We start from the raw sequence: 72,089 nt of genomic DNA on the forward strand, positions 1-72,089 counted from the left end.
AGCAGGGCCTGGCTGTAAACAAGTATCTGATGCTTAGTCCAGTTACCCTGGGTAAATATAGTAACTTTGCTTTGCTTTGTACAGCTAAATGTTTAATTTAAATAAGTTCACACTCTTCTTCCTGGTGAAGTATGTGCTCCTAGATATATTATATAAATTAATCAGTCTAAAATATGCATTCCTGAGATGAGATCACTATAGACCAGTAGTTCCCAAACTTTTTCATGTCAAAGATGACATCAGTCACCCCCATTTGAAAAGATATGCCAAGTACCCCCAAGTTGACATTAGCCCGCCAACCCGTCCGCGGACCCCCATTTGAAAAGATATGCCAAGGACCCCCATAAGAGAAGATTTTTACGGCCCTAGCAGTGATTCTCAACCCGTTTAATTTCAAGGACCCTCAGTTTGACATGCATTAGTTAACGGATCCCCATTTAATGCGCCATTTCTATCTCTGGGACCCCCAATTTATATTGTAAAATCAATGTTTCTGTAACTCTGAGAGTGTACAAATCCATTTGTACACTCTTTGAGTTATACACTTATAACTAAAAAAAATCACACCCGTGTGAACTGAGTGGTGTAAGGTTTTATATAGCCTGATCAGCTCTGATCTGACGTAATGAAATCACACCCGGATGTGATTTCACAACTGGCTTTTTTTGTGCAGAAAAAATGAGCATGGTTATCCAGTTCACCCGGGTGTGATTTAATTACGTCAGAAATTATTTTGAACATAGCAACCATGCTCATTGTTTCTGCACAAAAAAGCCAGTTGTAGGAGTCCACTCAAAAATACATCGCATGGATGCACCTGGGACGTATCTTCAGTGATGTTTCCTGAGGTCAACAGGGTTTCGGGTCTTCCAACATCATACCCCTCACTCAGGCGACCCAGCCGGGGTTGATCAAATCCCGACTTACGTCCCAGTAGCTACCCTCGATCAGTCCATCAGGGAATGAGCAAGGCCACACAATCCGTTGCTCCGGAACTACTCTGCCGGTACTGGGAGAACCAAAATCTGGCGCGTGGACAGACTAGGCTCTGTGGGTTGACTCCTGACCGGGCCCCTCCTACGTCTCACCAGGTCCACTCCTGCTCTCACCAGGCCCAGGACCTGTGCGTTGCACCAGACTCCCAGTACCAGGCACTGCATTCAGGAGTGGTGGACTATAATGGCCCTCCTAAAGGCCTCACCAAGGTTTGTTGGGCTTCCTCCTCACGGAGGACACAGTCTGGGGCTATAACCCATTGATTGATTGATTGAAATATGTATTAACAGTTTGCAGAATTACAGTACATTTCAAGCACAAACTCAATACAAAGACTGTTAACTGTGAGTGGACGACCCAATTAAGCATTACACTTGTTTACAAGAGAGTCCACCTTGTTCAATTCATCAAAACATTTAGAGACGTACAAATAGACACTTCTATATAGTCAAAGAACAGAACAGGAATTCATCATAAAGGAGGTAAAAAGGGAAAAGAAACATACAGTGATGGGAAAAAGGGGTGGGGGGATTCAGATTTTATGGGGGCCAGTTCGAATTGCAGCCGTCCATAGGTGCCCTTTGAGAGCGGTTTTAAAGGAGTCAAGGGATTTGCATGTCTTAATGACTGTTGGTAGGGCGTTCCACATTTTGGTGGCATAGGAGCGAAAATAATTTAGTCCCTTGTTTGTGCCGAATCTGGGTTGTACATGGTTCGTTGCACTTCCTCTGGTGTTGTGGGTGTGGACTTCGTTAACATTAAGGAAGTATCTAGACAGGTACATGGGTATCTTGGTGGTGTATCGAATCTTGTGGACCAGACCCATTGCAAGATGCTGTACTCTGTCGTCGACCCTAAGCCATTCCAGCCTGTCAAAGTGGGCAGGGGTGAGGTGGGTTCTGGGGGTGAGGCCAAGTAGGAGCCTGAATGAAGAAAAAAGTGGAATGTCCGCACACGATATATCTGCTCCCCGTCTTTAATACAACCTATAAATACAACAACGCTTCGCCCCTCCGGGCTTTCTCAAGTTACATGGGTATGGCCTTGAAATCCTTAAATAGGTGGAACATAACTGGGTGTCGTCATTTAATCAATTGATAAGCCAATAGGCTGTATGTGAATATCCACTCCAGAACAATACAAATACATCAATTAAGGGGCCATACACTCACGAACAATATAGGTTTAAAATACAATAAATACACCAAAACATAATACATATACAATACAAAAGGAATACACAGAGATAATAATAATAATTGAGCGGAATGTCAGGCAGGTGTATTAGAGCATTGGTTCCCAACCTTTTTATACTGAAGTAGGCTACCACCTCTCCAAGTACCACCATAATAACTGATGTTACAATACAGGAGCGTAGACCTGCCCTTTATGTTCCATTCCTAAGCCAATATTGCTACTACTCTGACAAAACTCTGTCTAATCACTAATCAGAGCAATTGATGATATTTCTAATGTGATTTATCCGTTCTCAAATCTATTAACGTCTAGGTGGGCTGTCATGCTCATTTCAGCACTGCTGGATAGCCTATTTCAACCAATATGGTCAGAAGAACTACCTGTAGTAATATAAACATTTCCTTCCACTTTTGTCCTTTTTACATTTTTTGGGGAAACTCCTCTGAGTACTGTTAGATAAATTCTGACATGTTGTTTACACGTCATGTCAAGTTGGCCACTCCATCATATTCTGTTGGTCAACACAGATAGAACTTTGGGCCCAGACCGTGTTCCATATAGGTCATATTTGGTCATCTTGCCCTTTTATCATCATTTCACTCATAGCCTACTGCCTGTTTACACAGGGTTGTTCATCTTATCCTTTATATTATTTTATCATATTTATATTATGGGTTTCCTGACGCCAAGTTCAGATTTACTGTCTCTATTAGGCTTTCCCCAGTCAAGTTAACTTGCATACTGAGAGGTCTATTTTGATTTGAGACTACATGTATTTGACCTTGGTGCCCAGTGAGAAAATAGATAGCCGTGCTTTTCTCTGTTAAGAGTTCACAGCTAGCAGGGAAAGAAATGTTATCTTCAGGTTGCCATAGCAACGCCAGCCTCTGTGCTTTCCCGGTCTATGGCCCTCAATGACTGAACCAAGGAAGATGAATTCTACGTCACGATACCATCCATGTGCTGGTCAAATGAGTGCTCGACAACCAGCACCACCGTGGGATATTGCGGATATGAACTATCTCAAGCCAATGAACTTTAGATCAACAAATCTGACGTCAGATTGCAGTACTTAGCCAGGAACAAGACTGTGAAGAGGAGATTCAGCACTTGGAACAATTGGACTATTTATGCTAAATTATAAGATGTATCGTACGAGCTGAATTCCATTACATTTCTCTGTAAATTGACTTTATATCTACTAATAATATAGTTAAAACCTTAAACTTCCTCTCAGAACTTTATTTTGTCTGTCTCCAAATTCATTTTTTAAGGTCTTTCTACTTTTTAGGGTACAGTGACTGTCATTCAAGATTTAAAGGGCTACTCACTCATTTTTAAGGTATTTGATCTCCCAACTGGGTTATTGAAGGAATGTATAGATACAGTATTACAAAATAGATTTTTATCCATTAATTGGCCTTTCGCCGTTTTTACCAATTTTATATCTATTAAGTACCACCAGAGGAGGGCTCAAGTACCACCAGTGGTACTAGTAGTTGGGAAGCTCTGTATTAGAGGAATGGTCTGATATCTAGGTCCAAATTCTGGCCTGACCAGTTGGTTTTGGGAAGTCTGGAGCCTAGTTTTAAGGGCCTTTGAGGTGCTGTGGTACCAGGAGGTGCATGCATAGTCAAAGAAACCTTGTACGAGGGCTCCTGTTAAGGTCTTCAAGGTGTTTTCGTTGACCAGTGAGGAGATCCTGTAAAGGAATCTTGTTCTTTGGTTGACTTTTTTGATTACGTTGGTGGCCATTTTATCACCGGAAAGATTAGCCTCCAGGATGGAGGTCATTTCATCTTTACGTGTGATAACATTGTCACCCACTTTAACCAAGAAGTAATTTGCCTTGCTGAGATTACTATTAGATCCAAAGAGAATGGATTCAGTTTTTGCCAGGTGTAAAGATAGCTTGTTATCAGCGAGCCAGGTGCAGATTCTACCGAGTACAGAGCTGAGGGTCTTTTCAACCTGCAGTTTGTTCCTGTCCGAGATTAGCAGTGCAGAGTCATCTGCGAACAGGAACAAGTTGCAGTCACAAGCTGATGTCATGTCGTTTACATATATTAGGAACATACTGCTCACCCGGGTGCCATCTACATTCCGGCTGTCACCCGTCTCTCCGGTGGTCACCAGACTATACCTGATTGTCACATATAGTCTATTCCTATGAGTCACTATAAATAGAATAAGTATAACAAAAAAATACATCGCATGGATGCACCTGGGACGTATCTTCAGTGATGTTTCCTGAGGTCAACAGGGTTTTCGGGTCTTCCAACATCATACCCCTCACTCAGGCGACCCAGCCGGGGTTGATCAAATCCCGACTTACGTCCCAGTAGCTACCCTTGAACTGACCATCAGGGAATGAGCAAGGCCACATATAGAGTATACAGACCCTTAAGGTTCCATTTGGTTCCAAACTATCATTTAGCTGGGGACCCCCTGGAACTCCCTCATGGACCCCTGGGGGTCCCCGGACCCCCCTTTTGGAACCACTGCATAGACGCTTGATCTTCTTCAATATGCAAGGTCGAGAGAGTTGATGATCTACTAAAGCACATTGCACTGATTGGAGTGAATGTTTTGTATTTCAGTGTACGTGTTACAACAATAAACAACAAATGTACTGGAATGTGTAATATCTCCTTCTATCGTGAAAGATAGAAGGAGATATTACACATTCCAGTACGTTTGTTGCATGCAGATTTTAGTTTCTATTCCACTGACATGTCAAGAATCTTTAACCATCCATTTATGCGTAATACTCTTCAAAAATAGCAGATCTACTTCTTCTCTTTTTCGGGGGAAGGGGGGGGGTGAACTTTTTCAGATGGGGGTCCACAGGCCAAACAGTTTGCGGGTCCTTGGAATGAAAACAACTTGACTACCATTGCTCCCTGCCCTATTTCGACCATTTGAAAATAGGGCCTTGTAGATTGGCTATTTTCAAATGTTTTTATACATTTGAAAACTTTAAATGTGTGTGTGTGTGTGTGTGTGTGTGTGTGTGTGTGTGTGTGTGTGTGTGTGTGTGTGTGTGTGTGTGTGTGTGTGTGTGTGTGTGTGTGTGTGTGTGTGTGTGTGTGTGTGTGTGTGTGCGTGGGCGTGTGCGTGTGCATGTACGCGTGTGCATGTACACGTGCGTGTGCGTGTTGTATTAATTCATGATTGACACATTGTTGGCAAATTAATTTCTTTAAAGCAGTTTTTCTATCAGAACTGTTACTTTAGCTCTGATAGTGTGAACATATGCAAAGAAACACCGTACATGCAGTTTACGCTTTAAATACATGACTGCTACCTTATTGCTCTGAACACAATGATGAACATTGTTTGCTTTAGTTCCATGAACAATAAATGATTAAAAGTAGTTATCTTAGGGGTGTTTGCTGGCCTGGTCTGGGGAGTATGCCATAAGCTCTGGCCTGACAGTGTGTTGCGTGTTCGAGTCCCGTTCATGACAACCTTTGCTGCATGTCTCTATAGTCTAACCCTCTCTCTTTCCTTGTCTGTCTTCTTTTGATACTATCAATAAAGTCAAAAAACAAATCTTTAAAAAAAAGTAGTTATCTTAGAATCTATACATAACTCTGGTCTTTCAACTAAAATTAAAGAGGCAAATTAAACATTAATTAAACTAATACAAAATGTTTTACCCTCACAAAACAATCATTAGCCTATATGATCACGACAAACAGCAAATCTACAAGCTCACAACATGTCACAATGTAAAATAGTTTGACCTTATAGATCGGCTAATTTCGCAAAGTACAACTTAGTGAATTAAACATTGATTAAACCTACAAAACACAGAATGTTTTACCCTCTCAAAGCATTCAGTATATCTGCCATAAATTACATCAAGCAATCAGTGTTTTCATTCACCACTCCCAAGGCTCTCTCTTTGTGTTGAGGTTTGAGTCTGTTGCTGGCCGTTTGGGTGGAGGATTAAGCCATCAACAACTTGACACACAGTCATTCTCTTTCAAATGATAATTTTTAATTATCGTCACAATAGAACGAGAGGGTGGAGAGATAGGACGACATGTGATACAGCAGGTCATGAACCCAATTTATACTGAGAAACCCCACAGTCGAGGCTTTGTCTATGTGGCATGTGGCAACATGGCTGCTCCACCAGGATAGCCGCAATTTAATTAAACCAACAGAAGGCCTTGTCAAAGTACAGCAAACTATCATTGGTTTGTTTGTTTCGCTTAATTTGCACACAAGTAGAGTGCACATACCAGGCATTTGTTTAAACCACTTAGGTCACATTTTATTCTTATAAAGGAAACGGCAAAGATAACCGATTTACAAGCTCACACTATGTGCAACTTGTAAATCTTAAGTTCCAAACCTGCTTTTTTTGAAAGCATACAGATACACTCCCATACAGTAAGAATGGCTGCAGGGGAAAAGTGGTGGAGAAGTGAGCAGTACAGGTGTGTGTGTGTGTGTGTGTGTGTGTGTGTGTGTGTGTGTGTGTGTGTGTGTGTGTGTGTGTGTGTGTGTGTGTGTGTGTGTGTGTGTGTGTGTGTGTGTGTGTGTGTGTGTGTGTGTGTGTGTGTGCGTGCGTGCGTGCGTGCGTGAGAAAATAGCCTCTGTACAGACCATGATTCTGTAAAAGTCTTTTCACCTGATGATAGCAACTGTCCCTGAGCAAGCTATTTTATATTTTTTATAGAGGGACAGACAGTAGGCTGACAGGAAATGGGGAGGGAGATGGGGGGGGGTGACATGCAGTGAAGGCCTGGACCGCTGAGCCACGGCCCATGCAGGCCCCCCATAACCCCTTACCCCTGAGAGTGTATACGTCTATCTATTTGTGTACACAGTAGTCAGAATGTCCTGTTGGTCATTCAGGTCCAGCTCTTTATGGGTTTCTGGGAATATTATCGTCCGCTCATTTTGTATGTCCGTGGCAAAGATTTTATTTTGACAAAAATGTCGATCACAAGCCAGCATGGCAATGAACCCTGTTGAAGATCCTGTGTGTCATGGACCGCATCGTCCTACTCCTCTGGACGTAGAGCTGGTTCTATATCCCTGAAGACACAAAGGAAAGCAGCTATTTTGTTTTAGCAGTGAACAGAGTGCCATGAGAACATGACTCACACACACACACACACACACACACACACACACACACACACACACACACACACACACACACACACACACACACACACACACACACACACACACACACACACACACACACACACACACACACACACACACACACACACACACACACACACACACACACACGCAGATCAGATAAGTTCAGGCAGGGCACTAAATACCACCTTATCTTTTTTAGAGATTATGACGCCTTAGAGCAGCTAGAACCTGAAATGCTTCCATGTTCTTCCACGTTGATGACACATCGCACCCAGGACTCATGACACAAACCCTGCCCTCAGTCAGTGTGACGTCAGACATCATGCTGAGGTGAATTCCATCTTTCACGTGAGCTCTACCCTGCCCATGCATCCGAGTATATATCAGAACAGCGCCCCGAAAGGGCCTGAGGCCGAATACTTTCCCTCTCTGCATCACCCACGACGTCACGACTGCACGCCCCGACTGCACGCCCCGACATGCACCTCAGCAGTGGAAATAGTAGGCGAGGTGTTTTTACAAGATGACTGTCATGCACGTAACCAGAGAACATCACAGGTTCAAATCCTGCCGTTATATCCATATAGATAGACGTCCTCATATACAGTTTAGCTCAAGACCTATACAGTTGCATTGCATGTAAACTTCTCTTTCTTTCCTGTCTCTCCCCAGTGGTATAATATATAATCAAATGAAAACATAAGAAGCTCATGCCCGTCAGCCTGACTGACAGCTACTTGAACCCTATCATTCCTATAGCTTCTGGGCATGTCGTAATTATGCAAATATGTGATTTTTTATTTAGGGGGAAAACTATTCAAAAATGTTTTGTAAAATAGTAAAAAAAGGCAAAGAAGTTTAGGGATAAGGGGTTTAGCGGTGACGAAAATGGAGCCCACAATGTTACCCTTGAGGGAGGGACTTCATAAGCTGATGAAGAGGAGATACTGTAGCCTATACTGTAAATCTCTGTTTGCGACCCAGTGACAGATGGTTAATGGTCCGCATTCATATACTGTAATAACAGCATTTTTGTGAAGACATGCTTTACAGGCCTCTCATTTAGGCATTCACACACCGACAGCAGAGGCAGCCAGAGTTCAGCTGCTCACAATAGACAAATGACATGGACGCAAAATGACAGATAAGACAATATTCCTTGGTTTGGGGCCTGCAGACACTGGGCTCCATTTTCGTCACCGCTAAACCCCTTATCCCTAAACTTCTTTGCCTTTTTTGAAGGCATTTTTTGAATAGTTAAAATGGCCAGTCTACAAGCTCACAACGTGTCAATGTAGATTGGCTAGTTGAACTATTCAAAAATGTTTTTCAAAATAGTAAAAAAAAAAAGGCAAAGAAGTTTAGGGATAAGGGGTATAGCGGTGACGAAAATGGAGCCCATTCTGCTAAATACTGGCCCAGACTGTTTACAACCTAAAACAGGCTGAACAGGATGGGTGTAATGCAATATTGACATACAGGGCTGTCAATGTCTTCCAGGGAACAAATACGTAGGTGGCGACAACCAACGAATAAACATTTGGCAGGATGGCAAGCTGCTATTTGCACTGCTAGTGAAACACACTGTCAAAACACCATCCAGAATCCATTCGAATACTAACATTTTTGTCATCAGTCGCAAAGTTACCCACAGGAATGTACCAAAAATGTTCCTATACTGTAACTCTCCCCACCGGCCATGGTTTCCCATATAAATTCTGGGTTCTGGGTTCTGTCTCTGCTTCCATTCTTGGTGGAATTCCTCTGTGAAAGAGCCACATTGCTACTATAGCATTGTACAGCTCCTTTTTGCTCTATCAGTTTAGAAACATGAAACATTCACTTTTATTCTCATACAAATGCAAGCATTTAGGCATGCTTAAACCAAGTGACCAGCTTGCTTTTGGCATGCCTCCTGTTTGTTTGGTCACCACCTAAGTGTGTTTCCTGTGACCTTGTCTTGTAACTAGGGTGCTTACAAATGCAGAGTAGTCATGCGTAGCAAGAAGGCTTTTGTTCTGTACCTCGACGTGTATTATGTTATGTAACCTCACCTAACTCCAACGGTACTATAGGATTATATTCAGAGCAGGCTGACATCAGCAAAGGCTGGCTTTGTTGTACAGCAAACAGCTGATAGTCAGTGAGTGGACCTAAAGGTATCATTGATTAGTGAGTAATCGGAGCCCTTGCGTAACTAACTGATGGTCATTTGGACAGTTGCGTGCACTTTGTGTTCAAAGGTTTGCCCCAAGGTGTGACAATCCCAAGCAGTCCTCTCAGCGACCCCATAGATAGAACACTCATGCATCAGCAGTGTGTGAGGATGAGAAGGACTTAACACTACGTTTTTACTAGTGAGAAAGAAGATACGTACTATTTCTGCACCACCACCATCGCTACTACTACTACACAGTGAATCAAATATTTCTTTTTTTAATAGTATTCGACTTTGAAAGACTTTGACTTTGAAAGTATTCGAATAGGACTCAATTTGTGGGTAATATAGGCCTATCATATTATTTTCATCCAATAAAAAAAGAGCAATTCTCTGCATTTTTTTTTTTTTTTAAAGGTTTATTTATTGATAATGCAGACATCATCATTATTCAAAACAATGAATTACAGAATTTTGATTTCCTTTTTGAGACAAACTCAAAAGAAAAAGACAAAAAACAGCAAAAACAAACCCCCCCACCCACCCCCCACCCCAACCCCAGAAAGGTAAACTGCACAGCTCTCATTACTCTGTATTGTACACAACACCACTTGACAACAACTCGGATAAATAAATAAAAATAACAATATAAATAAAACTAAAACAAAATCAACCCAGAGGAGATATTGACGGTAGAACCTCAAAGAACCTACCCCATATCTTTTCAAAAGTAGCAGGCTTTCTCCTTACATTGTACAGTATCTTTTCAGGAGTACAGTATGATGAAAGCTCATTCAGCCAGTGTCTCTGTGAAGGTGAGTTTTCAGATTTCCAATTAACCAAGATGATTTTCTTCGCAGCTGTACTGGCGAGTAACACAAAATACTCTTTATTATAATTTGTGTTGATCAATGTAACGTCACCCAGTAACCAAATTCGTGGATCATGTGGTATTTCAACCTCTATGATATCAGAGACAGTAGACATGATGAACTTCCAGTAATCAATCAGAAGTGGGCAGCTCCATAACATATGTAATAGGCAGCCTTCTGTTATCTTACATCTTTGGCACATAGGGGAAATGCTCCTATCAATCTTGTGTAACCTGAGCGGGGTAAAGTAAGTCCTGTGAAAAATGTTAATCTGTCTATGTTTGGTGGAAATCAGAACCCTCTGAGCCCTCTCTAAAATGATTTCCCAATCCACATCATCATAAGTGCATCCCAAGTCTGTCTCCCATTTATGTTTAATATTCAATGTATTGTAAATTGGTAAATTTACAATAGTTAAGTTAATCCTTTAGTTGAGGTGATAAGACTACAAAACATGTGATCCTCCAGGGGGGATTTTTCCGGAATATTCGGGAAATCTATAGATTTTGCTTGAATCCAATGTCTAATTTGAAGATATTTAAAGAGGTCATGGTTACGTAAATTAAATTTGGCTGACAGTTGTTGAAAACTTGATACTACATTGTTGCTGTATAAATCCCCCACAGTCCTGATTCCATTATTAACCCATCTCTGCAATACTCCATCAGCTATGGGATAAGGAATATTAGGATTTTCCCATAATGGTGTCTTTCTCATTAGAGATGTATCTATCCTTAATAATTTATGAGATTCCTGCCATGCTTCAAAAGCGCTCAAGATAATAGGAGTTTTCGTAAGCAAAGAGAGGTTCTTCCTTGCACCCAAAAAAGGTACGATTTTCAGGGGAGTTAGGCCCAGGTCTAGTTGTTCTATACGTAGCCACCTAACCTCACCAATCTCAGGGTGCAACCATATCCATAAAGGACGAAATTGCGAGGCCAAATAATAACATCTAAAATTAGGGAGATTAATTCTCTGCATTTCTCATTAAAATGCAATAGGCCTCATCATCATCATTTTTCGACCGCGGTCGAGATCATGGATTTCACAATGCCACGCCAGACTTTCCGGTCATTGCCATCCCCAGTTCCTGCTTACTGATGCCTGTGTCCCTATAGCGATGACATCAGGGAACGACAGTTTTATACCTCTGGTCTGCTTTGAGGCAGGACTCCAGAGAAGAAGGGAAGATATAACCTCATTGTCAGCTCTGTAGCAGTGGCCGGCAAACTGTGTTCTTCTGGATCGGACTAGTGAAGAAGAAACACGGGAAAGGTTGCCTACAAGCGTTGAGTCATGTTTTCTTTGTGCCCTTTTGTATTTCTGGCATAAGTACTGCTGTTTTAGTGCCCCAGAGTCCACAGCTGCATATCTATTATCTTTTCTGACGTAGCCCCCACGTTATTGAATGCGCTCTCCCACGTGAAAATGGCCCCGTCCATCGAGGTCTTTTAAATCTCGCCTTGAAAGTAACCCACCTTTACACCTTGGCATTTAACTCTGGCTGAGGGTTTCTATGGTCTATGTTTTTGTTTCACTGTCTGCTGACAGTGAAATTGCATCTTGTATTTTTCAGTAATGTCTCTCCATTTTGTTGTGTTTTTCTGCCATGCTAGTGTATTTCTTTTTCTTCTTTTCTGTACAGCGTTTTGTTAATCTTGCGTTGTAAAATGTGCTATATGAATTAAGTGGATTGGATTGGATACTGCCACTGCTTTATAAATAAAACAAAAAATATCAGCAATATATCAGCAAATATTCGACTTTGATGTACATTGTATAGTGTCGAATAGGGGTTTTGATATTCGAATAATCAAATGTTCAATTATTCTGTGAAACCCCTACTACAACAACAACTACTACTACTACTACTACTACTACTACTACTACTACCGCCACCACCAGGGATGGGTAGATTACGGATTACATTCAGAAAATGTGTAATTTCATTTGATTATAGATATGGAGGTTTTCAGACCCCACCCCTGACAGCTGAAAGGAGAGTTTCCTGCAGGGTCCCCTTTCTCAGTCACCTGCCATCCCAACCGACACCTCGGTTTCTGACACCCACTTTCCCCCACCAACCAGACAGACAGACAGACAGACAGACAGACAGACAGACAGACAGACAGACAGACAGACAGACAGACACCCCAGGGCTTCGTATACACACATAAAGAACGAATGTTCTGTGCTCTGCCTGTGTGTCATGGCCGCCCCAATGCTTTTCCAATGGAAGTAACATGGTTTGACCAAACATTTTAGTTTGATGCGGGGGCGGGGGGCAATCAGACACAAGTGTTTGGTCAAACCATGTGACTTCCATTGGGAAAGCATTGAGGCGGCCATGAAACAAAGGCAGAGCACAGAACAGTTGTTCTTTATGTGTGTATGAAGCCCAGGGACTCGGGGAGGTATTGATGGGTCGTCAGAGTATATGGGGTGAGGTGTCGATGGATCAGTGGTTGGGTGGGTGCTGGTTTGGGTGCTCTATTGAAGAGGAGGCACCACAGCAACGTTCGGTAACTGGAAACTGGTAAACATGTCATGAAAAGCATGCCTGACACACAGGGTTTCTAAGCCCTGTAAATAGGCCCACAGACCACATGGGCTAGTCCAGATTCTCAAACATTTTCATGTCAAGGACCCCCCCATATGGATGAATAGATTTGAAGATCCTATATACTATACGCAGTGGTTCCCAACCCTTTGGGGACCCAAAAGACAAATTAGGGTCCCGGCCGGGACACAGACTAGTGAAAATAGCAGATCTACAAGCGCAGATGCCCATGGTGTCCACTTGACCTGTGACCCTTCCAACCTGGCGTCCCTATTTTGATTCTACAAATTTGTGCCATTTGTGAAATAGTCTAAAAAAACATTTATGCATGGTTAAACTGTTCCTTATTTTGCTGGGTACCCCCCTCAAAGGACCCCTGGGGGTCCCTGGACCCCACTTTGAGAACCACTGCGCTCATCAATCGGCCCACAACAGCCTGCCGACGAACCGTGACAGCTGAGCTTTAAAGGAGAGGAACCTTACATTAGGAGAGGCACAGCATGCAGTAGATCTCGGAAGCCTTTAGGCTATAATTATGTCCCACTTGAGAGTATAAGGGACAAAGAGGATTAGGCCCTTAATACCTACAAAAAAGAAAGAAAGAAAAGAAAGAAAGAAAAAAGACTGTTACTGCATCAAAAGTAATCAACAAACTTGACTATACAAACTTGTCAAACATTGGCCAAAAATGTAAAATTAAATTATATAAGAAAGAGGACAAAATTGTGAAAATAGTCCGCTCGGCTATTTTCACAATTTATCTGTGGAACTCAAACAAAAACAAAGTCAAACAAAATGTAATGCTTCAACTCCTACAACTCCAAGTGCTTATCAGGGTGGGGGTCCCCAGTTCAAATTTGATTTCATTTTTCAAGGGTATTTGTTGTGTTCAATATTGCTATACTGTTTCAGAGCTCCATGCTCTCTCATTTTCAGGTGGGTTGCCAATTTCAGCCAATCAGGAGAGAGTACCCATTCACCAGCCTCAATCTGTATCCTGTGTGAGATCTCTATCCTGATTGGATCAAATTGGTATCCTGACCTAAATATATACCGGTATCTTTCTGTTTAAAAATCTGCTGCTGCGGATAAACAGGAAGTAGGAAGAGACCCCTGCTGTTACTGAACAAACAAACACACTCCATATTACTGTTTGTCAGTCAGAATATAGCGCTTTAACCTTTTAACAAAAAACATTTAGTTTATTTAGACCATACAATATCAACTTTAATAATGGTCTTTGATGAGAACAACGGCAAAACCAAAATGCATACAATGCTTTCTAACAAATCTAACAAGCTCTTCACGGCTATAGCCCCGCCCACTCTCCTCCTACCGAGTCTACCATTGGTCAGCTCTAAGGTGTGACGTCGGCGACGCACGACACACACAGTCAGGCACTTTCTTCATTACAGTAGAGAGAAACAACAAGGAAGGCTGTTCCGATGATCTGCAAAACATAACAAGAGTTAACCTCTGAAATCCACCTTCATCCGTCGGAAATCTAACAGCGATGTTATTGCAAATGCCAAGAGCATAAAATAGACACTTTCACCTTTACGACAAGCTCGGTATTGTGTTACTACGACCCTCGGAACGTTTTAAAACGAGTGGTGAAAGATTTCAAATTTACTGGATTTTTTTTGGACTGGCGCCGGTGGGGGTGCTGATGATCGCACCCAAGACCGACATAAAGGGAAGAATACTGCGTTCTCAGAGACCTTTGGTGTGACTTATTCACACATTTCGAGCAATTTGTTTTATCTTTTATTTTTCCACCTGAACAGTTTTGTGCATTTATTGGAGCTAGCGACATTTATTGCTAGCGAAAAAAAACCATAAAATATCTAACCATGGAATTGCGAGTGGGAAACCGATATAGGCTGGGCAGGAAGATTGGAAGTGGATCGTTTGGAGATATTTACCTTGGTGAGTTTTTTTTTTTTACAGCCAACATCACAACGGCACAAAGAGTGCAAAAGGTCTCTAATGCTAGCATGCTAACTACCTTAGCTGCATTTGCTGTCTGTCTGTTGGTCCACAGGACAAGCTGACAGTCAGTCAGCTGTTCACTGAATCACTGGCTGCTGTTATAGCAACGTTAGCTAGCACGTTTTGTGCCTTTTGCCTTTTAATAGCCGTCTTATTAACCAGGCTTTGTGTGCATGTACTGTACTATACCGTGTGTGTGTGTGTGTGTGTACTGCTGACAATGTGTCTGTATGTATGTGCACTCTGCCATTTAAAAATACCAAATTAATAGCAGATTCTGTGGCTAAGATTCTGTATGTGTCCCAATACCAATTTTCAGATAGATAATAAAGTGCTGTTCATTTGCATGGAGCTTTACTAAGTGCTTGATGTGAGATGATGATCCATTATTATCATGCTGAAAAAAAAACATGTCACAACATGTCTCAGTGTGGGTGGTTTAACAATAACTGTCTAATTAACGTTACTAGGACATGAACAACACTTCTGTCTCACCTAATTTGCTGTTTTGTAAAATTGAGACAATAATGTGGGTCATTATGTAGAAATGACTATTCGGTTTATTTATTTTCTGACCAGGAGTACCCTCGGAGGTGTTGCTGCTGAATACAGTAATATGCAGTAGTAGTAATCTGCAGATACTTGTTTGAATGAAGGGTGCCGTTTTCTTTCTTCCTGATTTGGGAGACATTTGATATCAGAAACATATGTGCTTTGTTTGTCCCTTTTTTTTAATGCATTGGTGGTGATGGTTGAACAGTGGACATGGATAGTTGAGGATCAGACTTGAGGTTTGATGGCAATCGAAGAAAGATATGTTGCTACCATTGTCAATCTGAGAGGCATGATATTTGTCATTTTCCAGCTCGGATTGGGTATCTAGTCATTGAGGTCCTGATTGCGTCCTCTGTCTGGAATCGGCTAAAATTGATCTCTCTTCAAGCTCCAGCAGCATAACTCTGTAACCTATGTGTAGTTGTTGACATTGGATGGGACTTAATATCTCCAGAATTCATGTGTGGCCTGTGATGTAGTTAGTTGGTACCACGTTTTGTAGTATAATCCTAGTTGACGATATATTATGAACACATCTGCTAAAGGCCTATTCATTCATACTCCAGTTTTAGGTGTAGAGGTGGCCACCGAAACGGTGGTTAGTAAAAACAGAGAGATGTGTTTGGGGTGAGCCGCTTACCACCGCGGCGCGACGTCGTCATGTTCTTGTAGTTTTCGGGGGTCAGACTGGTCACCTAAAACAGGAGTATGAATTAGGCCTTAAAATGATAGTTCTGAGGCTCCATGGCTGTGTCCCCAAGACTCCCCGTGAGTCATTCTAGGACTGTAGCATCCCCAATTGCTGCCGGTCAGCCACCTCTTCATTTCCTTTCTCTGTCACAGCATGAGCAGGAAATGCCCACGTCATGCCTTGACGTTATAAATGTATACATTTATAACGTCGTAACTTGTTGTTCCATATAAAAGCGTTAATTTTCCTGATAATGGGCCTTTCTTAGGACATTATACCCATCCATTTGGTTCTATCAACAGACTGCCCAGGGCCAGGGCCACATGATCAACTGGGAATTTGTCATGATTGATTGGCTGTCCTGTTACTCCTGTATACCCCATTGTGCTCCGCCTGGTGTTGGAGGTGAACAGGGGAATCCTACCAAGATTTACATCTGTACAGCTGCACATTTGATGATGATCCTTTTTTTTTATTCTATTTTTGCTCTTTCTCTGTTCTTTAAATCATAATTGTATTATCTATGCTGCTGCTTCATTGTCTGAAGGAAGCCAAACCAAAATAAGCTTTACTCTTATGTACCTGACTGTACACAAGATGTAACAATAAGAATAAATTACAACCGACACCGTAACATCTTGAAACCTTTGTCGCAGGTCTGATTTGTGGATGGGCCTTTCTCTTCTTGGGAGGGTAATGGCAGCTACCTCTAGTCCTTACTGTAACTGCTTTTAAAAGTCTCCCAAACACCTTTTTGCCTTCAAGCAGTTGTGCGAAGTGTATCGAGTATCATCATAATACGGTACTTTAAGCCATTGGATATACTCTACTACGCATTATTGAATCGCTGGGTACTAAGTTACTAACTTGGCAGGTTGGCATCTGATGAACTGAGCTGGCAGATAGTGCGCTTATAGCCTTGTAGGGCAGTAGACTCCTCTGGCTCTATGTATGACACACTGGTATTGTTACCAAGTAGGACATTATAATATGTGTCGCATATCACATTTGTCGTCCTACTTGGAACACCTATTCGTGGGGGAAATGGATATATAGCTATTAAAAGGGCTATTCAATATTGTTCATTTGTCTTAACCCATCTTGGGCGGGAACCCCTTTTGGTGTTAGCATTATGTTATGCTTTAGCTATTGAAAAATAACAGACCTACAAGCTCATAGCGCGCCACCGAGTGGCGCGCTACGAGCTTGTAGGTCTGCTATTTTTGAAAAATCGAAGAACGACTGACATGGAAACAGCTTTTTCAGAAAACTGTCAGGATGTAGAAGACATTTTTTGAATCTGATCTCAGGTCAAAATGGGTTAAAGTACACGGTAACGGATGGAAGTTGGGTCTATACTTTTCTCTTGAGACTGGTGTGGTGTGTGTGTGTGAAAAACATTAGTTTTGTGCCCTCCAGCATGCTTTCAGATGAAGCAAAGCATCACACAGTCAGTGGAATTATTTCTGTCATCGGGCTAGAGGCTAGAAGATTAATAAATGAGAGTAATGTAATCGTCTGTATGCGGTGTCGAAGATGTTTTCCCTCACCTCACCGGTGGTGCTGTAACCTCGCCCCAACAACCCTGCTTTTTGACCGACCAAGGCTATCAAACATGGAACATCCCACAAACAACACATTTTTTATTAGGTGCTGGTGGTATTCAAGCATTTCACTTTACTTTACTTACTAAGCATTTCACTTTCTTGTAATATCCCAATGAATACAGAAACGTTACTCGACGAGCTATTAAACGTGTCATTTTGGAAGACCACAGTAACGTTTCAGAATCTCGGGCCTACACTAACTGCCGGAGAGAGACACACACACACACACACACACATACACTAGTAAGTAACTGTAGTTTAACTTTTGAAGAAAACCTACCCCCGACTCTGTCTCTTTCTGGGCTTTGCAACAGCAGTGTGTGACTGTGTGTGTTCTGTTCTGTTCAGAGGAGACACACTAGTCCCATATGCTGCATCTGGAGGGCTGACATTCACGTGTTCTCTCTTTCCATGTGTGTGTACAGTACAGTACAGTACAGTACAGTACAGTTACTACAGTCCTTGGCCTCATGCCCGAGTTTTTCAAAGCCACGAGGAGCTTTTTTACAACCGTCCCCTTGGTATGATGAGTTGAGATTTGCTTATGTAAGCATTTTATTGTGTGTTCTTGCACCTCCTCCCCCCCCCCCCCCACCCCCTTTGTCTGAGTGGGATTGATGTGATGTCACTATTGTGGCTGTTGCTCAGCGACACCGGGGCACGGGGGTTTTGTTACCCTTCCTTCCAGAACACTCTGCTCCATAAGCAGTTGACCATATTATTAATCACACCGTGGCCATTTTGTTCTTAACCACTTAAGCCCTATATGCTTTGCCGAACCCCCCCCCCAGGGGTCTATCCTCCTTGACCCCTCTTTAACTTTTCCCTCGTCCTCAGATCTCTTGGCAGAAAATAGCCGATCTCCAAGCTCACCACGTGTAGCAACAAGCGAAACGGGGTCCCCCAGGGGTCTATGATGGGCCCTTTCTAACTTTCTCTCTACCGTAAATCTCTTTGCAAGAAAATAGCCGATCTACAAGCTCACCACGTGTAGCTACAAGCGAAACGGGGTCCCCCAAGGAGTCTACGATGGGCCCTTTGTAACTTTCCCTCTATCGTAAATCTCTTTGCAGAGGAGAGCAGACCTACAAGCTCACCACGTGTAGCAACAAGCGGATCTGCAAGCTCTCCGCCACTGTTGTGTGAGATTGTAGATCTGCTGTTTTCGCAGAACGTTTGCCTACATGCCATGATGGCCAGAAGGACACTAGGTTTCAAGTGATTAAATCAATGGTACACAATGACTGGATGGGGGTTCCCACTCTCAAAATTGTATGATCAATGTGATCAATGGCCACATTATTCTCAACACTGTCTTTTTACTGCCTCCCCCCACTGCCTTGAGTGATCTGTGAAGGGGACGGTAACACTAGCACAACCCACTGTGTTATAATTAATTACCCAATCCGTTAAACGATTGTGTGTGTGTGTGTGTGTGTGTGTGTGTGTGTGTGTGTGTGTGTGTGTGTGTGTGTGTGTGTGTGTGTGTGTGTGTGTGTGTGTGTGTGTGTGTGTGTGTGTGTGTGTGTGTGTGTGTGTGTGTGTGTGTGTGTGTGTGTGTGTGTGTGTGTGTGTGTGTGTGTGTGGGGGTGTGGTTACTGGTAACAGAAGGCGCTGAGGTCATTGCTTGGGCTGGCCTCGCTCACTGACTGGACCAAGTTCTTCAATTTTAGTGTGACTAGCAATGCGTCATTCCTACGCTTGTCCCAGTATTTAGGCCTTATTTGCCTGGACTTGCTGGACTATCCTGGATTTGGATACTATGCCCCCCCCCTTGCATACTGGTGGTGTTGTCATGAGAACTAAAGTAAAGTAGTAGGGTTTAAATCACTGTATATGCTGAGATTTGAATGTGGTATACTTAGTGTCTGGTTACGTTTTCAATAATGTGTTGGGATTGAACTACGATTGTATTAGTGTAGGAAAGTTACAATTTACTAATACAATTACAATGTAGGCATTTAGCTGACAACCTTATCCAGAGAGCAACATCTTAGAATGCGTAAATGGTATGAATGAACCCCAGTCAACAACAAACGACAGAGTAAACAGTAGTAGAGTCGAGTGCAAAGAAAACAATGCAGCACTTGAATGGAACTGTGATACCACCGGTTAAACATCAAACCTAGTCTCTTGTCTAAACAACATGCTATCTAAATAACATTCTTTTACGATTTGAGGTCGGGCAAAAACAAATCTGAAGTTGTTGAAACGAGTGTAGCGGTGTCTAAAGAGAAACCGTTGATGCTTTAGTAGTTTATTGGTTACTACGTTACTGAGACCGCACAGAGTGCTGAAGAAGCTCTGCACCTTAGTTATATGTGATTAACCCATTTAGGCCTGACGTCGAAATTTAAAAATTGCCTTTTTTAAAATTTATTTTTTTCTGAGAAACCTCATGTTTCTATATCAGTGGTTCTCAATATTTCATGTCCAGAACCCCAAAAAATATATGTATTTGGCCGCCGACCCCCATCTGAAAATATGTCATTCCAGGGACACCCCCAGAAGCAAAGATTTGAGTTAAAAACGTTTGCTCTGAAAGAATATATATTCAGGGAATGCGCCACATTTTCACGATTTTTCAAAAATAGCAGACCTACAAGCTTGTAGCGCGCCACTCGGTGGCGCGCTATGAGCTTGTAGATCTGCTATTTTTCAATAGCTAAAGTGTAACATAATGCTTGAAACACCAAAAGGGGTTCCCGCCCAAAATAGCTAGCTAAAGCTTAGGTATTCTTGGAGGCTGAGCTAAACATGTGTAATGCTTTAGAACGGTGGTCCCCAAACGTTTCAGGTCGAGAGTCGGGACCCAAAAGAGAGATTAAATGTTTGCACCGGACCAAAGCTAGTGAAAATAGCTGATCTACAGGTGCCGCGTTGCGAGCCTGTAGATTGGCTATTTTCACTACTTCTTAGACAATTGTTTTCTAATTTATGGAATTTCTTGAGTACTGAAATCATTTAATTCTTTAATTTTAGGGAATGCTTTTTGAAAATGTTTTGAAATATAAAATAATGATTAAAAACAATGTAGGAAACTAAAAATAAATGCACCCATAAAAATGGGTCCTGACTCTTGACCCAGTTTTTGGGAACTGGTGCTTTTAGAAGAACACTGAGTAAAGTTGTATTTTTAAGCAGTCCTGCTGCAACTGCAAGTTCTTCAACATACTTTGGCTATACTTTCTCTGTGTCTGTGAGTTCTGATATTATGCAATATGATGTATTATGACTATGTATCCATAACCATTCCAAGGCTGGGCAGGTATACCCCGGCTCTATTGCATTTTGGAGACTTGAAGCTCGCCGCGGAAACCTGCGGCCTGTAGAATGATGTAGTAGTTTGAGGGCGTTGCGTAGAGTGGTCCTTAATGGACAGAAGAGGTTTCTGAAATGTGCCTGAATAATGCGTTTTATATTAAACTGTACAATATACGAAGACATTGAGGGTGGGATAATGAGCCTAGACTAGAACCTTGGAAGAGTAATCTGGGACTGGAAGCGTGGAGGCAAGTGGAGTGCTGGTAAGCTCGGCCCTAGCAACCAGACACCATGTCGGCCCTATTCTGATTCTGGCAGTGGGATGGGTGGATTGAATCCTGTTTGTAAATTGGGGCTGTTTTTCAAATGAACATTTACTAAAATTACTAATCATTTGAATTGGGACCCGGCCGCTGAGTGATTTATGCCCTGTGTTTGGGGCCACCAAATACCAATAGTGAATTTGGTACACTGCTGTATGACGTACTTGCAGCGGTTCCCAAACCTTTTTGGCCATGCACCCCCTGTTACCTCTTGACCTAGCTGACGCACCCCCCCACATGGAAATACAAATTGCATATTAAAGCTATATATTAACTTTATACACACACATATCACATATATGAACCTGAATATGGCATATATATGCAGCATATGCTGTATATTCTTCATATACTTGCCATATATTGGCATAATATGTTACTATATTTATAATAATAATCATAGCACCATTAGCCTTTTCATGTCGCGCACCCCCCTAGGGCCGATTCATACTCCTATTTTACCGCTGTTTCGGCGCTGTAGTGCCGAAATGATTTCGGCTCGTCAGAAATTTTCAGTAGCACCGAAGAGCCGACTTTAGGACGGTACCCGCCCCCCCGAACCTCAAATGACGTCACATTGTAGGCTCTACAGCGCCGAACCGACTTTTATTCGGCTCTAAAATAGGAGTATGAATCGCGCCCTAGAAGGTGCTCACGCAGACGCGCACCACAAGGGGTGAACGCACCACAGTTTGGGAACCACTGACGTAACTGTATAAGACTTGCTTACTAGGGGGTTTGCATGGTGTAGCAGCAGCTGCAGCACTGGCAGCAGCACAACCTACTAGTACAATCTCTTTGTTTGTCCAGGCTAGAATGATGTTTGTTTTAGTTTTATTTTCTCCCCCCCCAAGCGAAGGCTTTACAAGAGGATGAATATATCCTCTTATCAATACATGAAATTGTGATTGTTAGGCGCGATTCATACTCCTATTTTAGAGCCGAATAAAAGTCGGTTCGGCGCTGTAGAGCCTACAATGTGACGTCATTTGAGGTTCGGGGGGGCGCGGGGGCGCGGGGTGCGTACCGTCCTAAAGTCGGCTCTTCGGTGCTACTGAAAATCTCTGACGAGCCGAAATCATTTCGGCACTACAGCGCCGAAACAGCGGTAAAATAGGAGTATGAATCGGCCCTTAGAATTAACAATTTAGTATATTTTAAATGTTTGTCCAGCTATTATACTTTGACGATGGCACATTGTGAGTGAAGGAATCCAGATCCATTGCATGCGTGGCCCATGTGCGCTGCCGCGTTCGCAAGTTGTGGTTTTATTACGACGTGCTATCTGACGTGATGAAACGGTATTTTACCAGTTGGGGGAAAGGAAGGAAGGAAGTGCACATTCTGCTGTCTTCCCCCAACAGAGAAGCACACAGACGGGATCCTGACGATTGGGATGGCCCCTCACACTCACCACGGCACGTTCTATTTGCCTTGGCATCCTGGCTGGAACCAACGGCTCAGCCTGGCCTGGCTAGTGGCGCGGTGGTGTGCCAATAAGGTGACCAGCTGGCCTGCACCACAGGGCTGCCTCGCTGAGAGAGAGAGAGAGAGAGGCATTACTAGTACCAGAGCTCTGACAAGTAGCGCCTCTCTGGAATGGAAGGCATCTGCTCGCAGGTCTGCTTGTCGCAGCCCACCGCCTTCTTCAGTGTTTAGCGTCGCAGGGGATCGCTCGCTAGCATTTCTTTGTGGTTTGGCTCATGCTCCTCAGCTTCTGTTCTCACTTCGCTCGTTCCACTTATAATAACCACTTAAATCCTTTGTACTTAGTACTAGGGTTAGTGCTGCACAGTTAATTGAATAAAAGATCGAGATCTAGACCTGTGCAATCTCATTTTATTGTGCAGCACTAGTTGACTGTCTAATTCTTAGACAATTAGTTACTCTTGTTTTATATTTTCTTGGAAGAAATGAGAATCGTATGAGAATCTCAATTCGTGTGGAGGAAAATCTAGATCACATTTGAGCAAGAATCGTGCAACACTATATAATGCAATTTTAATACAATAGATTTTTTGTTGTTGAAATAACTGAAATTGGCAGATCCGCAAGTTCAATGTTCCACATCTCGTCATCCTGATGCGCTGTGAACATGTAGGTCAGCTATTGAAGATGTTTTTGTTCAACACCGCTGTACGACATACAACACGGTGTCAGTATAAAATACAAATGGGGCTTAAAATTAATCGGTGGAGCAGACTATTGTTGTCTATTATTTGTCTATTGTTCACCCCCAGAATAGGGACGCTAGGGTACATGTGGTTGAAGACATGGCTGCTTTAACCCTCTTGTGGCCAAGCCTAATTAACAGTGGATTGATTCTTCAGCCAGCATTTTTCAAATGTTTAATTTGTCTTTTTAATGCCAATAGAAAAATCCGCGATATACACACTATATCTCATTCTGACGGGGCAAGACCATAGTATTGGGACAATCAGTCCTGATGGTGGCGGTAACGTCACCATTTTGCCGATTCTGACCAAAAGGAGCGAGTGAACGATGACCACATCCGGTTAGGATCAAAATATCCGGCAGTAGCTTTGCTAGTGTGCCACAATGAAAGATGTCCGGAATGCTAAGCTATCATCATATTTTTCATAACTAAGTCAAATTAAGCTCTAATCAAGCCCAAAACATCGCATTTTACGCAGCGATGCATGCGCGATCACGCGCGTGCACGATCGACCGTGCACGCGCGGATTTTCGGCCGGTTTTAGGAAGATTACATCGGCCGTTAGCAAAATTAGCTAAAAAATGCTAAATTTTGCGACAATAAGCTCCCGATTATTGGGAATCAATCGATTACGTCAATTACGTCAGTGGCCATAAGGGATTTATTGATTTCATTACGTCAATTACGTCACTGGCCATAAACCAGTTTTAATGGAGCCTACAGTGGGGAAGGGAGGAGAGATGTGAGGAAGTGCGGCCCGAACACATTTCACCAGGCAGCACATGGTCTTGTTCCAGCCTGCTGAGTCAGTCTCCATGTGATGCAATGCAGCACCCTGATGCCTTCCATAATTACAAAACCTTTTCCATTATTCAATCCACATTGAATGTTTATTAATCACCGTTGTATCTATTTGCATATGGCCGCAGTCGTGAAGCATCACAGTGTGTGATTGGCCGCCTGTTCCCCGTAAGATCAGCAACATTATTATTAACACGACCTAGAGAACTAAAGACTGTAATCAAACACGTTTGCTTTTATTTCGACATCCAACTGGAGGATTTTAACAACTGGTCTGATTTGTGTTCATGGCAATCGAGTATTCCATTCCAGGTAAAATGACCTAATAACTTTGCTTGGTGTATAATTCGCAAAAAATAGCCTATGGTTGATCTTAACACTAATAGACTAAATTCTTCAAATGTCGTTTATGTGCATAGATTCATTGTCATCATGTGGCAGAAAACATTCTGAAATAATCACAGATATACAAGCTCACGGGGACACATTATGATCTTGCATGTTGTCTATTGTCTGCGAAGAGATTTGCTGCAGAGGAGCAAAAGTAGGGGGAACTATCTTTCTAGAGCAGTGGCTCAGGACACCAGTCAATGAAGTATACACTAGGCCTATGGCTTTAAGTGGTTTAGTTGGAGAAACTTCTGAGCCTCTCACTCAGTCTCCCCTCCTCCTGGTTACATAACGTGGCGTGCTAGCTAGCTATGCACTCTCTGTGAGCAGATCCATGTTCCTTCAACTCTGGAGGAGATGATTACACTGACTTCAGTCGTCCAAACAATCCTCCAGCCAGGAATGCCCTTAGCGGGGGGGGGGGGGGGGGGGGGGGGGGGGGGAGGAGGAGAAGGACACCCATCGGACCACGATAGCCTATAGGAGAACGGTGGCAAGAGTTATTCATCTGCACTGTGCACTCATGTGACGGAAGATCCGGAGGGGATCAAAACATTGTCTTTTGTATAGATAAAGTAAAGTAGTTCCACTGGCTGGATCCGCTTCTTTGTTCTTAAGAACCTTTAGCTGAAAGGCAGAAGAGGAACGGCAGCCTTACACCAGATCGTTGCGACGGTTTCCCCCCAAAAAAAAGGGAACCCAGTGAACCGTTTTATTTTTTAGCGGACGGCTTAAGGGTGCAGTTTTGTTTTTTAGCAGTTGTCTCTGATGTTGCATAACTCCCCCAACAGGTCCCTACTTGGATCTGTGGCGTTAACGAGGAGGGAGACTGAAAACAAAGTAAACACACACATGTCACATGACAATGTGTAGGAGCTTACTTTAAGGCCTTGTTGTTGGTTCAGCTTTGTGGAAGTTTGATGGACAGAACTTGCACTCTTCATAAAGCTCAAAGGGACTGTATGTATGGGTAGGTTGAGTGAATCATGATATCCTTCTGGGTTGGGCCAGTCACACGTGACTCTCTGCTAGTACAAGTAAGACGCGCAAACGCGGGAAGCGAACGCAGCTCGTAAATTGCAAAAACAACAATAATAAATAAATTACGCAATTGTTTTTTAAGGTTTTTTTTGTGTTTTTTAAGATTTTTTTTAAGTTAAGTTTCTTTAAGTTTTTCCTTAAGTTTTTCCTTTTTTAAGTTTTTTTTAAGTTAAGTTTTTTTAAAGTTTTTCCTTTTAAACACACAGACAGACAGACAGACATGATCTGCTGGGTCTCATAGTAAATGCTCACTGCGTTCGCAATCACTGCGTTCGCAATCACTGCGTTCGCAATCACTGCGTTCGCAATCACTGCGTTCGCAATCACTGCGTTCCCAACTATCTCCTATTTCCTGTCTTTCTGTACTGTGAAATAAACATTTATGTAATGAAGTAATGAAGAAACCGGAAGTTCCAGACCGACAGGAACGCACCCAGGGTACCGGGCCCGGATCCGGCCAGCCGCCCCGCGTCCGAAACGGCTGAGAAATGACAGAGTTACCGTGTGGGGGTCCCTCTACTGCAGTGTTTCCCAACCTGTGTGCCGCGGTCAGTACAGTAGAGTCTACTGTACTGTGTGTGTGTGTGTGTGTGCGTGTGCGTGCCCAGTCAGTTTAGAGCTTGCAGTCTAACTTTGAAGAGAGGTGGCGCAAAAACAAGAAAAACAACAAATGATAGCCTACTCTGGCAGGCTGGCAGCCCATGTGCATGCAAACCACAGCATGCAAGCCGCCTTTGTTTTCAATGATGAATGAAACCCGTTCTCACCTATTGGCCGGAGATGCGCTGCCCCCCCCCCCCCCCCCCATTCACGATGCTAATTTGTGTGTGTTGCTCTCAAATCTCAGACATGCTTTTATTTGTTATTGTCAGTAGTTAGTAGTAAGAGAAGTAGCCTGCAACACTGCCCTGGGTAAATACAGAATACATATAGGCTATTATATTTAAAATAATCACTATAGGAGAGGATGTTACACTATTCATTATACATGTCTTAAATTGACATTGAGCTTTTTTGTTAAATAAACATTTGACCTTATTTAAGTTATTTTATACCATTTTTGGAACCGAAATAGGGAACCGGAAAGCAGAACCGGAATCGGTACCGGATTCACAAAAATCCTAATGATACCCATCCCTAGCCGCTATATCCCCATTAAGTCTTATTGGTGGGTCCTAATTTTCATCAGTGGATTGATTCAGACTCTTGGACTGTGCTGTGTGTGTGTGTGTGTGTGTGTGTGTGTCTGTGTGTGTGCATACAGTGATGCAATATATTTGCATACGTACTAAACTGCGGTTTAACAGCTTCCTGGTTCGACTTATATGTGAGAGAGGACTATCTGTCTGAGCATGTCTAGCCAGCCATGCCACAACGAACACACACACATCACACACACACACACACGCACACCAACACATTCCCTTAAGAAGTATGCGTACACTCTGCTTTCAAACTACAACACAACACACGGTCCTGATCTGAGGCCAAAAACTTCGTCGTCATGCTTCCCCTGAAAAGTTTAAAACATGTCCTTTTTAGTTTGGCTGTAAAAAAGACATGGTTGAACTTGTTAGTTTTCTTTCAACAACATCGTATTACTTGGCCTTTCCACGTTGGCTACAAACCTGCAGTTTTGCTTGCTCACAAAAACATGCTTTATATCAATGCGATTATCGATTTATGGCTGGAGTCGGGGACTTGGGTGCAGTTGAGGAGACGAGGAGCCGGCAAAGTGCAGCAGCTGACAAACTAAAAATGTCAAAACAATTAGGTTTCACCGTTACCTAATTGTGTAAAATCACACAATTCTCAATAGAGAGGGTATGCGCGTGACAACATCATCATACCCAGAAGTTATGCAGGAACGCCTACTGAGTGGCAAAAAGCTACTTTCTGGCCTCGACAGCCCAAACGAAACAGAAAAGTCCTATCTGATTGTATTAACCCATTTAGGCCTGACGTCGAAATTGAAATTTAAAAAATGCCTTCAAAATCCTGACAGTTTTCTGAAATACCCATGTTTCTATGTCAGTGGTTCTCAAACATTTTCATGGCAAGGACCCCCAAATATATGTAATTGGCCACCGACCCCCATCTGAAAATATGTTGTTCCAGGGACCACCAGAACCAAAGATTTGAGTTAAAAACGTTCGCTCTGAAAGAATATATATTCCAAATTTGTGCCACATTTTTTTCAAAATAGCAGACCTACAAACTCGTAGTGCGGCACTCAGTGCCGCACTATGAGCTTGTAGATCTGCTATTTTTCAATAGCTAAAGTATAAAATAATGCTAAAAACACCAAAAGGTGTTCCCGCCCAAAGTGGGTTAAACGGCGTTAAACGATGCTGTTTAATACAACACCTTGCCACTTGTTTTGCCACTCACGTTATGCATGCGCATACCCTCTATTCATTATGCAGCCCATAGGCTGTTGAAGGAAACAGAATTAATTTGATTATGCTCTTAGCAATTATCCAATTGAATAATTGACTAGCTTGTTAAAAAAAAGAAAGAAAGCATACTGATACTATTTATTAGTTATTAAAAGTGATTACTCGCACCCCTGGAATTGTACTGAAACGTTGTCCATCTCTGGCCTGTGTATAAAGCCCAAACCACATGTTTTAAGCATTCTTTTATAATTTAGCTATTGAAAAATAGCAGATCTACAAGCTCATAGCGCGGCACCGAGTGCCGCGCTACGAGCTTGTAGGTCTGTTATTTTTGAAAATGTGGGTGCAAATCTTTGAATGTATATTCTTTCACAGCGGACATTCTTAACTCAAATCTTTGCTTCTGGGGTGTCCCGTCGAACATATTTTCAGATGGGGGGGTCCGCGGCCAATTACATATCATTCTGGGGGTCCTTGACAAGAAATAGTTTGAGAACCACTGACATAGAAACATAGGGTTTTTCAGAAAACTTAAGTAGAATCGTCCTCAGGTCAAAAAGGTAAACCACACCAACGGTTTTGTCCCGACCCGTTTGGGCTTAAGACCCACTTAAGTCTTACATTGTTGTGTGTGCGTGCTTGCGTGCGTGCGTGCGTGCGCGAGTGTGTAAGGAAGACCTCGCATCATTTAACTTGAGATACAATACAGTGGCCTACATACCTGGGTAGCCAGCCAGCCTAGCCACTGTATAGTTACCATGATGACAGCTTACAAATGGAAGCGCGAAAATAGTGTTTTCTATGCTCGAGGGCCCGGCCCCTCCCTCCCTCCCTCCCTCGGCTGTGAATGATGGTTAGATAATGACATTCGTGGGGGGGGGGGGGCATTTATTAGTTGGACACGCAAGAATCAATGATCTGTAGTGAGCCAGGGTTGTGAGTTAAAGGTTACACATGGAGAAATCAATGACGTGCTTTTAGCCTCTAGCTTTTAACCCTTTATAACCCCAATGAAATTCTAGGCTCCACAGCTGTGTAAAGGTCTGTCCTTAGAGCTGTATTATTCCCTTTTTATGTAGCTTTCCAATTTGAATATTAGTTTGCCCGAAAATAAACGCCTCCAACCACAACGAGAAGAAATCTTTGGCACGGCTCGCTATTTGATGGCGAGAGGTATGAGGGGATTACTTGTAATCAGGAAATGAAGTCAAACAAGAATGTGAACTAGGCAGACGTGGTGGTATTACCGACAAAAATGAATTTTGTGGTGAAAATGAAAACAATCGCCACATTGTCCATTCATAGCAGAACAGTGGACACGACTAGCAGGCTGCTGTAGGGCTGCTATGGGTCCAAGAGTGACCCACAGGACGTGTCCAGTTTAGTTTGAGCCCAGCGAGAGAGGCCAGATGGACGGTTGGACTCGCTGATATTAAACGGCAGGCTTTGCGAGATTACTATTGGTTTTCCGTTAACAGTATGTTTATTAGCTCGTGTTGTTGATTTGATTGCAGTACATAATCTACATATAGTCTCTGTGACTCTGTCTGTGTTTGTTATTAGTCACAACTTAAGCTCTTATTACCGTATTGTCCCGAATATAAGACTACTTTGATTATCAGACGACTGATGACCCCCATTTTTTCATTGAATGTCAAATAGTCTTAGTTATATTCAGGCCAATAGGGTAATACTTTGCATTGGTTCAGTATTTATAAAACCCACAGACCACTTTGAACCTGGCATCCCTATTTTTGGCACGTCAGGCTAAAATAAAATAAAAAACAAAACCTATCAAGTTAAAAGAAATGGCCAAAATAGCTGATGTACAAGATTGTCTATTTGTGCCTAGTGTTGCGTGACACGGACTGTCATACCACACTAAAGTATAAATCAGGGCATTGATTTATGAAAGAAAAAGATGCATTTCTGCCTGACAGCGAGCGACCATAATCATACTTGTCTGATGGCCATAATTAGTGTGTTGTGCAGTAGTGTCTGTCTCCCCTACAATTCCTTTGTGCGAGTATGTTATGTAGTCTATTCAGTATTTTAGCCGTGACGTGAGCGCACCCTCCAGAGATACTTCCGGGTCCTACTTTTGGCTTTTGTGTCCCCATAGAGTTATACTGTGTCCCTCCGTCTGACTAAATCTGAGACTAAACGACCGCGAAAGTCTCATTTTACCGCTTTCCTCGCAACAACAAAGCTACTGGTCTCCCAAAATCTGGCTGTGACACTTGGCTGCTATATCCAGAACAGAACATTAATAATTCTACTCGAGTTGGAAGCATTTAAGACCCATTTTAACCCTCAATGGCTTCCTTTCGGAAAAAATAACGTCATTGTAAAAAGATTCACGCGTTTAGATATTTCTATTTACAATGAGAAGCGGACGGGAGCTGGTGCCACTTGGACCCGGGACGTATCGCAGGACTACAAAATGACGTCTGACTTAAATGCCGAATTTAGAACTAACTCATTGTAGTTTTTCAACAACTGCTGGGCTACTTGGCTGTGCTAGCATGGTTCTATACCGTCCAAATATGACCGCAAATAAATATGACACACGGTGTAGCTTAATGTCAATGTGTTTTTTTTGATGGGGAAGACGAGCAGGGGGAGGAACATGGATTTCTCTGTAGCGAGGCCAGAGATGTGGGGAGAGAATTGGCAGGGTTCTGTTGCTGTTCTGAAAACCGGATTTGGAATAGGAGATTAGTATTTGTATTCAGGAAAGAGGACGAGGATGACAAAGATCACCTCAGCATCCAGAGAGAGGTTGACTGGCAGTGTCCATCCATGCTGTTATCACCAGCAACACAGCTGCCTGGCCTGTTGTTCCTGCCGTGACCCCCTTTTTTCTTTGTCGGCACGGAACTAGGCCTGTCACAATTATTACCTAATCGGACGGATCACTGATTATTTGAGATAATGATCATTCACAATTATTTTTTGCACAATCAATAGAATCGCCTGCTTTCATCTGTATAAAAACTGCAGCATTTACATATTTTAATATTTTCTTTCTCGTAAATGAATGCCCTATCTAATTGATCATACTACCGTGTCTCACACAACTATAGCAGATCCACAAGCTGGGAATTTTGTGCAATAATTTAGACCTGCTACTTTTGCACGCATGATAATAATAATTTCCTCCAGACCCCCAACCGATGGAGACGGTATGCATGTTTTACCAGTCATGGTCTGTCGAGACTTCTTTGTAGTTATTTGTCAAATTGCCCTCTGAAATTTTGGCAGGACAGAAATGTATTTCTTTTTAAATTTACAGTATATGTTTCATAATTGTTTCAATGTTCAATGCCAGAATCATACAATCTCAAATCATGAAATCGTCGTATGAACCCAATTATTCTATGGCAAGTAATCGACTACAATGTCATGATTGTGAGATTTTTGACAGACAGTCCTGGCTATAGGCGCAACCCACTGACTGACTGACGGGGTCAGGCACGTGCCTTTTTCTCTGACCATGAATGCAGCATTTTCTATGGTGAAAGAAATCCAAATGCCCCCCCCCCCCCCCCCCCCCTTTTGGTGTTAGCATCATGTTATGCTTTAGCTATTGAAAAATAGCAGATCTACAAGCTCATAGCGCGCCACCGAGTGGCGCGCTACGAGCTTGTAGGTCTGCTATTTTTGAAAAATCGAAGAACCACTGACATAGAAACATAGCTTTTTCAGAAAACGGTCAGGATGTAGAAGACATTTTTAGAATCTGATCTCAGGTCAAAATGACCTTTCCATGTCATACCCGAAGGCAGCGTTAAAGAGAATTGCATTATTTCTCTCCTGAACTTGAACGCAGCATTTTTGATTTTGAAATGTATGTCGTACACCGCATCTTCAGTACATGCATAAACAGTGCAGGGTCGTGCGACTCGCGCCCCCCCCCCCCCCCCCCCCCCGAAAATAGCTGATCTACAAGCTCTCATCGCGTCGCGCTGTGAGCTTGTAGATCTGCTATTTTTGTTATTTTGGGCCCAAAGGTGCCCTTTTTTAGGAAATTTCAGCCATTGCCTCTCTAACACTCTCGTGACGTCCCTGAACGGGGGGTGTCCCCCCCCCCCCTCCCCTCCCTATTCATGAAGGCCCTGCTAATTGTGGATTTGCCACTGTACAGTTTGATGAAGCAAACCTGTGTGCGCGTCTGCGCGAGCAGCATGTGTGTGTGTGTGTGTGTGTGTCTGTCTGAGCACGCCAACCCTCCTGAACATCTGTGGACGATCCTGCCAAAGGCGGTGGTGTGTGTGTGTGTGTGTGTGCTGTTAATTTGAGACTGTGTTTTAAATGAAGTTATAAATAAAACGTGTTCTCGTGTTCACATTCCAGGTTCACTTGCGAAAATGTCCCGAGCTCGTGTTTCCCCTCCTGCCTTCGCCGTACTCTGCGGGTTGACTGCGGGCGTCGGTGTGTGTGTGTGTGTGTCATGTGACGTGTAGCCTGGAACTCACCTATGCTTTCTATGGCATAGGCAGCTCCCGGCAGGATCCGCCGGGAGAAACTATGCGCAGCTGCGCGACATGAGACTAATTACTTAGAGCGACAGGAGTGTGTGTGTGTGTACATGTGTGCGTGTGTGTCAATTTAACAAAGGTGCAGACGATCAGAAATCAGCAGAGATTGAGCGATGTTTGCGCTACTCTATGCCGAATTGAAGTGGACTCGGACCCAGACTTTTTTTTCCTTCTCCCTGGAAATAAAAACGTCTGGGTTTCCGAGGCTATGTGACGTGTAACGTATTGATGTCTAATGTTTTATGTCTTTACTCCTTTTGCGTAGGTACCGATATCTCGGTGGGAGAGGAGGTGGCCATCAAGTTGGAATGTGTGAAGACGAAGCACCCGCAGCTCCACATCGAGAGCAAAATCTACAAGATGATGCAAGGCGGAGGTATGAGGATAAGGCCCCGGCATAATTTCCTTTTCTTATTCCCCCCCCCCCTTCTATTTTTGCATTGACATGTCATAACCTACAAAAACAAAAAAAATACCTACAATGTATTTAACCCTAATGACAAGTGTGGTCCATCTATCCAGCATATATATATATATATACTATATATATATAGTTCATATCTAGAAGAAAGTAATGGATCTCCATCCAGTCATAGAGGCGTACTGTTGCGTTGCTCTGCGCAATTCATTATTGTGATGAACTATAGTCTCCCTTTCTGTAAACAAGGCTGTGTGTGCAATCTGTGCATGATAACGGGGCGGAGATTGTGAAAGCTGGTGTCGACGACGTCTCTTCACAAAGGTGTTCCTGGAAGTGAAGGAAAATGTCCTCCTTGTTTATTGCAATGCTATCGATTGATATATTTAGAATGTATGTATTAACGGAGCACATTTACGAACATCGGTAAGAAATATGCCAGCTTTTTGGCGAGAGTGATACTTTACGTCCATATAGTCGCTGCTAGGCCCGTGACTAAAACTGAAACATGACACTATACAAAGTATGACACTATACAAATGTACACCTATAGTCTAGTTTAGGGCTGGCAAACAAATCTTGCTTTGAATAATTGTCATCTTTGGGGGGATTACAATCGATTGAAAAACAACATTTTTGCACATTAATAACTATGCGTGGCTACTGCTCAATGTTTTAAAATATCAATGTGGTCTTCGATAAACTGCTCCCAGCCTGCTATGTATGCCGAGTCTGAAACGGTTTTGTGACAAAAAACCATTCTGGGCGGGAACCCCTTTTGGTGTTAGCATCATGTTATGCTTTAGCTATTGAAAAATAGCAGATCCACAAGCTCATAGCGCGCCACCGAGTGGCGCGCTACGAGCTTGTAGGTCTGCTATTTTTGAAAAATCGAAGAACCACTGACATAGAAACATAGCTTTTTCAGAAAACTGTCAGGATGTAGAAGACATTTATAGAATCTGATCTCAGGTCAAAATGGGTTAAGAAAGGGAGTACCACTAGTGTCGACCAATCGGTTAGCAGGCGCATCACAGGAGCGCGAGACACCTCTGCCAACCTGGTCTCACCCAAACACGGTGCAATGGCACGGATTGGCAATTCCGTACAGCGTACATAACACCCCTAGAAAACCCCCCAAATCTGTACATATTACACTGAAATCCTCGCCATACACCGTGACGGCGGGGGCGCTGGCTCTACCGAACTGGAGCCACGAGAGACGCCACCCAGCGTGCAAGTTGCCACGCCGAGCGTCGCGAAGTTCAGTAGAGCCGTCTCGGCGCCGTCCGAGTTGTAAACCCGATAGCACGGAATCGTGAATAATGTCAAACCCCGAACTCACCCAAACACTGTGAAATAGCACGGGTTGTCAATTCCGTACATACAAATACATGTGGAAGCCACGCCTCAAAACAGCAGTCGTGCAATATGTATGGATTTTGGGGGGTTTTCTTTTCTTTTTATTGGTGAGAACGGGCTGCCTCTGCTGCAGAATGGAAGCACCGGAGCACCTCGTGACGATTAAATACCTTTTTTTTTAACCCATTTTGACCTGAGATCAGATTCTAAAAAATGTCTTCTACATCCTGACAGTTTTCTGAAAAAGCTATGTTTCTATGTCAGTCGTTCTTCGACTTTTCAAAATTAGCAGACCTACAAGCTCGGTGGCGCGCTATGAGCTTGTAGATCTGCTATTTTTCAACAGCTAAAGCATAACATAATGCTAACACCGAAAGGGGTTCCCGCCCCAAAATGGGTTAAATGTACAAGTTGATATCTGCGTCATAGTAAACGTAGTAAATACAAATGTTATCGTCTGAGATGATCCAGTAGTGCCTCCTTCTTCCATTTGACTTCTCGTTGCATTTCAAGCGACGTGGCGTCACGTCGCGTCACTGTACAAATCCTCGTGTCTTTTATTCTAGCCCCAGATCCTTTGCTCGAGCGCGTCGCCGTCACACCACACCGCTGTATTATTAACGCTGCACTACTGAAACACTAGCAGGATTAACCCATTTTGACCTGAGATCAGATTCTAAAAAAAAATGTCCTCTACATCCTGACAGTTTTCTGAAAAAGCTATGTTTCTATGTCAGTGGTTCTTCGATTTTTCAAAAACAGCAGACCTACAAGCTCGTAGCGCGCCACTCGGTGGCGCGCATTTTGCGTACATTGCGTACATTGGAAATGGACAAATCACACGTCGATGTAAAAAAAAAAATACATACAGGTTGGCAGGTCTGTAATATTCTCTGTGCAAAAAATATAATAGTAATCAAATAGGATCTGCCTTTTTTTTCTTTTTCAGACTGAAAATTAAGAATGTGATTTCTGAGGTCAGGTGACACAGCCCCCTTATATGCGATATTAAAAAAAAAAATAGAAAGAAAGGAGAAGGAAAAAAAATGCATTGTACAACATGTCTGGTAATAAATGACCCGAGTTCTGCTTTGTCTTAAGCCATTGTTTGAGATGGGTATGGAAAGAGTGTGATATGTAGGTCACTCTCTCCCCTTTATTGCATGGCGGTATTAGCCGTTCCGACATTTATACTTCCCTTTTACTGACGGGGCAGCACATTTTGTGTCGTTTTCAAATCGATGGAGCGGTCAAGGTCACAGTCAGTCAGTGCAAGGTCAACATTTAAGCACTTATATGTGGGTCATATTTCAACCCCTACAGAGAAACGTGCATCTATGGGAGTGCTTTTTCTAGTTATTATTAGTTGCCTGTGTTAGTCGCGTGGTACTATAAGTGCACTGCACAGCCACTGGCTGATAAAAATACATACCGGTCCAGTATACAGTATGTATCAAAAGTGGAACACTCAATATCGTGCACTGATGGAACCTTCATGCAGGACAACATTTTTTGGAAAGATTTAAAGGGACACTTCACCCTTTTTTGCAAAAAAATATATGTTAATGACGTTTAGAAGATTGTCATTATGTTAATGACGTCAAGGTTGAGGTAGGGGTGTGGGCTATAGGATGCCTTTAGAGGCCATGTTTAATCATTTTGGTTGGAGTCATTATGCCTGATGCACAGAAAATGGCAGATTTCCAAGCTTGCAGCGTGAATTGCCTTCCCTTGACGCCTTGAGAGCTTGTAGATTGGCTATTTTAGGAATAACTACACCTACGTATAACTCGGGTGTTAAAATTGGCACGTTAAAAATGCCATTTATAAAATTAGCCGCCGTGTGTGTGTGTGTGTGTGTGTGTGTGTGTGTGTGTGTGTGTGTGTGTGTGTGTGTGTGTGTGTGTGTGTGTGTGTGTGTGTGTGTGTGTGTGTGTGTGTGTGTGTGTGTGTGTGTGTGTGTGTGTGTGTGTGTGTGTGTGTGTGTGTGTGTGTGTGTGTGTGTGTGTGTGTGTGTGTGTGTGTGTGTGTGTGTGTGTGTGTGTGTGTGTGTGGCTCCCCTATTACTCAGCTAATTAAAGAATCTCCTATGCTGTGTGAGTGGATCAATAAAGCGCACACACGCATAAAATAAAGTGTGTCAAGGGGGCGGGGTCACCACAAGGCACTCGGTAATTCATTCCACCTTTTTAACTGTAGGTCACATGGTTTGAACCAGAGCCATACATACAGTACTATAGACAGAGTTACGACATTGAACCAGAGCCATACATACAGTACTATAGACAGAGTTACGACATTGAGGGGCCAGAAAACGGCGGCCTTATATAATATTATGTTTCAATTGAAACGGGCCTCGAGCCTCCAGGGGGCCTACCGATTTAAAAAAAACAAACAAAAAGGTAATTATTATTTGTAGTAGCAGTAGTGCATCGCAGCCTTCCAATCAGCCTCGTCAATTATTCAGCCTCATCCTGTACGTCCACTTACCACTAGTTGGCAGCAGCTAATAATCACGTCGTTGTTTGTAATTGTTATTGTTCCCACTTCCCAGTGTGTGCACTCACTGAACTAGCAGCGCTGAGAGTTGGCGATTGCATCATTGTATAGCCTATGCTGCCTCCCAGTTATTCAATTATGAGTCCCACTTCAACGACGTTAGGAGTCATATTTTGCCATTCTTACAAATTGCAGCATTTAACTCCGCGGTGGCGCGACCGTTTAGACAGACTAGCATGTTTATCTGTCAGATCAGATTTCATGGGCTTTCATTGACCAGCAGCTTTACAACTAAGCCGCTGGTAAAAAACACAATTCATTAATCGTATGTCAATTAATCTTCAACTAAAATATCACGATTGTGATATCTCTCTTTTTTCAGTGTTTATTCATAGATTAGACGTGTGTAGTGTGTGCGTGCGTGTGTGTGTGTGTGTGTGTGTGTGTGTGTGTGTGTGTGTGTGTGTGTGCGTGTACGCGGTGTAGCTTGCAGTCGCAGGGCCTGCGGCTGTGTTCTACCGTGTTAGCAGCAGTGAAAAATGTTTGTCCACTACCTTTTTTCACTGACAAACTACATGGAAACTAAATGAAAACAAGCTCACAACGCGTCGCGCTGCGACGCGTTGTGAGCTTGTAGATCGGCTATTTTCAGCAAGTGTAAAATCAGTCATTACGACGGCATCAAGGCCCGCCAAAATGCATTTTAGTCGACTAAATCAACTGTAGATTTAGTCGACTCAAATCTTATGATATTTAGTCGACTAAAACTAGACTAACACTAAATCATTCCAGGTGACTAAAATGTGACAAACTATATGAAAACTATTCAAAAGACTGACTAAAACTAAAATCAAATTTTGCTGCCAAAAACAACAGTTACAACAAAGGTTAGCAGAGCTTTGGGGCGGCACAATGCATCGCACAATTGTCGGAATCACAGCAATGAGTGACAACTGGTGGTGTCATCTTTGTCATTCTAAATCGTAGTATATTGCGCTTTCGTAGATGGATAAATGTTTCCGGTAGCTTTCTAAACTAAGGTGTGTGTGTATATATAAAGACTACTCTATTAGGATAGATGTCTTTTAATGGCATAATATGAAGAACTCAATGTCATTAATCGTTTTGAAAATATTTGTATTTTTGCTTATTTTTTACTGTTATCGTGCAAATGTGCAGCTATGGAAGTTGAGCGAAAATGAGGCGATATGGAGACATTTACTGTTAATTTGTGGTCCATAAAAACTGTGAGAACACATGTTGCAAAATTCTGTCCATTCCCTGTGGTGAGGTCTTCAACGTTTTCCCACCCATCGGCTCCCACGTTCGCTTGGAATTCCTCTCGATGCACGGCTACACCCTGGCATCTACGTTTTGAGCAATATTGGAAAAATAATTGTATGATTTCCTCAAATGTTCTTTTCATTTAGAATTTTCGAACCGTTTCGAAAATGGCAGATTAATTTGGCTGGTCTTCTATTAGCTGAAGTATAAAATAGGTCTTTCCCTGGTTAGCATCTGTGTCACCTTATTTATAGCATTTACCCACTTTAAGCATTATTTTTAATCTTTACCTGTGCCGAGCTTTGAGCTTGTAGATCTGCTATTTTTGAAAAATCGTTAAAACGTGTGCACATCTTTGAATATATATTCTTTCAGAGCAAACGTTTTTAACTCTTACTTTTATTCTGGGGGGGTCCCTGGAACAACATATTTTCAGATAAGGATCGGCGGCCAATCTTGGGGTCCTTGACATGAAATAGTTTGAGTACCACTGATATTATAGAAACATGGGTTTTTCAGAAAACTGTCATGATGTAGAATGTACATTTAGTAGAATCTGGTCTCAGGTCTCGATGGGTTAAATACATTAATATGAGGTCAATGATGGAACACTCTGGGCATGCACAACAGAGAATGATTATGCAAAAAAATTAATACATTTTTGCCGCCTTTAAATAGCATGGAACAGCTGCCGCCTTGTTGCCGCTTGTGATCACATTTGGTTGCGCAGCCGTATTTGGCCCCGCAGTCTCCAAGCGGACCCACAGACTCTAAAAATAAATATCATTTCTCTTCTCGATACACTGACTGAGCGGACAATTTGTCTGTTTCAGAGTATATTTGTGCAAGTGCCAGCAGCGCCAGCAGTGTGTGTGTGTATGCATGTGCATGTGTGGGCATAACTAACTGAGCACAAGTGTGTGTGTGTGTGTGTGTATGGTAACGGGGCAGGATTAGCCAGAGCGTGCAGACTGAACCAGGCTAGGGGGAGATATATTTGGCTGTGCGTTTTTCCTTTGGTTCACACAGCAGTGCACACACACACAGACAGACAGACAGACAGCACAATGATGTGTGTAGTAGTACATACAGCGCCTGTAGAGAACAGGAAATGCCAGATGGCCTCCTCCGTTTGTGTAAATCAGCAGCACAGCTACCACAGGTGCTGCTACTACTGAAACAACTGTCTTGTTGTGGCTGCCGGCCTTTTTTATATTATTTGCCTGTGTGTGTGTGTGTGTGTGTGTGTGTGTGTGTGTGTGTGTGTGTGTATGTATGTATGTATGTATGTGTGTGTGTGTGTGTGCGGTGTCCGTCCACCATCTGTAATGATCAAACGTTTCCATTCACGTTTGTCTCGTGATGATGGTGCTCGGGTGGTGCAGTGGTTGAAGTGCCTGCCCACCACCACCGTGCGGCGCGCGGAGCTTGTGGGTTTGATAATTCCATTAACTCATTTCGACCTGAGGACGATTCTACAAATCATGACAGTTTTCAGAAAAACCCCATGTTTCTATGTCAGTGGTGCTCAACCTTTTTCATGTCAAGGACATTAGCGTCACATTTTCACGATTTTTCAAAAATAGCAGACCTACAAGCTCAAGTGTTTAGTCTAGTTTCAGTCGACTAAATTTTAGTAGACTAAATGTACAGTTGATTTAGTCGACTAAAATTTATTTTGGCGGGCCTTGATGCCGTCGTAATGACTGATTTTACACAATCTACAAGTTCACAACGCGTCGCGCTGCGAGCTTATAGATCTGCTATTTTCAGCATGCTGCAACCAAGTGTAAAATGACTAATACTGGATCTCTTGTCCACTAGTCCCTTTACTAACATTTTAGTCTAGTTTTTATTTGTTGATGAAATTGTCTATATTTAGTCTCAGTTTTAGTCATCGTCAGCTTAGTGTTCATGTAGTTTCCGTGTAGTTTTCGTCAGTGAAAAAAGGTAGCCGACGAACATTTTTCGCCTTAGTTTTAGTCGACGAAAACAACAGTGGTAGGACGGAGGCTCTACGTCCTCCCGGTGGGGGCTCCTCGCTGGCAGGCGAGTCAGTAGGATAGAACAGCAGTACAGTCAGTGTGTGGAAACACAAAGTACAGGCAATAACATTCAACAGACATTCATAGATTTAGACCCGTGGATGATTCTACAAATGCCTTCTAAATCCTGACAGTTTTCTGAAAACCCCTATGTTTCTATGTCTGGTGGTTCTCAATCCACCCCCCCCAGAAGCAAGGCTTTGAGTTAAAAACGTTCGCTTAGTTTGAAAGAATATATAAGATTTGTGCCACATTTTCACGATTTTTCAAAAATCTAAAAAGATCTACAAGCTCGTAGTGCGGCACTCGGTGCCGCGCTATGAGCTTGTAGATCTGCTATTTTTCCAATAGAAAAATAAAGTATAACATAATGCTTAAAACACCAAAAGGGGTTCCCGTCTAGAATGGGTTTAATGTATTTAACCACATTTAACACAGCTGACACCACTATTTTGGGTTGATTTTCTAATATGAAGTCTTTTCCAAATTGTTCAACACAGCCAATCTATACGCTCACAAACGCATGCAGAGGCGATGCATTGTGAGTTACTGAGTTTGTAGATTGGCTATATATTCAATAGTCGGCATATGTCAAAGTATATCGGACTCGAGTGATTAACCTATTTTGGGCGGGAACCCCTTTTGTTGTGTTAGCATTATGTTATGCTTTAGCTATTGAAAAATAGCAGATCTACAAGCTCATAGCGCGCCACCGAGTGGCGCGCTACGAGCTTGTAGGTCTGCTAATTTTGAAAAATCGAAGAACGACTGACATAGAAACATAGCTTTTTCAGGATGTAGAAGACATTTTTAGAATCTGATCTCAGGTCTTTCAGCCGTATCTTTGATCCTATCAGTAGGAATATTGCTCAGTACGTGGAGATGAAATATGTCCCATCAAAGCAAGGCAGGAAGCGGAAAGCACCCCATATGGTCTGTCCCATCCACATGTTCCTGCGTCGGTCGACAACACGCCTCGTGTGTCGACTAAACTGTTTGACACACACACATTGTGTTGACTAAACATGCACAGAGTTGACAGTAAATCAGCCCTTCAGTGCATTCGTATGGACAACTCTCATCCCCTCGGCTCTGAATATAGGCTGCTCCCTTCTGGCCTCCGCCTAAAGGTCCCTGCAGGGGCAACTATAGTAACGGATATAAATTGTCCTTCGTGCCTGTATCTATCAGTCTTAAATGCTCATATGAGGAGGAGGTAACTTTCATGTCGCTTCTTGTATTTTTGAGTGGTGCAAACCACTCCAAGGAACAGCAATGTCCGTCCGTCCTCGCCTTGTGTCCTCACCTATGTGACTATGAGTAGCAGTAGGGGCAAAAGTGGCGAAAGAAAAAGTTTTCTAAATCATTTCTGAAAGATTTGAGGCATATTTAATAACGATTTTTCAAAAATAGCAGACCTACAAGCTCATAGCGCGGCACTCGGTGCCGCGCTATGAGCTTGTAGATCTGCTATTTTTCAATAGCTAAATTATAACAATGTATGTAACCACCAAAAGGGGTTCCCGCTCAAAATGCGTTAATATACAACTGTTAACATACAACTGCAAGTGATGATGAATTCCAATGCTACACTGATGACTTGAACTGACTTCCTGTTTTGTTTTTATGTGTACCACCACGTGCCTTTACTGTATTTTTATGTGATTTACGTTTTCTGCCTGTTATGATGCTTTTGCTGTACAACAAATCTCCCCCTCGGGGACAAAAACTAATAAATTAACCTGAACCTACCTTCCTTCTTCCAGTGGGCATCCCGACCATCAAGTGGTGCGGAGCTGAGGGCGACTACAACGTGATGGTGATGGAGCTGCTGGGGCCCAGCCTGGAGGACCTGTTCAACTTCTGCTCCCGCAAGTTCAGCCTCAAGACGGTGCTGCTGTTGGCCGACCAGATGGTACGACCCTGTTTTAGGCCTTCTCCGTCAACACTTAGACTCTGTTGTAAATAGAGATGTAAAAAAAAAAAAAGCCCCTAAACACGACTCCTCGCAACATGCAACCTACTTGCAACCGGTGTTGTTTTTCTGTAGCAGATTTTGATTTTGGTTTTAGTCACAGTCTCTTGAATAGTTTTCATTTAGTTTCAGTCACATTTTAGTCACCTGGAATGTGTTGGTGTTAGTCTAGTTTTAGTCGACTAAATCTACAGTTGATTTAGTCGACCAAAATGTATTTTGGTGGGCCTCGATGCCGTCGTAATGACTGTTTTTTTTCACTTGCTGAAAATAGCCGATCTACAAGCCCACAACGCGTCGCGCTGCGACACGTGAGCTTGTAGATCTGCTATTTTCAGCATGCAACCAAGTGTAAAATGACTTGTACTGGATCTCTTGTTTTAGTTTTAGTTTTATTTGTCGACGAAATCGTCAGTATATTTAGTCTTAGTTTTAGTCATCATAGCTTAGTTTTCATGTAGTTTCCATTTTGTTTTCGTTCATCAGAGTCACTGGGCTCACTGCTAAAATCTAAAACCATATATTAGACACACAAAGACCCCAGGAAAGTGTTCTAAAGCTTCTAAACGTCATTAACATATATTTCTTTGCAAAAAGGGTGAAGTGTCCCTTTAACACCCTTCTTTTCCAAAATGGCGTGTGTGCATGGAGCCCATTCAATGTTATTGTTGTGCCAAGTCACAACCCAAGTTGTCTCAACACTCTTTACATAACGGAACACAGAGCCAACATTGTCCCGTCACCCCCAGCGAGCATTCTTGCCCACGGTGGCAGCGAAAAGTGTTCTAGGGTGGGTGGCTTCCTAACTCGAGGGCTTTGTGCTGGTCTAAACTATCGCCTCTTTCATCACACAGTGGACTATAACATGTTTTTTTTTTTTTTTTTTCCCATCCCACCAGCACCCGTTTTCGATGTTTTTTTTCTTCAGAATTCACGTGTTCAAGTTCTGTCGTCGAGTCATTCTTTAGATGCTTTTTTGTTGTTGCCCTGTGGAGGTCATATTCTTAGAGTTATGAAACATTGAATAGATTTCTATAGCAATACATTTATAATGGAATTATCGCTAAGAAAATAATCGATAGTTGCAGCCCTTAAAGTAACTGCTGAACAAACGCTAATGGCAGTGGTTGTCAACCAGTGGTCTGGGGACCACAAGTGGCCCTTGAGGCGGTTCCAGGTGGTCCCCAGCTAAATGATGGAGAGTTGGTAACATAATGGACCCTTAGATCTTAAACTCTTGACTCTTGAGACTGTAAAATGAGGGTCCATTTGGTTTCATTATACGCTTTCAAGTTAAATTATCGTTAAATACCTGCATTAGGCTATTGATTTACAACAAGTCTACACAATTAGAGCATGTAAAATAATTGTCATCTTGATCAACGTTTACCTTATCTCTCCTATGGTGCCAACATCAATCCAGCATGGAATTGTGGACAAAATACTAAATCCAAACGACAACAACATATTCTTTAGTTTTGGGTCTGAGGGGCTGAATCTCTTAACCCATTTTGGGGCGGGAACCCCCTTTGGTGTTCTAAACATTATGTTATAATTTAGCTATTGATAAATAGCAGATCTACAAGCTCATAGCGCGCCACCGAGTGGCGCGCTACGATCTTGTAGGTCTGCTATTTTTGAAAAATCGTGAAAATATTTATCTCAGAAAACTGGAGGATTTAGAATATCTTTTTTTTAATTTTGAGGTCAGGCCTAAATGGGTTAATGGTGGTCCGTGGCTCAAATGCTGAATATATACACAGTATATAATGCCTCTTTGATATGAAAAAGGTTGAAAAACCACTGGCTAATAACAATGCTGTTCTCTTCTGTTCCCGTCCAGATCAGCCGCATCGAGTACATCCACTCCAAGAACTTCATCCACAGAGACGTGAAGCCGGACAACTTCCTGATGGGTCTGGGCAAGAAGGGCAACCTCGTCTACATCATCGACTTTGGCCTGGCCAAGAAGTACCGGGACGCCCGCACGCACCAGCACATCCCCTACCGCGAGAACAAGAACCTCACAGGGACGGCCCGCTACGCCTCCATCAACACACACCTGGGCATAGGTAACGCACGCGCACACACACGCACGCTCACACACGCGCCATGACACAAGCTGTTTTCTTACCGTATATGAAGACACGTATCCATTCGTCATAAAAAATTTAAAAAAAGAGCGTTCCATACCAAATTGGAATACGCTCGCGCCAGTAGATTTCACAAACCTAAAATCGTAGCTTTTCATATTCATTTGGCCACGTTGTCCTTATAGGCTGGCTGGAAGTGGACGCGCACCCGCTTGCAGCCAGTCTGTTTACGTTATGTAGCCAGCTAGCTAGTTAGCTAGCTAGCCCACTAACGTGTGCAATGTGGAGGAGATCAAACTATTCTGCCGCCATGCCCTGGCTTCTTATCAAGTGGTGATAAAACACACAGCACTGGGGGCTGTGTTTTGTAACATGTTCTGGTGTAAAAGATATACCGGCATTTTCTCTTCAGACTCGGAGCTAACCTCAATCTCAACTAGTGAAACGAAACTAATTGATTTGCTTTGTGTGGGGGAACAAAAACAACCACCGGAACACGTTTTTTAATGGATACCAGGCTTTCCTGGTGACGCCCGGTTAGGAGTTGACCCTCTCATCATTCCCCCACAACTTAAATCTCGAGTGTTCATGTCTTGCTGTCCACAGAGCAGTCCAGGCGAGATGACCTGGAGTCCCTGGGCTACGTGCTCATGTACTTCAACCTGGGCTCTCTGCCCTGGCAGGGCCTCAAGGCCGCCACCAAGAGGCAGAAGTACGAACGCATCAGCGAGAAGAAGATGTCCACGCCCATCGAAGTGCTCTGCAAGGGATACCCATGTATGTGTTAACGCTCACAATGCGAAACCCCGCACGCACACACACACACACACGCACACACGCACACACACACTTTAACCATTTATTTATGTCCACACAAAGGATATGCATACAAGGACACAAATATTATAGGTGAATTAAAGTTACATCTGCGAACGCTGTGGGGGCGTGTCCTCTCCTCCGCGTCATCAGTGCCCATACCCGAGGCGGGGTTGGCGAAAGGGCCTTTCTGTGTGGAGTTTGCATGTTCTCCCCGTGTCCCCTAGGGTAGGTACCCTCACAAAAAAACATGCAGTAATCCTGGTCTCTAAACAAACTGCCTCCCCCTGGCCAGCCGGGGTGCCTGATGGAGGGGAAAGGAACTGGTTGGAATAACGTGTTCCTTCCACGCGCTACGTCCAACCAGGGAAACTCCCCCCCTGTCAGGTGTAAAGGAGCGACTTGGACACTCAGGCATGAAGGAAGCATGAGTTCAAGTCTGTTGCTCTCCCCATGTCCCCCATATGGGACTAGGTTGGCGGAGGGTGTGTAGAGCCCAGGATCACATTAGATAATTGACACAGGGGTGAAAAATGGGTTACAAAATCGTGGGATAAAAAAAATTATATATATAAAAAAAAAAGTTACATCTGCAAAGTCATGGCATGTGTTTTCATGATACAACAGGCACATCACTCTGTACTCTATGGGTATAAGTAACAGTGTCTCCGCCATATATGACGGCTGCCAATTATAGCAGAGACACCACAATACACACACAAGCACACGCACACACAAACACACACATGACTCAGCAACCTCTCTCTCTCTGTCTCTCTCTTGCCACCACAGCGGAGTTTGCCACGTACCTGAACTTCTGCCGCTCGCTGCGGTTCGACGACAAGCCAGACTACTCGTACCTGCGACAGCTGTTCAGGAATCTGTTCCACAGACAAGGCTTCTCGTACGACTACGTCTTCGACTGGAACATGCTCAAGTTTGTGAGTCGACGGTCCCAACAAAAGGACTTTTATTTTTATTGTTTTTGTACTCGTGGTTTTCACTGTTGGTGTGTGTGTGTGTGTGTGTGTGTGTGCATAAATCAGTCGTGAGGGGCCAAAATTCTGTTCAGTGTCTGCAATAATTGGCAGTCGCCATATATGGAGAAGGCCATGCTTTCTGTATACCCGTGATCTGTATCCTGAAGCACTTGTTGTAGAGTTTTCCAAGTTTGCGCATCCACTATTGTTTGTGTTCAAGAATTTCTTGTTAACCCATTCTGGACGGGAACCCCTTTTGGTGTTTTAACTAAGCATTATGTTATACTTTAGCTATTTAAAAAATAGCAGATCTACAAGCTCATCGTGTGCCACCGAGTGGCGCACTACGAGCTTGTAGGTCTGCTATTTTTGAAAAAATCGTAAAAATGCGGCACAGATCTTTGAATATATATTCTTTCAGAGCGAATGTTTTTTTTAATTTCGACGTCGGGCCTGAATGTGAATGCAAATAAAGATGTTAAATGTGTGTGTTTGTGTGCGCAGGGTGCCCAGGGTGCCACCCGGGCGGTGGAGGACGCCGAGAGGAGGGAGAGAGAGGAGCGTCTGAGACATGGCGGTAGGAACCCGGCGGGGGCCCTCCCGAGGCCCTCCGCCTCGGGGCGGCCCAGAGCGGCGGGGGACGCAGCCGCCCCGTCGCCGCTCAACCCCTCCTCACACACAGGTACGGAGCGCACGCATACAGTACACGCACGCACGCACGCACGCAAACGTATCACGAAACGGACATTAATAACATCATTCATGCCAACTTTCGTGTTTACCAGCGGAGTCATGATTTCAGGGTAGCATGCTGTTATTTAATGTACCCTGTCTTGATGGTAAAACAGTTAAAAATCCGCTCTTATGCCGTCCGTCAGACATCATTTGTAGATGCTGTAAAAAAATCACACCCGTGTGAACTGAGTGGTGTAAGGTATTATATAGCCTGATCAGCTCTGACGTAATGAAATCAGCTCTGACATAATGAAATCACACCCGGGTGAACAGGGTGAACATAGCAACCATGCTCATTTTTTCTGCACAACAAAGCCAGTTGTAGGAGTGGTTTACACCACTCAAAAAATGTTAACTGTGAAGTGGCCGGTAATGTCCACCCATGAACATAAATGTATATTTTTTTAACCCATTTAGGCCCGACGTCGAAATTTAAAAAAATGTCTTCTAAATCATGACAATTTTCTGAAAAACCATGTTTCTATGTCAGTGGTTCTCAATATTTCATGTCAAGGACCCCAAAAATTATCTGTAATTGGCCGCCGACCCCCATCTGAAAATATGTTGTTCCAGGGACCCCCCTCCTCCAGAAGCAAAGATTTGAGTTAAAAACATTCGCTCTGAAAGAATATATATTCAAAGATTTGCGCCACATTTCCGCGATTATTTTTCAAAAAATAGCAGAACTACAAGCTCTTAGCGCGGCACTCGGTGCCGCGCTAAGAGCTTGTAGATCTGCTATTTTCCAATAGCTAAAGCAGAACAGAATGCTTAAAACACAAAAAGGGGGTTCCCTCCCGAAATGGGTTAAGGTATTTCTCTTCTCTTTTCCTTAATGTGCACGACCTGTGTGTCTTTTGTTTCCCCCCATGCAGGCCTGGAGAGGGAGCAGAGGAAGGTGGCCATGCGTCTGCATCGCGGCGCTCCCGTCAACATCTCCTCGTCCGACCTGACGGGGCGTCAGGACTCGCGCATCTCCGCGTCTCAGGTAATTAACACACCTGTGTCACCCAGGTGACGCCTATTATAGGCCTTTCTTTGACTTTGAAGAAAAGAGGCCGCACAGCTCGTACTCACGATGCTAGAAACGTTGATAAACCAACGTTTCGGCAAGCAGGTTGCCTTCTTCAGGGCATGTCACAATTATCACATACTCGTCTAAGCGCAATTTATTTGAGATCATTTATTTCTGTCGTCAATCGTTTCCATGTGTCCATACATTTGTTTTAACCCATTTAGACCTGAGACCAGATTCTACAAATGTCTTCTAAATCATGACGGTTTACCGAAAAACCTCTGTTTTCTATGTCAGTGGTTCTCAGACTATTTCATGTCAAGGAGCCCCAGAATTGTATGTAATTGGCCGCGGACCCCAGTTTCAAAATATGTTCTTCCAGGGACCTCCCCCAGAAGCAAAGATTTGAGTTAAAAATGTTGAAAGGATATATATTCAAAGATTTGCGCCACATTTTCATGGTTTTTCAAAAATAGCTAAAGTATGTATGAATTTGGTTAAACCATTTTTCAAAAATAGCGGAAATAGCAGATCTACAAGCTTACAACACATCACTTCATGGCGTGTTGTAAGCTTGTAGATCTATAGTATTTCAGCTATTTTGAGCCAAATACATATCAATTTGGGGGTAGTACCTACCTGACACCAAAAGCCTAATACTTAGTATAGTTTATTTAATTTATAATTTCTATCTCGTTAAAATCGACAAAGGTTGTAAACAATGGTTCCTGTGTGCTCGGTCAGTCTCACTTCTCCCCATTGTTCCACTAAACAGGAAGTGAGATTATTCTCATCATGTTTTTGTCTTGGATACTTCCTGATGTGCTGTGGCATTGCGCAGTGGTTCTCAAACTTTTCCATGTCAACAATCCAAAGAATTCATATGTATTTGACCGTGGATGCCCCTCTGAAAATATCTTGTGCTAGGGAGTCCCCTCCGTACGACCATCTTCATGTATTATTATAATAATATTGACGCTATATTAACCCATTTAGACCTGAGGACGATTCTACAAAATGTCTTCTAAATCCTAACGGTTTTATGAAGAACGCATGTTTCTATGTCAGTCGTTCTCAAACATTTTCATGTCAAGGACCCCCCAAGATTATACTTAATTAAAATATGTTGTTCCAGGGACGCCCCCCAGAAGCAAAGATTTGCGTTAAAACGTTTGCTCTGAAATAATATATTCAAAGCTTTGCACTTCATTTTCACGATTTTTCAGCAGCAGACCTACAAGCTCGTGCGCTATGAGCTTGTAGATCTGCTATTTTTCAATAGCTAAAGCATAACATAATGCTTAAAGATTGAGTGCTGTGTTTTTTTCCACCCTAAAACATGATCATCAGTTCTTATTGTTATATAAGGAGGCATCATTTTTCAAAAAAGTGTACAGTATTTGTTAAAATCATGCTTTTATGTGGACACGCCCACCAGTTCATTAAGTATGCCTGGTTTGCCTGGTGGTGATGGGTGGTGATCCACCTGAACTGAAGCCGCACCCACAGCTGTAGTTGTATGATAAAGGGGGAGGGGTTAGGGGAGGGGCTGATAGTGTGGTGTCACTATATTACTGTTTATTTCATTGGCCCGTTAAGGCTGTCAAGGGTTCAGCCTCCAGGTAGAAACCCTAAATACAAAGTTAATACACCATTGCACATACAAACTACTCCAGGGTGTCTAATGAAGTACTGTCACCTCATAGACACATGAAAAACTGTGGCACTCCATCTTTAAAACACCAAAAAGGGTTCACTAATCTTGCTGGGGATCCCCTGGAACCCCCTCCCCCCAAGGACCCCGGGGGTCCCCCGAACCCCACTTTGAGAACCACCTCTGGCCATGAGCTCTCTATCCAGCCTGTGTCATGTAATGTTCTGGAAGCTGCACTGACTCAGAGCTATGAGAACTGCCCATATATGATTTCTCATTCACGTTAACGTCTATTCTTAGAGCCGGGTCTATTCCAGGCACGGTGAAGCCTGGCTTGTGGAGAGGAGGGTAGAAAACCGCTAGTATGCCCCAGTAGCAGGAGGTGAATCTGGCTGTTTACTAAAATAGCATACAGTGGCGTTGCTGTCAGGCAGAAACCTCTTAAATGCATATTCTTTTTTTCCACCCTACTTGATCATACTACAGCACACTCTGGATATGCGTTTTGAGATTGTACGTCTGTAGTCTGGCAGCCGGGGGGCATGGAATGGGAGATTTGGTATATCGTTTTGTTTTTTTATTGGCCTAAAATATTGTCTATATATACATACATTCACGAATCCACCTGCTGACCGGAATTGAGCAATTCTTTCATTCTTCTTCAAGTAGCATGTGAAGTGTCAAAACTAGGGGTTTGTCATTGCAAGCATTAGTTTTGCACAAAGACTAATGCTTGGAATGGATTCAGAATCATGGAAACCCCCTAGTTTGACAATTCAAACAATTCATGACAATATTTTAGAATTGTATACCAAATTTAATTTCTAAATTAAAAAAAAAAAAGCCTGTTGGCTGCCGGACTATTGCTACTTTTGCTGTTTTTGAATTTGAATCCTGAAAAGTGAGACGATATTTTAGAAGGTAGTTTTCGTTTATTTTCTTATTTTTTGTGTTAGTAAATATCTTAGTGGCTGAAGTGGTTATAAGTAAGGTGACTTCCAGACTGGTTAGAGACTCTGCTTCATCTTCCGTGTCTGACAGAATTTTGACACGACATGATCTTCTTTGTCATTGTGTTTAAAATTGGAAGATATGGCCATTGTGCTGCAAGAGCCAAGGGAAGGTAGCTTACATTTTTCAATATGGAAACAGTGCCACCATGTGGACTAAGTTGTACCTGCTCTTCCCCCCCCCCCCCATCTCAGACAAAGCCAGATCAAATTGCACAGTGGTTTTCAACCCTTTTCATATCAAGGCCCATTATTTATTGGGTATTTGAGCCACGGACGACCATTCGATGAGATTTACAGTAGCCTCTCGGAACCAAAACGTAAAATATTTTGTTATGCAAAATGTGGCACAAATCTTTGCTTCTGGGGGGGTCCCTGGAACTACATATTTTCAGATGGGGGTCGGCGGCCACATACATATCATTCTGGGGGTCCTTGAATCCATGAAAAGGTTGAGCACCACTGACACAGAAACATAGGATTTAGAAGACATTTTCTTTAGAATCCCCCTCGAGTCTAAATGGGTTAAAAAGTAGAAATGATGAGATACGAGGGTTTCTGCCTGACTGGGACGACTATTCAAAAGCAGATATACAGTATACAGATACAGTATGCCGGAAGTGACCAATGTACACCTAAACAATGATCTGAACAGAAGGAAGGAACAAGAATGAAACCTTTAAAAAAGAAGTGGTAGAAATATAAATACACACGTGTAGTGTACATAATCTATATGGCGGGGTCCCCAAGGGTCCCCGTACTGCAGGGTTCCCCAATAGGCGGCAAATGGCCCCCTTGTGGCCCCTGGAAGATTTCTTTTTTTAAAGGTTTTTTTTTCTTTTTTTTTAGGGGGTCCCAGATATAAATGGCATTAAATGGGGGTCAGTAGCCTATGCATGTCAAACTGGGCATCCTTTTCAAATGGGGTCTTGTCCTGAAAATGAATTTTCAGGGCAAGACCTCGACCTTGTGTGTTCGGCCCCCAGCCTGGTACCCTAGTCAAAATATGGCCCTTGAGGAAAATTAATTGGGGAACCCTGCTGTACTGCAATCAGTGTTGTTTTAGTCATAGTCTCTTGAATGGTTTTAATTCAGCTTTACTCACATTTTAGTCACCCGGAATATTTTCGTGTTAGTCTAGTTTTAGTCGACTAAATATCATGCGATTTTAGTCGACTAAATCTACAGTTGATTTAGTCGACTAAAATGTATTTTGGCGGGCCTTGATGCCGTCGAAAGGCATCATTTTACACTTGCTGAAAATCGCAGATCTACAAGCTCACATGACTTTGTATTGGATCTCTTGTCCACTAGTCCCTTCCTAACATTTTAGTCTAGTTTTTATTTGTTGACGAAATTGTCAGTATATTTAGTCTTGGTTTTAGTCATCGTAGCTTAGATTTCATTTAGTTTTCGTCACTGACTGCAATCCCCTTCTTTTTCCCACTACACCACATGCCTTCGCCGATGACACAGAATTGTGCTCAACCCAGTTAAACATGGAACGCATCTGTGTCACCTTGTTTTTTGACCACTTTAACCATTATTTTAAAACTTTAGGCATTGAGAAATAGCAGATATACAAAGAACAAAATATTTTCCGAATGCATATCATTCTGGGGGAACCTTGACATGAAATAGTTTGAGCACCACTGATATAGAAACATACTGTAGCTTTTTCAGAAAACTGTCAGGATTTAGAAGACATTTTGTAGAATCTGAGAGGGGGTAATATTAACCTTGTTGCGGTGCCGTTTGCCTCCATCCTCATACGACTCGCTGTCGTCCTGCTAGCCGAGGCTCGGACTCCCGCCGCACACAAACAAACGATCGCTCTTTTGTCTGCTGGCGACGCCCCGGCCCGATGAGGGCTCGGCTCATGAATAACGTTTGAATAATTAAGGTCTGTTTTGCATACCCAGCCATGCCACTGCAGGCCAGGGGTACAATGAGCTTAGTCCCCCCCCCCCCCCCCTGTGGTGACTGTTATTATGACGGGGGCGGGTCTCCATCTGTCCGTGCGTTGTAGCTGGCTAACCCGTAAACGAATTCCAGGACGGAGTTGATTCAGTAGATTGTTGAGCGTCGAGTGTCGTTTGAACCTAAACCACATTCCTCTTGCATTTGGCACAGCGTCCTTAACCCCCGTATGGCCACCCTAATTAACAGTTTATTGTGCCTTCTACCTGCACTATTCATATTTTTAATGCCACTAGAAAAATCCGTGATATACACACTACATCTCATTTTCACAGGGCAAGACTATAGTATTAGACACCGAGTCCTGATGGTGGCGGTAACTTTGAACCATTATGCCGATTTTGACCGAATAGAGCGAATTTGGCGATGTCATTTCCGGTCAAACGGATCACAACATCCGCTAGCTTTCTGCACTGTGTTACACAGTGATCTGTCCGGGATGCTAAGCTTTCACCGTTTATTTGAATACGCGCGTGCGAGAGCGTGCACGCGAGGATTTCGGCCGGTTTTAGGTAGATTACATCGGCCAAACTAGCCAAAAGTTGCTACATTTTGCTACATTAAGGATTATAGGGAATAAAACAATTACGTCATTAGGGTAATGAGGGATTTTTTGATTCATTACGTCAATTGCGTCAAGGGCCAACCACTCTCACCCTGTGGCGTCACTAGTTTGCAGTGTTGTTTTCGTCGACTAAGACGAAAAATGTTCGTCGACTACCTTTTTTCACTGACGAAAACTAAATGGAAACTAAATGAAAACTAAGCTATGATGACTAAAACTAAGCTAAATGTATTGACAATATTGTCAACAAATCAAAACTAGACTAAAATGTTAGGAAGGGACTAGTGGACAAGAGATCCAGTATAAGTCATCTTACACTTGGTTGCATGCTCAAAATAGCAGATCTACAAGCTCACAACGTGTCACGCTGCGACGCGTTGTGAGCTTGTAGATCGGCTATTTTCAAAAAGTGTAAAATCAGCCCCCGCCAAAATACATTCGATTTTACATTTCGACTAAAGCTAGACTAAAACATTCCATGTGACTAAAATGTAACTAAAACTAAATTAAAGCTATTCAAGAGACTATGACCAAAACAAAAAAATCTAAATTTGCTGCCAAAAAACAACACTGCTATAGTTTGAGCTCTTCACTATTCGTTGGCCGTTCTATTTATATCAGCGACAACTCCTAGAGATGACAGAAACATGTGTCGAGTGTGTTTATGTAGTATGGCTTCTCCCCTTTTTTTTGAATCATTGAATGTAATTTGTGCTATCCGTCTGTCTCTGTCCTTCAGGGTTTGTCTCGCGTCACGCCCAGCGGCCTCCAGTCTGCAGCTCCGCGATGAGCCTCCTGTCCATCATCAACCGAGGGGCTCCACACACCGCAGCCTGCACCACATAGCACACACACACACACACACACACACACACACACACACACACACACAGAGAGGACTCGGGTCTGAAACCACCAACTGCACAAGCATCCACACTGGTGCCGGCTAATCATTTTAATTGGAAAAGCGTTGACGCAAACCTGCTGTCGTCGGCTGAGCCAAGGCTCGACGTCGTCGTAACGGTGGGCACGCCAACAACAAAGGCGCGCGCACACACACACACTCACACTCACACTCCTGCACAAGAGTTTTTGTCCACGGCCTCGTTCCCTTCGATAGAGGAAGAGCGGGTCTCGTGATGACGGGGAAGGAAGGGGGTGGAAGGGGGGTTGACTCACTCAACCACCACCACCAGCACACACTGCCCCCCCATCCCCTATTCCTGCACACCCACCCCCCCCCACCCGCCCGACCATAAACCAGAAAGAATAAACGTTGAACGGCACCAGCCAGCAAAGAGCCATTCATTCCTGTTCTCCTTCTCTCTCTCTCTCATGTCTTACCTTCTTTTGGTGGTGGCGGCGGGGTTGTTTCGTTCTTGTTTTTATTTTTGTGATTTCGACAACTTAACCCCCTGTCTGTACCTACCCGCATTCTCTTGACTTACTTGATGTCTGTGTTGGACTTATTATTATTTTTTTTTAATGGAGAATGTCACTTCTATTGTCTTGAAAGCTAGTACGATGTGAGCATGATTTTACTTTTGTCATAATTGTTTTTAAAGAGAGCTATGGGGGGCGATGCGCAGAGCCAAGACGGTGCAACTGGAGAAGACCTACTCACTCCATGAATTCCCCAGTTGTCTGTTTTATTTTGTTTTTTATAAAATGGGGTTTGTTTGGAAAGGTGCGGTTTATGCTTTGTGTTTACAAGGAGGGACGGTTCCTGGTGTTTTTAAGTGGGATGTCGTGCGTTTCTACAACATTTTGTCAGGTAGGGCTTTTGCCTCCTGTTTCTGGCGAGCGAGGACGGCTGGACTGTGCTTTCCCCACTGCATTACTTAACTATGTTTCCCATGTTTTATGTGAATTTGTAAAGTATTGAGGAACGGGATGAAAACGGCTAAATGTTTTGCGTTTCGTTTTAATTTTAATTTAGCTTTCCTTTTTTATAATTAACACGTTTGATGCTTTAGACGAGTATACTCGTCCTATCAAATAAATACGCGAGGTGCTCTTGACGAGTACGCTCGTTTTAATGCGCTTTATATCGATATAAGAATGCCTAGCTTTTTTTTTTTTCCATTTATGGAATCGCTCCGGTTGCTATGCACGGTTGCTAGGGCCTCGCCAGTATTGTTGTTGCGCACGCAACCACATACGCTTCTGTATTAGCCACGGTCTCCACGCTGTTTTCTCTGAAAATACAGCGCTGTCCGTGATGTTGATCAGATCGCCGATGTTCGGAGGTAATTTCTGATTTTTGCGGTGATCGCAATTGCAAATTTTTTTTCTGGAGCAAGGATTAGCTCGCTAGCATTGGCGCTATTGCTATTGGCATTCAAGATGGCGACAAACCCCAAGTGCCACCACTTTTGTCCACCAGGTGGCACTCAAAGTTAAAAGGCTATTTTGCAGATTATTATTATTTTATTTTAAAAAAAACTCTGAATCTTAACATCGTGTTTTAAGGCGATTTTAAGGATCTGGCATGACACTTCCCAATGTGCTGTGTGTTACTTGAGATCTAATTTCAGTGGCTCTGGCGATCTCTTGATAGCCTACATATTCGATGCCTCGGTAGTGTGTGTCGTCGACGTATTGGTGGAACACACCTTGGTGGCATCTTGTTTTAAATGTCTGTCTTGCGCGCAAAACTCCTTAAGTCATTTTAGTGTTTGACATCCGAATGGAAACACAGTAGCAGTAGTCGTGTCGTCTCTCTCTTCAGGTCATGTGCCGATGGGGAGGGGGGGCGATCTGTGAATTCAAAGCCTGGAACGTAGACTTTGTACGAATTATAGGACTTGGGGGTTTCTTTGCCTGTTTTTTAGTATTCTTTTTGTGTGCGTGTGTGTGTGTGTGTGTGTGTTGTGTGTAAAATGGCATTGTAGGTCTGCCTTAGTGTATAGAAGAAGAAAAACAAACAAAGATGGAGCTCGTGAAGCAGAGGACCTTTTTAATTTTTGTATTATCAGTTGTTGAGAAACTCTCCCCCTCTCTCCCTCCCTGCCTCCCTAAACTACACTTCAACTCATCGGACGCTCTCTGCACGCCTGTTCAGAAAGTCATTCTTCGCATCCGGCTTAACATCGGTAGCCAACGAACGGTGAATGAGAAGGTAGCGAGCGGATCAACTGTCTCCGGGATTAACTTCGACAGCAACCTCCCTTTCAAAAGGTTTGAACCTGCGGCCGGCCTCCCTCCCCGGATACAGGACTCTCCCCACCCGCCCCACCCACCCCGTACCATCCTAACCACTAAGGCCATCATGAAGCCTGTTTTCAGTCTTGGATGCATTTTGGATTGTCTTTTTGTCCACGTTTTTTTTTTTTTATATATGCAAGGACGCATAACCTAGGTGTTTAACTTTAAAACATTGAAAAGGAGTCGTTGATGGGAACAGGTTGGGGTTGGATAGCTCTCACTAAACCCTACGGACTTTAATAACTGGTGCTACGGGCAATGCACAGGACACGGCACAGCCCCCCCTCCCCCCCGTCCTCCTTTTTATATCACCACCACCACCACCACCAGACACTTGTCCGGACGCCAGTCCGTCTTGTCCTTGGAACTGGGACACCACTGTACCTGTCTGTCACCAAAAAGAAGGAGGGGAAAAAAAAGACTTACAGAGGCTTCGCGCTTCCTCCCGAGTGGAGATTTCAGGACATAATATTTGCTAGGCGTGTCACTCAGTGTGGTAGAATGTTTTTTTTTTTTTTTTTTACTGTACATGTACTGTATAGGCCCGGTTCTGTAGAGTAGTGGTTCCCAAACATTTTTAGCCCAAGAGCCAAAAAGAAATTTGACGTTTTTTCTTTTTTTTGTGTGGCCCGGCATCCAAACTAGTGAAAATGACAGATCTCACAAATGTAGATTGGCTTCTAATTTGTCTTCTAATTTATGGAATTTCTTAGGTTTTTCTTTGATTGGATTTCTTCATGGAATCACTGGGGATAAAAGTGTTTTGAAATGATACCAATTAAAAACAAAACTTATAAAAATAAAAAAATGTCTCCGTGACCCACAAACGGGTCCCGACCCAGTGTTTGGGAACCAGTGCTGTAAAGAGGGAAGGGGGGGGGGGGGTGATCAAAGGGTTTTAGTGGTGATTTTTCTTTTGTTTTTTTTGTACTTTTTACTCTTCTTGTGTAAATACGAGGTGCCTCCTTTTGGCCAAAATGTTGCATTTTATCTTCTTGGATGTGTGTAATACCATCCATTCATAATGATCGCGTCATCCTCTGGACGTGTGTGTGGGATGATTTCATCATGTATGGAGAGGTCGACGTGAATGCTTAAATACTTCATTGTGGTTCTTCCCTTTTTTCCTTTTTTTTTCTTTTTGTTGTAAAAAAACAAACAAAGAAAAGAAAAGCTTAACTTATTTCTCTCATTTAGTTTCTTTTATTTTCTTTTCTGGAATTTTATCCGTGCAGTGGAGACGGTCACGACTCCCACAATGCATCTCTTCTTCACCGTGGACTCTTCTTGGATTAAATGTCGTCTATCCCTCCCTTCACTCCACATTTTACCGTAAGACTTCATTTGTAATGCCACTGTATTTGTGTATTTTGTGTAAATAAATTATAAATAAACACAGCTGGGTCTTTTCATATTCATTTGATATGTTAATACTATTAATATATTAACCCACTCACTGTCTGTTGAAGTTTTGTGTGCTGTCCGTTACGTAATCGCCAAGGCCTCCCAAACCTTTCAGTCTGTGACCGAATATATACTTATGCCCCAGAAGTGCCTGTGAATAAACATGGAATTATTGAATATAACATCATAAAAATCACACCTGTGTGAAGTGAGGGACGCTCATAAAGGAGAATTCCATACTAGAAGGCTTTCTTACCAAAGAGGTCCAGGTGTTATTTTGTGCAAAAGCACATTATTGGCCATAAGCCCTCAATGAATTGCATTGAATTGAATGGGGCTAAGGGGTGTTGTGCTAATTCGCTTATTTCCATCGCTCAAAAAAGTATCCCAAGCGGCACTTGGCTACTTATTTCGATGGAAATAAGCAAATTGGCACCAAAACCCAACCCCCATTGAGGTCTTATATTAGGGGAAATAGCCAATAATGCACTTATGCACAAAATAACACCTGGACCTCTTTGGTGGGCACGTAACGACTACAAATAAAGGTAAGAAAGCCTTCTATTATGGAATTCTCCTTTAATAATTACTTGCGCAAGCAGAGCGCGCAAGTACTAGTTTCGCCCAGGAGTGTGTATGCACTGTCCCAGCAAATGACGTACTGACTACTGAGCTAGCTATATCAGTTATACCCTGACGTCATATGCTGGGACGGTGCATACGCATCAAAAGTAACCACAGTATACCGCTAATCAACTTACAAATTACATATACAGTACATATACATAGAGGCATTTCCTTTAATCCACCCGACATTGATCGAGATATACGTCACCATCAAAGGCATTGGGTCCTTTAATCCACAATTACATATACATATACATAGAGGCATTTCCTTTAATCCACCCGACACTGATCGACATATACGTCACCATCGAAAGCCGTCACTCATGCGTATGAGTAATGACTACTTGTGCTTGATATAGCAGTGGTGTGATATTACATACATGTATACATGGGGCATTACCTTTAATCCTCCTGACACTAAAATATAGCGTCCTTACGTCACCATCGAAAACCAATTACACCCTGGCATTACGTCCTTTAATCCACATCTTTATTACGATATACTTCATAATACTACTTTTTTACGTGCAAAAAGTAGGTACGTAGCAAATAGCTAAACCTAATAATTCAATATTTATATCGTTCTTTCAAAGAGAAACTGAGATTTGACAGTTTGTAGCGGTCGAGAGTACTTGCGCGCTCTGCTTGCGCACTAGTAGGCCATTTATGGCCTACTTGTGTGCAACAAGCAAGTAGGCACTCGACAGAGTGCAGTTCTAGTTTATTGATGTGATTGGTTGGTTAAATTTACGTCATATTTGGCGGACATTTGACCTAATTTCTCCTTTCATTGTCAATGGCAAATCTTGAGACGTGTGGGGACAAAAGCCCCTCAAAGAATAGTTGAACAAAAAGCCATTCCATCAGATATTACAGAAGGGCCTACTGTACATAGTGGTACTTGCTGAAAATAGCTGCATGAGGAGGGTGTATGAATTAAGTTTCCCGGAGCACTGGCCTACTTGGAACGATGCAAGTTGGAAATGCATGCGCCACCCAGTTATGTCTCTGCCCCTTTTATGCCCGCATATATGGAGTTATTTGTCAGGCAATTGCCCAAATATGGAGTTAGATGTCAGAACATATTGTGATGTCAGAAAAGGCCAGCTCCATATACTGGCCTAATTCGGGCCCTGTCCAGAGCCTGGGCAGGGGCTATTGTGCTGGTTCTGGACAACGGTGTATATCCCACCGACTCAAGGCCGGGCACTGCACTCCCCATGGTTGTGTGGAACACGTGTGTGTGTCAAATTTGAAGTCTGGGGCAAACGGGTCTCGAGTTACGTGGATTACAGAAGTACATACACACGTACAGGGACTTGGTCCTTTTCTAGATTTAGATTTATAGACAGACGATAGATAGATGATGAGAGCATTGCTCTTTTCTAGCATCCAGTGGGTCTCTCTCAGATGTCACAAAGAAACGCATAAAAGCGCAATGACGGGTTTTATCCACTAGGTGGTGCTGGGAGACATGGTATTTGAAAACAGTGAGTGGGTTTGGTGAGTGTCAGAATCAGCTTTGTTTGCATTTGGTAATTGTGGGCTAAAATAGCTCCTCTTGAGCCTCTTACCTATGCAATTTTAGTCAATGACTTACACCATGGCAAGGTAAATCTACACACACCTCTACCAAAGTGGTCTTGCCCTTTTAAGTGGTATATTAGAGCTAGAATTTCTGTGAAGTTCAAGTTCAGGACACGTACAGGAAATGGCACCTCTCTGTGTTAATGTCGGTTGTGAGTGTGACAGTGTGTGAGATGGTAATCTGGTGATAGCAAGGAAGTGGGCTGCACTCAGCGCACGCACACACACACACACACACACACACACACACACACACACCCCAACCACAACACAACACACATGACACCACACACACGCACACACACAGTTTATGAAAATCCATTGGACTTGATAGACTAAGATAATAGGGCTTAAGTGGTTAATCAGACTAATCAATTTAGTCCATGATAAAAAAAAATATATATATACTAACAGTATATATATACAGTATATATATATACAGTACCGGTATGTGTGTGTGTATATATATATATATATATATATATATATATATATATATATATATATATATATATATAATCACCACCTTCTTAAAATAATGGCCTAAGTCATTTTTTGAGGAAAATGTTTGCTTAAATCTGCCCCAAACCGCACAAATGATTTGCATGAAACCAATGGCAGTTGCAAGGAGTTGCATTGGTGTGACATGTCCTTAAAGCTGTTTTGTTTGGTGCGGTTTGGGCCTTAATGACACTGGCCACCTCTGGTAAAATCTCTTCTTATCCTACTGGTAGATCCTTTATATTGAAAAGATCATGCTGTTCAATGGCCTATGTCAAGAGTGTGAAGTTAGGTTTACAATTGCCTACGTCAAAACACAAATTAAAATAATTTAATCCTCTTAATATGTTACATAACTGTTATAAACGTTTTGGATGAAATGATTAAGAAACATCAAATAGTGTAGTTCGATTTGTTTGGAGAGCTTGTAGATTGGCTATTTTCAAATGGCCAAAATGTATATAGGGCTGAAGTGTTTCATGTATGTTTTGTAATAATTAAAGTCGTACAAAGTAACTACCAGTATAGTAACTAAAGTTGTCAAATAATTGTAGTGGAGTAAAAGTACAATATTTGGATCTGAGATGTAGTGGAGTAGAAGTGAAAGTATTAGAAGTTGGAAATACTCAAGTAAAGTACAAATACCTCAAAACGATTAAGTCCAGTAGGCCTACTTAACTAAATGGGACCAGATGACAGAGCCTGCCACCATGCAACCTCCAGCTTTTCACCAGAGGAGAAAAACTGAATTTATTTATATTTTACTCTCTTAGACTCTTCACATACTAGAGCATGTCTGAAATAAATATCAGAGCTGAAATCGACATGTAAATATGAAATAAATGCTTAAACATGTAGCTAGGTGTAATGTTAGTCCACAGAAGTGAACCTTTCAAGTTTTCTTCTGCAAGACATTACTCTATAAGCCACATCTTCAAAACTGGTTGGTCAAACTGAACAACCAATATGTCAATTTGAAGCTATGATTCCCTGCTTTCATATGACTTGAAAAAACGAACATTAAACAAAATCCAATGGCAGTCCCTCAGTCAAATTTGGCCACAAATGTACTTACCGGTAGTTACTTTGCACCAGTTCCTGAATGATGTAGACAAAATACAAGACTCCGGCCTGTGTACAATAACCATTTATTTACTCTCATATATGGTAACACTCATCATCCTGCAACCCAAAGCATAGCATCGCTGAACCACACAACAACAAAACAACATACAAACTGTCTTCAAGGTGCAGCATGGATGGCCTGTGTTGTTCAGACCAAAACGCTGTTCTGGGGAGCCATTTTGGGGCGGGAACCCCTTTTGGTGTTAGCATTACGTTATGCTTTAGCTATTGAAAAATAGCAGATCTACAAGCTCATAGCGCGCCACCGAGTGGCGCGCTACGAGCTTGTAGATCTGCTATTTTTGAAAAATCGAAGAACGACTGACATAGAAACATAGCTTTTTCAGAAAACTGTCATGATGTAGAAGACATGTTTAGAATCTGATCTCAGGTCAAAATGGGTTAAATGATACTGTCTCTCTTTCTCTACTGGCATTCAGTTCAACAATGTTGCTCTCACTGAAATGATTCTGGGCACAGAGCCAGGCTATGTTCCTTGTAAAAGACCATACATTATGGGTTGTCCTTGTCCCTGACGGCTGCTGCACCCGGTCCCTGCATGGGCGTGGAACCAGGCGTATGACAAATGATCTCCTCTCTCTCGTCCCTCTCAGCTCCCATCATCTCTCTGCTGTACATTTCTAATACAAAAAAAAACGTATTTAAAAAATGTCTATACAAGCTTTCATCTACAAGCTCAAAAAACGATTGCGCTTGTGGATCATTCTGCTACTCTTGACGCTTTCGTGTGACGCTGTATACTGTAGTATGATCAAGGACAAGGAGGACATCAGTTTACGAATAAAAACACAACAAGTTTGAATATTGAGATATATCTGATAGGAGGTTTCTGCCCGACAGCTAACGTTTACAGTATATATCGTTGTGGCGTGGCCCATAACAGCCTGGAATGTATTGGTGAACACGACCAACTCTGTCCTACACATGATGTCACACATAGGCCTACAGTTTGGACTATAGAGTTTAACTACTCATTAGGATTCATGGAATGTTTATCTGAGTCCCCCCCCCCCCCCCCCCCCCCCCCCATCCAAATGAGCTTTAATTTACTGTCCTAGCAGCTGTGCATCTGAAAATGTGCTCAAAAGAACACACACACACACACACACACACACACACACACACACACACACACACACACACAGAATAGAAGCACACAGAATGACACTGGCTTCAGAATTGAAAACACCTGCGGTTCTCTGTGCTTCTGGATGAACGTTGAACCTGCTGTGGCTATTAATGTTTACGTTGGTGAAATCACAGTACAATGATGTACAAGTAAATCTATGTTTTTGTATTTCAAAAGGCTTACAAAAACAAATCTACATTTCTCGTCAATTAGAAAAGAAAGAAATCTAACAATATTCCAAATATTCATGAATACAATAAAAGAAACAAAAACGCTTAATAAAGAATATGTATAATAGCAGATCTACAAGCTCACAATGTGTCACGATGCGACGTATTGTGAGCTTGCAGATTGGCTCTTTTCATTATGGGGACCCATAATGACCCAAAAGTCATGGGAACCACTGTGGTTCTTAAAGATGGTTCAAACACATCACTTCAAACCCTCAACACATCACATCACCTTCAAACACCATCATCCTTGTCCTTGAAACAAATGCAACACAAAATAATAATGTGTAATTTCAATTTGTAAGGATACTTGATCATTTTGATCTCATTCTGTGGCACGCACGCACGCACGCACGCACGCACGCACGCACGCACGCACGCACGCACGCACGCACGCACGCACGCACACACACACACACACACACACACACACACACACACACACACACACACACACACACACACACACACACACACACACATCCTAGGCTATAAAATTCAGTCAAAGTGCTAACTATACAGGTCCATTTAATCAATTAATTCCGTTTCTCTCTCTTTCTGGTGTGGCCTTCAGTCTCTGTGGCGCCATAATTCTGTAACATTATTATACCATCCTGGTCATTAATTGGCCAGTGCATGGCTTCCGGAAATCAATATTAACCCAATCTTATTTTTTAGCGCACGCTTAACAATTTGCAAGTACACATTTAATGTTATCCCATTGCTTGGACAGTAACCACACAGCCACACATGTACATCTGGGGTGACCACACTTTTTTGACACGAGAGCCACTTTCAAAATGATCCCATTGCTGAAATGTTTTTAAAAATATACCTGAGGGGTCTTTGGGGATTTGGCGGCACTAGCGTTACAGTAAGACATAAGACAAACACTTGGAATGGAAATGGAAATGGAGGGAAAATGGAATTGGTAGTTTTTTATTTTTGTATAATAACTTGTCAATCAAGTAAGTCACCTTAATTCAAGTGTCAGATGCCATTTTTTATATTTAAATTAAATATATTTTTAGGACCATGTCATGTGATCTACCTGCACAGACTTTGTGATCTACTGGTAGATCGCGATGTACCTTTTGGGCACTTACATTTTAAGTGCTTTTCAACATCAAAGCAAGCAAGTGTAACCACATTAAGCCTTATATTCATCATAAATAGCGAAAGTAGCCCCTTTATATGAGTTTGTGCAGTTTCTTTGTGGGGAGGGGGAGGGGAGGGGGGGGGGGGGACATTTCTGAAAAATAATTGCCTATAATAATGACATGCCCAAAATAGGGAGGCAAAGTGGTCAAGGGGAAGCCAACGAGGCTGTGCCTTCGGCCAACAACATTACAATGTGATGTCACTGCCCTCTCCATGTGGCCTGCAAGGCTGTGTCCATGCATACAATAAATGGACAAAGAGATTTCAACAAACAGGGGGGAATGACGCGTGTTTCTGTTCGCTGGACTGTCGAGTGAATTAACGCACGTCTTGAAGAAGTCTCTCAAGAAAGAAAGTTGAGAACACAACTGCACGAAAGGATGAGATGGAAATACTGTAATGTGTGTGTCATCTTGTTACTTTATCAAAGCACACAAACACACAGAGATACGAAATCACGGAGATACAACTTACGCACGTGGATATAAACTCACACAGAGATATACTAACTCATAAGTAAGTTGGTAACTGCAGAGATACCGACTCATAGATACTAAGATACTGATTCACAGATACCAACTAATAGAGATACTAACTCACAGATACATACAGAGATACCGACTCACAGCGATACATACAGATAGATACCAACCAAGCCCCCAGAGCGCCTGGGAAACGCTGAAGCCGCCCAACCCTACTGGCCAAAGCTGGAACTGCAGGTGGGTGTCTTTGCTCGTGCATGTATAGCACGAGCAAAAGAGTGCGCAGCTGGGGTTTAACACCGAGCGCTCGTTCATGAATCAATTCAGGCGCGTTCAGGCGAGTTAGCACTTCCGCATTTTGGTACCCAAATCGAGAAAATACGGAACCAGAGCGTTCTTCCGGGTGCTTCAAACGCCAGTGAGCAACTTCCATTGAAATGAATAGTGGGGGCGTGGCTGTCCTCTCTCTAGTTTATAGCTATGATACCAACTCACGGAGATACCAACTCCTTCAGAGGTTTCCACTTCACAACAAGAGTAGGCCCCTCGCTCAGCGTGGGACAATGTCGGGTCTCTGCTCTACACAGTATATGTAAAGTGTCTTGAGACAACTTGTTGTGATTTGGCACTTTTAATACAAATGTAATTGTTACCCCTGTGGTTATTAGTCTTATACTTCTTCTCCGTACAGTGTGCTCTACCCTTACCCATACCCTTACCCTTTCATCCCTAATGCGGTGCTGCTGCCGTGACAACTGAATTTCCCTCTGGATTTATCCGACCCCTTCTGTGATTATGAGCACTTTACAGTATAGGTGCAAATTACAGTACTTACTTTCTTATTAAAAATCACGATTGCACCACCATTGAACCCCATGATCCCAGCAAAGGATGGTGCCGTTATTTTATTCCGATGGCGTTGGCGTTGGTCCGACTTGTGCATTACTAACCCTAACCACACGCAAAGCCACGTTGTTAGGACTAAGGGGATGTCGGAGTTATGGGCAGTCCAACAAAGGATAAGGATATTGTCGACAGTATCATTGGAGGAATGAAAAGGCCTCAGTCCTGCTCTGTGGCGAACACACGTGCACTGTGTTGCCACATGAACGTATAGGACAGGGTTCCCCAATTAATTTTCCTCAAGGGCCATATTTTGACTAGGGAACCAGGCTGGGGGCCGAATTGTTTATTTTTTATTTTTTTTCATTAATTAATAAGAAAATGTTCTCAACCAGTGGTCCGGGGACCACCAGTGGTCCTTGAGGGTGTGCCCAGTTTGACATGCATAGGCTACGGGCCCCCATTTAATGCCATTTATATCTGGGACACCCCCCAGGGGCCACAAGGGGGCCGCCTATTGGGGAACCCTGACGTAGGATATGCTCTCACACTGCCAGTACTTCACATGGCAGAACAGCTTGGACATTTATCTCACATAGTTTACGTTGTGGTGTGTCTCGGTACGGCACAGCCCCAAAGAAGGACTACTAAAGCCTGAGTCATACTTAGTTGCGCGCGGGTGTTGCACACATAAAAAGGTAGACCTACGCTTGTAGGTTTTAGGTGTGCGACGTTGCCATGCAACTATAAGGATAAATCAGGCTTACAAAAAAAACTCAGCAGGAATGAATAAATACAGTAGGACAAACGACGCCCCTCTAGGACGCTTCTCAGCAGACAGATGAAGCACACCTCATCGTGCCTTGGCGCTGCTTAGAACATGGCATGGCTCTAAATGGTCACACGACCCTTTCATTTGACGAAAATGACGTGTTTTCAACTGACAAAAATGTGTTTTTTCTCCAGTTGATAACGCGTCATCTCTGGCGAACGGCATTTGTCGATCATGGTATTATTAGCTCTGAACACGACGCCTGTCACAGGCACGTCTCGGCGCTGGCAGCGGCGGCCGCGTCGCCGTTGGGCTGCGGCTCCTTCAGGAACCTCTCCACCTCCTGTGAGTCCACGGCCGCGCTCTCCACCCTCGCCGGCGTCGAGCCGCCTTTGTCCGTCCCCTCCTCCTCCTTGTGCGTCTTCGCCTCCTCCTTCACCTCTTCGGACGCCACCTCCTCCTTCTCCGCTCCCCCTCTTCTCCCCCCCTTCTCCTCGGCGGCGGCGGCGCCGTCCGTCGCGCTGTCGTCGCGCGGCTTGTCGAGCCGCTCCATCTCGCTGGCCGCCGTGTACTTGCCGTTCTCCATGTCGGCCGTGGTGGTGGGCTCGGGGACCCTCCTGGCCTTGATGCAGAGGAAGTTGCAGACGGCCAGCACCACGGCGGACAGGACCACCTCGCTGCCCGCCAGCAGGAAGACGTACATGTAGCTCTTGGTGTAGTCCAGCAGCTTGCCTGGGAGAGGGAAACATTTTGTTATTGAGAAACATTCATTAAATGAAACTGGGGTGCACTGTTGGCCTTGTGGTTAGAGTGTCTGCCCTGAAACTGGGAGGTCGGGGGTTCGATCCCTGGCCGGGTCATACCAAAGACTGTAAAAATGGGACCCAATGCCTCCCTGCTTGGCACTCAGCATCAATGGGTTGGATTGGGGGGGTCAAATCAACTAATGAAACGATTCCCGAGCGCAGCACGGCTGCAGCTCACCGCTCCTTGGCTTTGGCTCAGATCACCGCTCCAAGAGATGGGTCAAATGCGGAGAACAAATTTCACTGCGGTAGCGTGTGTGTGACAAATCGTACGACTTTGACTTTGATCTCTTGCCGTTGCATTTCATGTTGGTTAATTGATTGATTGATTCCTGAGGTGATTCCTTGATTGTGACCTTGAGCTTCTCACTCAACCATAATCAAGATATGTTATTCACACTCACGCAAGCACACACGCACACACATTTCCCCATTTCTCTCTCTCTGCCTTATTTTTCCTCTCTTTCGGTGTGTGCTGTCCAATGTATTTTTTCCGGTTTGCACATGTCTATTTTTAGAGGCAAATGAGAGTGAAATGCTTTTCCTTCCTGACCATCTCCATTCCAAAATTCCAGCATACTAAACTGGGTGATCATCAGGCCCAGTCAATGCATCAACCAAATACCACTGATAATAAGGGAAAATTAGTGAAATGTGTGGAAAATCTGGGAAAGAAATGCTTACCACTAGCTTTCTTCACAGATGTGTTCATAAAGGTGTCTACAATCACATATAAATTTGTTCCAACCCAACTCCCTTGAGAAACTTTGTGACAGCTGCTGAAAGATGGGGTACTATTATCAACCAATATAAGGCAACAATTTCCAAATTTCATTATACTATACTAAGTAGCATGTGACATGTCAAACTAGGGGGTTTTCATGATTCTGAATCCATTGCAAGCATTAGTTTTGCACAAAAAACACTTTTTTGCCTAAAAATGCCCATAACCGTCATCACAAATGTGATGAGGTCAGCACATTTGGACACATTAGGGCAAGTGGCTATGGCCGAATTTAGCCCAAGGAGTATTTCCATGCAAAATGAATGCTTGGAATGGATTCAGCATCATGAAAAACCCCTAGTTTGACATGTCACATGCTACTTAAAGCATAATGAAATTTTGGGAATTTTGCCTTATATTGGTTGTTAATGGTACCCCAACTTTCAGCAGCTGTCACAAAGTTTCCCAAGGGAGTTGGGTTGGAACACATTTATATGTTATAGTAGACACCTTTATGAACACATTTGTGAAGAAAGCTAGTGGTAAGTATTTTTTTGCAGATTTGCCACACATTTTGCTAATTTTCTCTAACTATGACTATCAGCCAGGCACAGAGGCTTCTCAGTGGCCTGATTGCCTGATTGATAACACCTTGGTGTGTTCCGAGAGCTTAATTCAGACCATATTAGACAAGGGAAGTGCAGGTGAAAAGGATTTTGGACCGTTCTGCTTTTGATTTTCTGTAGCTTTTCCAGTTTTGTCTTATATAGACAACATATTTTGTTATGTTGTGTGTTCTTATGACTATGACAGTTTTGGTGCCATAATATTCTTAGAAGAGGGGCAAAGAAATGGACTTAGGCGCTACACAATGTGCTCAGTCACTCAGTGTAACTGTATGTGCACAAACTGCAACAGCTGGTTTGTAGCTGTTGCTAGCTGGTTTGTAGCTGTTGCTATATAGAACTTTCTATATATTTCTAAAAATATATAGAAAGTTCACTAACACTCACAGACTCACAGTAACACATACACCTGAGGTTCTAGTTCAGCTAATCTTGTACTCCCTCTTTGTATACCCTCTCTCATTCTAAAAATGTCTGTTTGAAAATGACAGTTTTCTGAAAAAGCTATGTTCAGTCGTTCTTCGATTTTTCAAAAATAGCAGACCTACAAGTTCATAGCGTGCCACTCGGTGGCGTGCTATGAGCTTGTAGATCTGCTATTTTTCAACAGCTAAAGCATAACATAATGCTAACACCAAAAGGGGTTCCCGCCCAAAATGGGTTAAATTAAGTGGTCAGGAGGAGACACCAGTTAAGGCAGGGGTTCTCAACGTTTTTGGCCGGGGACCCCCGGAGATGCTTTGGCAATGTCTCGGGAGGTTTTAGGTTTATGTTGACGCGTGGTGGCTGTGGTTAGGGCCATAGTTATGCCATGGTTGTGGTTAGGGCCATAGTTATGCCATGGTTGTGGTTAGGGCCATAGTTATGCCATGGTTGTGGTTAGGGCCATAGTTATGCCATGGTTGTGGTTAGGGCCGGTTTGGGCCATGGGTTTGGTCCCTCATCCTGAGAGGAAGTGCTTGCCTGACCTTTCTCAGGGGCAAATTAATAATTCCTCACAGCAGTCCTCTTGCTGATGCAATGGCAGCGTAACATGCCGTTAAATTCCTGCTGTGCTCTCTCTATGGAGTCGTGTTGATACGATAGGCTTCTCCTGCCGTATACTTGCAACAGAAGAAGGAGATTCATGGGAAATGGACTGAAAGCTGATTGAGAGCACAGAGGAAGTGCAAGATATGGCCAACAGGAGATTTGATTTGTTTGAATCTGTAGATCTTGTTAAAAACTGCAGAGGAAATGCGGTTTCAGCTTCACCCAGCTGATGGCTGATGGATGGACCACTCGGGACTCGGGAGGAGCACTTGGAGAGTCTTGCTCAGGGGCACTTTGACACACTAGAGGTGAACCGGTGACATTCTGGTCACCAGTTAGCTATAAGTAAGACCATCTACTGTGCAAGACTTTAAAACGTGCATTAATCGCTATAAAGGGTCGTTCACATTGAGCACTATAACTATAACTATGAAATGATAGTTTTAATAATGGTGAAGTGAATGGCAGTAGTCACTGAGAAGTTGCATCACGATAAACCATCTGATTCTGTGTCAAAAAATATCTGTGGCACCACAAAATAGCTGCCACAGCTACAGTATGCCCTCCATGCCTTATTTTAATTTATAGCTTTTGCCTTTTTCTACTGCATTCTATTTTGTGATGTAATGTATTTTTACATGTTCATCATGCTCTTTTTAATCTGTATGTATGTTTTGCACTGGAGCTGTTGGACTATCTATCTATCTATCTATCTATCTATCTATCTATCTATCTATCTATCTATCTATCTATCTATCTATCTATCTATCTATCTATCTATCTATCTATATATCTATCTATCTATCTATCTGAATGAAGACGCTTAAAAACTGTTTGGGCTGGTATGGGAGTGGATGGTAAAATGCATGTTTGAAAGTGAAATATCCCTTTAACCATTATTTATTTATTATTTATTATGTTATGCTTTAGCTATTGAAAAATAGCAGATCTACAAGCTCATAGCGTGCCACCGAGTGGCGCGCTACGAGCTTGTAGGTCTGCTATTTTTGAAAAATCGAAGAACGACTGACACAGAAACATAGCTTTTTCAGAAAACTGTCAGGATGTAGAAGACATTTTTAGAATTGGATCTCAGGTCAAAATGGGTTAAAGCAGGAAAAAAGAACATTCAAATAAAACAAGGTATTTTTTCCCCCAGTGGTCTTCTATGTGTTCCTTACCAGCGCCGGGCGGGCCCACCAGCACAGCCATGGCCTCCATGAGCAGCACCAGACCAATGGCACTGGAGAACTTCTCTGTGCCAACGATGGCCATGAGGACCTCAAACTGGAGCGCGCCCACCATACCGTAGGTGATGCCGAAGAAGATACAGAAGGCCGTCAGACCTCCGTAGTTCACAGCCTGCCATCGAAAGGGCACAGAATTATAAGGCTAATTTATGCTTTATCCATTGACTCAGCTGACAGAAATTATGCATTTTCAACTAAAGACATGTCTTTTGTCAGCCTACAGTGTATATGCGATCAAGAGTCATTTGTCTAATGAGTATGAAAACAGCTTTTAAACTAGTCATGAGGAAATCAGGTGTTAAAAAGTGCTCACACACACACACACACACACACACACACACACACACACACACACACACACACACACACACACACACACACACACACACACACACACACACACACACACACACACACACACACACACACACACACACACACACACACACTCCTTTTATTACTTCACAAAGACATGGTCACAAGATAAGTCCATTAGAATATGATGTTAAACCTGCAGTCTTCCCTCACCCTTTTCTGATTAGACAATGTGCAATGTATTCCAAATGTAAGACACAGCCCTTAACGGAACTGTTACTATTATGTTAACCCATTTTGGGGCGGGAACCCCTTTTGGTGTTTTAAACATTATGTTATAATTTAGCTATTGAAAAATAGCAGATCTACAAGCTCGTAGCGCGCCACCGAGTGGCGCGCTACGAGCTTGTAGGTCTGCTATTTTTGAAAAATCTTGAAAATGTGACGTTTTTAACTCAAATCTTTGCTTCTGGGGGGAGGTCCCTGGAACATCATATTTTCAGATGGGGGTCGGAGGCCAATTACATATCATTTTTGGGGTCCTGAGCACCACTGATACAGAAACATGGGTATTTCAGAAAACTGTCAGGATTTAGAAGACATTTTTTTAAATGTCGACGTCAGGCCTAAATGGGTTAAAACCACCCGCTCTACCGTTTCCATGAAACCTCTCCTCCTCACCTGAGATCCGACCAGGTCGGCGACGCCGTTGAAGAGCATGGCGATGCTGAAGAAGTAGACGCAGCGTGGCCGCACCCACTTCAGCCCGGCGATCCAGCCGCAGGTGGGCCGCGAGAAGATGTCCACGAAGCCCAGGATGGTGAGCAGCAGCGCCGACTTGGTGTCCTCGTAGCCCAGCTCCTTGGCGTAGCTCACCACGAACACCGGCGGCACGAACAGGCCGATCACCATGATGGAGGCGGCCACCGTGTAGATGACGAACCCGCGGTCCCGGAACACGGAGAAGTCCAGCAGCTTGCGCTTGGGCTTCGGCGCTGCTTTCGCTCCCTCCTCCTCCTCCTCGTCCTCCTCCTCCTCCGCGGCGAGAGCCTTGGGGGTCTTGGGGCCGACCAGGGGCCTCATGAGGGCGGCGCAGGCGCAGCAGTTGAACAGTATGCCC

The 72,089-nt window shown here is 43.1% G+C and overlaps 2 protein-coding genes across 2 annotated transcripts in view; one reads left to right on the forward strand and one right to left on the reverse strand.

Annotated features, from left to right (window-relative positions):
* The first annotated feature begins 14,017 nt into the window (after positions 1-14,017).
* csnk1da (casein kinase 1, delta a) lies at positions 14,018-57,732 on the forward strand. Its single transcript, XM_079521558.1, has 9 exons — positions 14,018-14,845; positions 32,962-33,072; positions 42,071-42,219; positions 44,123-44,351; positions 44,979-45,149; positions 45,981-46,129; positions 46,673-46,850; positions 47,779-47,891; positions 53,867-57,732. The coding sequence occupies exons 1-9, from the start codon at positions 14,770-14,772 to the stop codon at positions 53,915-53,917; spliced, it is 1,227 nt and encodes a 408-aa protein (XP_079377684.1). The 5' UTR covers positions 14,018-14,769; the 3' UTR covers positions 53,918-57,732.
* An 8,749-nt stretch (positions 57,733-66,481) lies between these two features.
* The window catches only part of slc16a3a (solute carrier family 16 member 3a), a gene marked incomplete at both ends in the record, with an annotated part of 8,237 nt that continues 2,629 nt past the window's right edge, over positions 66,482-72,089 (reverse strand). Inside the window, 3 exons of the mRNA XM_079520901.1 lie at positions 66,482-66,948; positions 70,586-70,766; positions 71,651-72,089. The exon at positions 71,651-72,089 is cut by the window's right edge and continues 184 nt beyond it. Of these exons, the coding sequence (XP_079377027.1) occupies positions 66,482-66,948; positions 70,586-70,766; positions 71,651-72,089 (1,087 nt within the window). The remainder of the gene's footprint in view (positions 66,949-70,585; positions 70,767-71,650) is intronic.

The sequence above is a fragment of the Electrona antarctica genome, assembly GCF_951216825.1.
Source record: "Electrona antarctica genome assembly, chromosome: 14".
NCBI classification, from domain to species: domain Eukaryota; kingdom Metazoa; phylum Chordata; class Actinopteri; order Myctophiformes; family Myctophidae; genus Electrona; species Electrona antarctica.

Excerpts from the sequence above, each read along its gene's own strand:
- csnk1da (XM_079521558.1), top strand. The coding sequence starts at position 14,770 with ATGGAATTGCGAGTGGGAAACCGATATAGGCTGGGCAGGAAGATTGGA. Across the intron at positions 33,073-42,070 it reads CAAGATGATGCAAGGCGGAG|TGGGCATCCCGACCATCAAG; the intron begins GTATGAGGATAA and ends TCCTTCTTCCAG. Across the intron at positions 44,352-44,978 it reads CAACACACACCTGGGCATAG|AGCAGTCCAGGCGAGATGAC; the intron begins GTAACGCACGCG and ends TGCTGTCCACAG.